We start from the raw sequence: 59181 nt of genomic DNA on the forward strand, positions 1-59181 counted from the left end.
CCAAGATGATGCAAATTAGTCTGAAAGCTCCTGTTATACAGAACAGGAGCTTAAGTGTTGTCTGTTCTCGGGGCTGGGAGTGTCAAATAACAAGTGCCGGAAAGATCGACCCGACATTTATAACCTATAACCGGGGTTTAACTGAACAAATTTGACTCTATTGTTTTGGTATAGATTTTAAGATTATCATTACAACATGGCTACAATTTTAAAAGGCAATATCACGCAAACGTTGACGAGTTTCTGCAGACACTGACGTGGCCTGTGTTTTGTGGAATAGTTGGAATACTGACGGGCCTGAGTCAGGCTGGTACTGATCAATAATTCAGTGTTTACACCGTACCCTGTCAGTGCCTGTCGCCACCTTCTCATAAAACACACAACATTTATTAAAGGCATCCAGTGCAGTTTTTAGGGCTTAGAAACCTGATTTTTCAAAGCCAACATTCTAGTCATTTATCTACATACTGAGTTGAAACCACACTATCCCAATGTATATTGACCCTAATGGAGCAAAAAAATTCCCAAAATTCTGACGGAAAATGGTCACTGGAAGGGACCTAGACAGATTTTACGGTACCACCCAGAAAAGAAAGGACTCATCTTGGGGCTTGTTTCTGCAGTTTTAAATGCCCTACGTATGAAAAGCTGATTGAAATGTGCTAATGTGAAGTAGTATGTGTCAATATCATAAAGATTGTCTTATTTAGAATATTTCCAGTTTTGCTGCCCTGAAATACCATTGGATGCCTTTAATGGAAGAAAACGCAAGTCATACGATTTCTCCACAAAGGAAGACACTTCAAGACAGCGTCAGCCGTCACTCAATTTTACCAAAAACGTATACATTTATGTTCACTGCTTTCCGTAATAATTTCTGTATACATACAATGCTTAGATACTTTGTCGTGCTGAACAACTTTGTGGCATACCTGATTAAATTATGTATACATATAGCTTGCAGGTACCAAGAAGTCGCGTGGCAATGGGTTGCAAGTAACGCAGATGATGATTGGAGTAGAGCCTTTGAAAGTGATCGAATTCATCTGAAACAGGCACAGTGATTGGTTAATAATGACTATCGCACACAGAAATTTGCGTTATCATACCACACCCGCTCATTTTGGAGAGAACATCGGTTCGAGTTGGGAAGTCACCAAGTTCTGGAGCAGAAGGATCTAAGTAAGTTAGTTTTCGACACTTTTTATACAATCTCTTACAAGTCCACTACATTACAGTTAATTGCAGTATTGTAGTGAAACAAAGTATCACTCAGTCAGAAAATGTTGCATTCTTCAAGTTTATTTCTTAAAAACGTTTTAGTGGACCTCTGCTAAAATGCAGCTCACTACGTTTTTTAATTCCAACATTACAAGATGAGACAGGGTGACGTCACACTCAAGTATTTTTTATTTATTTTATGCCGCAAACAAGGCACAGGACAAATACAGGACAGGACAATACTCATTTTCACATGAGTTAAGTGAGGAAAGTCGTGTAAAGTGCCTTTCCCATGGGCACGAGATCCGTGGTATGGCAGGGCTTGAACCCGGGACCTCTTGGTTCCGAGTCGAGCAATATGCCGTTACGCCACACGAACGCACCACTTTTGCAGAACTATTTCATATGCATTCGATAAGGACCAAATAACTGAACACGAGTCGAAAGATATTGAACCGTAGCACTTAAAATCATGTAGTTATGGACAAAAACACATAGAATTGCCTAACTTGGATACTTGCGGCCTACTAACAGTAACAGAGCTAGGAGCCACAGACCTGTGGGGTCGTGTGAGTGTGGCGTAACGGTAGCGTGTTCGGCTCGGAACCAAAAGGTCCCGGGTTCGAATCCTGTCATGGGCCTGAGGAATTTCCGGGTTATTTGGTTTTTATATTAGGGCACAGGAGCCATAAATGTACATTTTGTCAAAAATAGTAAAAGAGCCATATACACAATTTGTAAGTAGAGTATGTCTCTGGCATACAGACTGCGATGAGTATATCACCAGTCTCTCTCCCCTTGGAATGCTGACGGGCCTGCGACAGGCTGGTACTGATCAATATTTCAGTGTTTACACCGTACCCTGTCAGTGCCTGTCGCCACCTTCTCATAAAACACACAACATTTTTTAATGGGAGAAAATGCAAACCAGTGGTCGAAATACTTTTTTTCAGTGCTCTGCAATATTGCAGAAGAGTCAAAATTTTGTTCTGCAATTTAGAAATACTTTCTGCAAATACACAAGTCTCCATATTACAATCTTGCAGGTTTATAAGCATGAACTATTGATTGATATGCAAATTAGTGAAGACAAATTTTTGGAAGTCCAAAAGGAAACAAAAGATAAACAAGTCAAGACAAGGTTGATGTAAATTAGTGAAGAAGCTCCTGTTGTTTCAGAACAGGAGCTTAAGTGTTGTCTGTCCTTGGGGCCAAAAGCACCAAATCCCAAGTGCAAATTTTTCCTGCTGCAAAATTGCAGATTGTATAAATTTTTCTTCTGCAATCTTGAAAATCTATCTGCAGATTGCAGACTGCAGACAGGTATTTCGAACACTGCAAACTTTTGCGGTCGTTGAATTTCTCCACTAAGGAAGACAGTCACTTATATTAGCTCAATTTACCCAACAACAAGCTACATTGTATGTTCTCTGCTTTCTGTAATAATTTCTGTATGCATACAATGTACACTACCGAGATACTTTGCCGTACTAAACAACTTGCTGACATACCTGACTAAATTATGTATACATGCAGCTTTGCTGGTACCTAGAAGTCGCGTGGCAATGGGCTGCAAGTAACGCAGATGATGATTGGAGCAGAGCCTATTAAACTGAGCGATTAATCTGAAACAGGCACAGTGATTGGTTAATAATGACTATAGCACACAGAAATTTGCGTTATCATACCACACCCGCTCATTTTGGAGAGAATATCCGTTCGAGTTGGGAAGTCACCAAGTTTTGGAGCAGAAGATTCTAAGTAAGTTAGTTTTCGACACTTTTTTTTACAAGTCCACTATATTACAGTTAATTGCAGTATCGTAGTAAAACAAAGTCTCAGTCAGTCAGAAAATGTTGCTTCAAGTTTATGTTTTGAAAACGTTTCCTGTGGACTTTTGCTAAAATGCAGTTCACCACGTTTTTTTTATCCCAACATTTCATGACTAGACAGGGTGACGTCACACTCAAGTTATTTCGAATTCATTTATCTTATTCCACCAAAAATGCAGAGGACAAATACAGGACGGGAAAATGCTCATTGTTACTTGACTTAAGTGAGGAAAATCGTGTAAAGTGCCTTTCCCAAGGGCACAAGATCGGTGGCATGGCACGGCTTGAACCCGGGACCTCTTGGCTCCGAGTCGAGCAATATGACGTTACACCACACGAACGCACCACTTTTGCAGAACTGTTTCATGTGCATTTGATGTGGACCAAGTAACTGAACCTGAGTCGAAAGATATTGAGCCGTAGCACATAGTTATGGACAAAAACAGAGATAATTGCCTAACTTGGACAATTGCCGACTACTGACATTTATTGAGATAAGAGCCACAGAACTACGTCTGCATGACTGCTTCATTACCTTCGCCAAGAATTGGAGAAGGTTATGTTTTCCTGGCCTTGTGTCTGTCTGTGTGTCTGTGTGTCTGTGTGTCAACAGCATAACTCGAGAAAGCTTAGATGGATTATCTTGATATTTGGTAGGTGGGTAGGTCTTGATGAGAGCTCGAACTGATTAGATTTTGGGCCCCCTGGCGGCTTGTTATGGTACTGCAAAAAAACTTCCGGTTTTGATATCTCATGATCCAGACATGCTAGGGTGACGAAATTTGCATGGTAGGTAGCTCTCGTGCTGGGGAAGAAGTGACGTGCGTTTGGGCCCCCTAGCTGCTTGCTCTGGAACTGCAAGGGCGTTAGTTGAAAAATGTTTAAAGGCTGATAACTCAAGAACCGGTGGATGGATCGTCGTGATTTTTGGCATGTAGGTAGCTGAGGTGATGCTTGACATAATGATATTACAATTATGCAAATATTAATGTAATTTGCATAATTAATGAGGAAAGTCTATTAATCAGCTGCATTCCATGATAGGACTATTCAAGCATGTGTCATACGTAATTGAGAACGGCAGAAATACAGGCAGATATCAATTATGCAAATGAGGACTTAATTTCCATAATTAATGAGAAAATGTTATAATTACATAGTGGTAACTGCCTGGAATTTCATACTTGGGATATTTGAAAGTTATGTAAAGGTGAACATAATTAAACATAACTTATTCAAATAAGGACCTCATTTGCATAATTTATGACGAAATACTATAATGGCATTCTTTGATAAGATAAGACTGTCTTCTGGTGTAGAATATGATCTACAGATATAATTGATGCAATATAGGATCCTATTTGCACAATCAGTAATTAATCAATAATTTCTTAGCCATAAAGGCTAACCTCATTTGGCGAAGGTATGAGATCGTGGAACTCTAGTTCTCTCATATTCTAACGGAGAATAGCTAGAGCATGTTATTGTACGACACTCTCTATCGAAACATCTACGTGTATCGGACCGAGTTCAAACAGTTAATACCAGACTGTCTTTATTGAATCGTTTTAAAAATTTATCACATTTTTTCCAACAGTAGAGAGCATGTGCAACATGGTGCAAACGGCAAGCATATCTAGAAAAGAATTTCTCCCGTTTTGCTATGTTTTGACAGCATATCTCTTTTGACAACAATAAAATACTTGTAGTAAAACAATTAAGATACAAGCTTCTAATTGCAACACTGCATTTAAAACAAACATAGAAACATCCTGAAGCTTTATGAAATAAAGACGAAGCTTTCCTTATAGCACTGGAATAATTTGGAACTTACCCCAAATTTTAGGCTGACTCCTTAAACCTTTTTCACGGAACGGACTCGTCTACTTTTGGAACGTGAAGTCACAGACACGTGAACGTAGTAACGTTGAATCTCCGGGACACCCCGTATCTTTAGATGGGGTCAAAATCCTCGATTCTGAACCAGACGTCTTTGCAATGGGGGGGAGGGGGGATAAATGATTTACATTAGAGCTCACAGACCTACCCTGGACAGAGACGGGGGTGACACAAGCTATCTAGCACGTACGACCCGCTACGGTCATTCCAGTGTTGGAAGGGAAGCTTATTCTTAATTTCATAATGACTCATATTGTACCAACACAGATGAAGTTCTGTTCTTCTGTAGTTGGTGACTTGAAGCTTTGTTCTTCTGTAGTTGGTGACTTGATTCACCATGGACAGTAGGCGTGACTTCTGCCGGTGGACCGTGAGTCTGATAGTGGTTCTTACCGTCTTTGTGGCGACAGTCCACTCATCCGTACCAGGTACTATTAAGTAAGCTTAGAAATGTAGTACTAAGGTAGGCGTAATGTCTGTTTTTGATGGAGTCTATTTTTTATTATTTTGTTTACTTGGATATATACAATGAAAGACATAATCAAATAATTAACAAAAGAAATCTAGTAATTTAAAACATACGACATGGAATTAAACAGTAGTGCCGTTATTACGACAAGAAACTGATAATATAGATAAAATAAATAAAACAACTGATTATAACAAATACGCCAAAAAAGAATGATACAATGCTCGAAACAAGGAAAACAAATTAGGTTGAATTGGTAGTGGGGTTTTTTTAGTATATATTAAGGATTTTTTTAAAATCAGCAATGACTGAAAGTTTTGCACTGGGTTGCCAGAAATAACAACTTTTGACTGCCTTAAAAGTTTCATATAATATGCATGTAGTACATTTTGCAATTGTTTCTAACTGAAATCTTCGTTTTTGCAAGATGAGGGTTGTGCGGCGGATGAACTCCAGTGTCTAGACGGTTCGTGTTATCATGAGAGCTATGTGTGTGACGATATGCGTGATTGTCCTTATGCAGAGGACGAGGCTAGCTGTTGGGGTAATTATTTCAATCTGTATTCTATTATTGAAACTGGCCACCGATTCCAATTCATCATCATCATAATAATAATGATGATAATAATGGTCTATTTCTTTCATACTGTACGGTACAGAGTAGCAGGGTCCCGTAGGAACCTGGATTGATATGCCGCATTAAAAACGGTTGGCACAAATATTAAAAGCAATTATTAAAAACAGTATCATTATGCTTATACATGTCATATACATGTTTCTACAGGTCAAAAACTAGTGAAAAGCAGGCTGCTAAATATTTCCTTCCCTTAGATCACATAAAATATAGCAAAAGCATACTGTAAGCATGCATTTCATATAAACACCATTGACTCGTATAGATTATACATTTAAAAACTCCCATACAAAATGCTTTCCGGTACTTTTTGTGTATTACCAGCTTAGTTCTGCCTGTGCTGACCTGATTTTTCATTGCTAATAGATATATAATACAAATCTAAGACAATTTCTTTTTCATTTGTATAATGCCTAAGGTCCATATTGGGTGAGTACATCTCCTGACTGGGCTTACGATGCAACGCCGACCGACTCGCCCGAAACGTCTGGTCCAGACAAGGTTCTAGACTACGACCACAGCACCTTCTGGAGCCCGAGTGGTCCAGGCCCTTGGTACATCATTTTCCACTTACCGGCCACCCTTAAATTGTTTAGGATCGGCATCAAAAACTACGGAGACAAAATCCACGACGTCTCGGCCTTCAAGTTTCAGAGATCGGACCATGATAACCCGTACAACTGGGTGGACTGGATTACCTTCAGCCAGCCCATCGAAACCGTGCCCAACTCGTTCTGGGTCGGTGGTATCGGAACCCCCGGTCGTTACTGGCGCCTGTTCATCACGGCGACCGGCCCGGACAACTCACCACCCTGGCTACGCGAGGTGGAATTTTACGGCATGGATCCAGGTGGGTTGGTTTTTAAGCGAGCCTTTAATCGAGTGGCCCAAGGGCTACAGAAATGGAGATGGGCGTCACCCCTATGCTCTGCAATAGAGTGAAACAGGACCTTATTTTATCGAGTACTTTAAGACACCAACAGAAATATTGGGTCAGTAAAACTAGATTCCTCTGGTCGTTTTGTTAAATATAGCAATTTTAATCAACAGAATGTACAATGCTGCCTAAAACGAGTTCATCAATACGATAGTCTTAGCAGTAGTAGTAGTGGTAGTGAGCCTTTATTTAAACTTGATAAACGTGTTCGATCAAACATACGACGGCTTTTCAACAAGGTATAGGACGAGGGCGGGGTCACGGATTTACAAATTTCATTTAAATTCACATTTACAAATTTACTATTTCATATAGGTCCGTGGTGGGTGTATAATTCTCAAGATTGGGCAATCGATGCAACACCGACAGACGAGCCTGACACGAATGGTCCAGACAAGGTTCTCGACTACGTCACAGATACCTTCTGGAAACCGAGTAGTCCAGGCCCGTGGTACATAGTCTTCGACCTCCTGGCGCCCCATACTCTTAGTAGTATTTTCATCTTCAACTACGGGGACGTCACTCATGACATCACGGCATTCGAGTTTCAAACATCGGCCAGTAACGATCCTTACAACTGGACTGATGTCGTGGCTTTCGACGAATCTCCCTCCAACTTGCCCGATGATTTCGTTGTTGGTGGTTTCACAGCCACTAGTCGTTACTGGCGACTGTTCATCACGGCAACTGGCCCGGACAACTCACCACCCTGGCCTCGCGACGTTGAGTTTTATGGAATGGAGATAGGTGCGTTGGCTTTTGAGCAACCCTGTCATTGAACTTTAGCTACACACCCCGGAAGCACTAGGCAGAATCTGTATACGTGTTTAAAGTTGAAACTTTTGATCCAACACAAAGATATCTCTCATCTAGAGCTTTCGACCAGTCACTCTGGTCTTCATCAGCAGACTGGCCCAGTGAAGCTTGTCATGTGGCTTTAAAGAAGCTTGTCACGTGTCAAGCTTCACTGGGTCAGTCTACTGAGGAAGACCAGAGTGACTGGTTGAAAGCTCTAGGTGAGAGATGTCTTTGTGTTGGATCAAAAGTTTTGACTTTAAACATGTAACTACCATGTTGCCTGTCATTGAGTCCTTAGTTACATACTTCAGACGCTGTATACAAGAAACAAGACCAGTGTAAGTTTATAATTACAAGTACAAGGCGATTTTAGGGCCGTAAAACTGGATTTTCAAAGTTAATCTTCTTGTCATGTTTTAAATGTACATGTAAGTTCAATCAACCATTTTCAAGGGCATATTGATATCCGTGAGTTAAACATGTGATGTCGCTGACGGTAAAATGGTTTCTTATTTGGTATCGTAGGCTGGTTCTATCTATTTATTGGTTGTACCAAAAGGTAAAAGGAATCGTCACGTAGTTTGTGTTGGGACTATTATTTCTGGGCTATTCAAGTATGAGATGATGACAAAAATGTACTAAGAAATGACAGTAAATATCAACATCAGACAGATGTGCTCATCTTGTTTTGCATTCCTGTAATTACATTGGCTGCCATTGATCCAATTTCTCAGTGTGTCCGGAGACTGACCGCCCGTGTTCGGACGGTTCGTGCATCCCTGCAACACGATGGTGTGACGGCACACCCGGGGACTGTCCGAATGACGAGGATGAAACTGACTGTCAGGACGTCTTGGAAGGTAAGAAAGTTCTTAGTTTAAAGTTAGAACTTTTGGTCCAACAAAATTCTCTCACCTACAGCTTTCGACCAGTCACTCTGGTCTTCCTCAGTAGACTGACCCAGTGAAGCTTGTTAGGTGGCCTCTTTGAAGTGTGACGTCAACACTGGGTCAAAGGTATCTGGTAGACGATGTCGGCCCACGTCGCGGTTCAATAAAGGGTGATGGGCCCTGATGTATATGGCTTCCTCCACCCGACTGGTCGAAATCTCTAGGTGAGAGAATTTTTTGTGTTGGACCAAACGTTTTAACTTTAATGTAACTACCAACACAGATGAACTTTCGTGATAGTATAAGAAAGTTCTTAGTTTACCAGATAGCTTTGACCCGGTGCTAACGTCACTCTTCAGGGAAGTCACATGATAAGTTTCACTGGGTCAGTCTACTGAGGAAGACCAGAGTCGAATGCCCTGGCCCTTTTGTGTTGGAACAAATGTTTTATCTTTAAGCATGTAACTACCAACAGAGGTGGACTTTCACGATAGTACATTTCTTACTTATAAAGTTACACAAAAAGTTGGTAATTGAGCAACTGGATTTTAAAAAAAAAACTGTCCACTACTTTTTCGTCAGTGGCTAACGAGATCTGTAGTTGAAGAGGTATTTATCTTAAAACTAAGAAATGTACCGGATAGCAAAGTATGCTGATTGTTCGAAAAAAAAACGTACACTTTACTTTGGCTTTGTTACAGATGACACAACAGAGATGGCTAATGTGACAACAGTGACCGAGGCTCTGACCACTGTAGGAGACCATAACGGCACAATGCATGCTGGCAAAATGACTACTGAAGAACAGCCTGGCCTAGCCACGCCTCCTGGCGGTACAACAAGCACTGCAGCCCCGACAACTATTGATGGTATGAAAACAAACTTCCTTTTGTGTTAGTTTTTTTTTTCTCAGTTCGGTCTACACGATAGATATAAATAGCAAGTTTTGTGGTATACGAGGGGGTATGATGAGGAATAAATTATTTATAGAATTGTGTGGTGATATACAATATGTTTTTGACGGTCCTCCTTTCATAATTTTAACAGACTAGAGGGCAGCTGTTGCCACCACTGGCAGTGGCGTACTGACCTCAACCATTCTGGCTCACGTTCCCTTAGCTTTTTTACGGCATGTTCACTTAGGTCGGGTCTGGCCAAAAGGCAGAATTCTGCTGAATTGGGTTAATCCCCAAAGGGTCCTCGATTGCTGCTGCTTATACATATTTCGTACATTATTCTTACAAAAAAATTAAAATTATTTATTTTTAGCTTACTGAAATAATTATTTATTATTGGCCCATGTACATGTAAGGTTGCTGAAATATTGGAATTAGTCCGGAATTAAACTGGAAGTCCAAAATCAAACTAGGGACTGTGTGTTGTTTCTAATGATATACTATTATTAATTTTCACAAGACGGGGGTTGTGCCGCGGATGAACTCCAGTGTTATGACGGTTCTTGTTTCCTTGACATCTTACAATGTGACCTAATGAATGATTGTAAGTATGCAGAGGACGAGGCTAACTGCTGGGGTGAGTAACTACATGTATGACTCTATTTATAACAAGAATTCGGAGATCTCAAACCTCCATGAAATATATGAGTTTTTGTAAATGTTTTTACAAAGTACACTACACTACAGTAGAAAACAAAATAACACAGGTTTTTGTTCTAAAATAGGTCAGGCTGTCAACTCAGTACATGTAGTATATTCCAGAGGGAAAACCTCACCAATCAAACCGGGTAGGCGCGCTGCCTGACCACACGTGTTTTGTGTTAGAGGAAGTCTTTGACAGCTAGTGTTTTGTTGCATAACCGGCACATCTGTTATCCCTCAAAATACAAAAGTTCTGCTGCAGAACCAAGGTCAGCCACCAGGAGGCCCATTTTTGACCTTGGTCTTTGGCTTCCAAAGACCTACCAGCATACCAAATATCATCACAATCCATAAAGACGGTCTGAAGTTATGCTGACTACAAATGTGCGGAAACACACACACACACACACACACAGAGACAATACCTACATTTTTCATTGAGGTAATGATTGAAACTGGTCACCAAGTTCAATTAATTCATTATGCTTTGTTGATACACGTCAAAAAGCAAAAAAAAAAAGCAAGCTGCTACACATTTCCTTCCCTTATATCACATGGATTTGGCAAAAGTACACTTTTTTTACTGATGCATACAATAAGCATGCATTTCATAAGTGATTCTTTATTGACACAACAAAAAAAGTACAGAGACTTTTGTATGGTCTTCTACAACTTAACTAAAGATCTAACAAAGCTACATACATGTGTGGATAACGTCATCTTACGTACAGAGTATATGTATGATGTAACAATAAAGGTTAACTATTCTCTAACATGTGGTCTCTAAGATCGAAACATTCTTTAATGTATTTTCCTATTTGAACACTGTATTGGTTATCTCCCCTGAGAATGAAGTTGAATTTATCTATAGCATCTAACGTATTGAAATCAATTGAACAAGCGGAAAGAAAGGTGAACAGCAATAGGCGCTTATCATTGTATAGTGTACAATCCATTATAAAATGGTGCTCATTTTCAATCATGTTTGGACAAAATGGACAGAACAGTTGGTCATTTGGTATTTTCTTGTATCGACCCATTTCTATGTTTAATTTATGACAACTAATTCTTAATTTTGTGATCGCTTTTCGGATATCTAGATTGTGTATACTTGATAGGTATTGTTTTTGTCCATAATTTTCCTTTAATGCGGTATAAACAGAAAGTTTTGCGTTGTTACTAATAGAATTATACCATTTTTGTATATATATATCTTGAAGGCGGGATCGTAATTGATTGGTTATCGTATCCACTTGGTATGACCCGGGGTTCGTATATACATCATTGACTCATATAGATTATACGTGTTAACACCTCACATACGAAATGCTATCCTGCTATCACTTTTTGTGGGTCAGTCGTTACCAGCTTATACTGGATTTACATTTCTAATTCGGGGCCCGGCCGGGCGGTTTGCGGGAACGTAAGGAATGATGTAAAAGACAACAAAACGCAAAAAAATTCAAAATCAGCAATGGGGAGTATTTGCGTAAAGTATTGTTGATTTCTCGTTAATCGAAACAGCCCGGGCGGGATCCGGTTTTGAAATTTCTTTTGATTTGTTTCATTGCCAATAAATATATAATACAAATCTAGGGCAACTATTTCTCTTCATTTGTATAATGTTAAAGGTCCAATTTGGGTGGATAAATTTCTTGACTGGGCTTACGATGCAACGCCGACCGACTCGCCCGAAACGTCTGGTCCAGGCAAGGTTCTAGACTACGACCACAACACCTTCTGGAGCCCGAGTGGTCCAGGCCCGTGGTACATCATTTTCCATTTACAGGCCACCCTTAAATTGTTCAGGATCGGCATCACCAACTACGGAGACAAAGTCCACGACGTCTCGGCCTTCAAGTTTCAGAGATCGGACCATGATAACCCGTACAACTGGGTGGACTGGATTACCTTCAGCCAGCCCATCGAAACCGTGCTCAACTCGTTCACGGTCCCTGGTATCGGAACCCCGGTCGTTACTGGCGCCTGTTCATCACGGCGACCGGCCCGGATAACTCACCACCCTGGATACGCGATGTGGGATTTTACGGCATGGATCCAGGTTGGTTAATTTTTAAAGGCATTTCATGCAATTTCTCGGCGGCAAAAAAAACAACAAAAATTCTGGTTGAGGCAATCTGTCTGATAATGACATTTACTACCATTTCTGAGCACATTGTCGTCATCATTTCATACTTGAAGCGTTTGAAAAATCCCACAAACACGCTACGTGACGATAGCAGTCTCTTTACTTTTTGGGTACCACCCATAAATAGCTAGAGCCGACCTACCATACAAAACTGTTTTCCGTCAGTGACATCGTATCTGTGCCTCTGAGATATCAGTATGCTATGGGACAGCACTGCTTCAGCTTACTACATTAAAAGAATGACAAGAAGATTTGGCTTTGAAAGCCCAGTTTTGCTGCCCTGAACTTGCATTGGATGCCATGAAGCGTGCCTTTAAAGGCACCCACTGAAATTTCAAAGCAATAAACCTAGATTTTCTGGCAGTCTTTTTATATGTAGCAAGTTGAAACAACAGAAAGCACAATGCTGTTTAAGACGAGCTATATTTCGAATAGGTCCGTGGTGGGTGTATAATTCTCAAGACTGGGAAATCGATGCAACAACGACCGTCTGGCCGGACACGAATGGTCCAGACAAGGTTCTTGACTACGTCAAAGATACCTTCTGGAAACCGAGTGGCACAGGCCCGTGGTACATCATCTTCGACCTCCTGACGCCCCATACTCTTAGTAATATTGCCATCAGGAACTACGGGGACGTCACTCATGACATCACGGCATTCACGTTTCAAACATCGGCCCGTAACGATCCTTACAGCTGGACTGATGTCGTGGCTTTCGACGAATCTTCCTCCTACTTGCCCGATGATTTCATTGTTGGTGGTTTCACAGCCATTAGTCGTTACTGGCGACTGTTCATCACGGCAACTGGCCCGGACAACTCACCACCCTGGCTACGCGAGGTGGAGCTTTACGGAATGGAGATAGGTGCGTTGGCTTTTGAACAACCCTGTCATTGAACCTTAGCTACACACTCCGGAAGCACTAGACAGAATTTGTATACGTGTTTAAAGTTGAAGCTTTTGATCCAACACAAAGAAATCTCTCGTCTAGAGCCTTCGTCCAGTCACTCTGGTCTTCCTCAGCAGACTGACCCAGTGAAGCTTGTCACGTGGCTTTAAAGAAGCTTGTCACGTGGCTTTAAAGAAGCCACGTGACAAGCTTCACTGGGTCAGTCTACTGAGGAAGACCAGAGTGACTGGTTGAAAGCTCTGGGTGAGAGATGTCTTTGTGTTGGATCAAAAGTTTTAACTTTAAACATGTAACTAGCAACGCAGATGAACTTCCATGATAGAATCTGTATACGTTTACAAATACAAATACAAATACAAAGCGATTTCAGGCCAGAAATACTGGATTTTCAAAGACGATTTTGTGGTCATTTTTTAACCTTATTCAGACCGGGATTTTTGGACGGAGGGGGGCTTTTGACTGTAACTCAACAACTCAACAGTTATCGTAGGGCCATTAATGTTTGATGGTGTAGTAGTCAAATTAAAATCATAAAAACAACTTTGGTGTAATTATGCTTTCTTCGTATGGTAGCCTCGCTCCAGCTATTTATTGGTAGAAAACTAAAAGTGTTCCTCACGTAGGTTGTTTTTTCTTCAGGCTATTTTAAATGCTTCAATTGAGCAAATGTACGAAAAGATGTTAAAAAATGGCAGTGAATATCAACATCAGACAGATTTTCTCATACAGTATATTTTTTCTTATTCCGCCCAGTAATTGCATTGGACCCCTTTGTTCCCATTTCTCAGTGTGTCCAGCAGAGACTGACCGCCCGTGTTTGGACGGTTTGTGCATCCCTGCAACACGATGGTGTGACGACATCCCTGGCGACTGTCTGAATGACGAGGACGAGACTGACTGTGAGGACGTCTTGGAAGGTAAGAAAGTTCTTAGTCTACCAGATAAAACTTTGACCCAGCGCTAACGTCACACTTCGAGGACGAAACTGACTGTGAGAACGTATTGGAAGGTAAGGCCACCCAAGAAACAAGAAATTTCGTTTAAAGTTAAAGTTTCGTTTAAAATTAGACTTTTGGTCTAACACAAAACATTCTCTCACCTAGAGTTTTCGACCAGTCACTCTGGTCTTCCTCAGTAGACTGAGTAGACTTCAAGGAAGCCACGTGACAAGCTTCACTGGGTCAGTCAGAGTGACTGGTCGAAAGCTCTCGGTGAGAGAATTGATATGATGATGATGATGATCATCATCATCATCATCATTATCATTATCATTATTATCTTCATTATTATTATCATTATTAACATTTTAAGTATAAATAATTTGTCAAAGAACATTATCATTATTATCATTATTATCATTATTATCATTATTATCATTATTATCATTATTATCATTATTATCATTATTATCATTATTATCATTATTATCATTATTATCATTATTATCATTATTATCATTATTATCATTATTATCATTATTATCATTATTATCATTATGGTTGCTATTATTATTATTGTTATTATTGTTTTTTTATTATTATTATTATCATTCCTGCCAGTTGGGGATTGTCCTGACGGTATGCACAAGTGTTCCAGCGGCAAGTGCATTCCCCCGAGCTTCTGGTGCGACGGATCGTTTAACGACTGTGAGGATGGCGAGGACGAAGCGAACTGTGGGGAAGACGGCGAGGGTAAGCCTTAGGAAACTAAATTTACACGCTGGTCGTTGAAAATCAAGGATTCAGGAAATGGTTTATGCAAAAACACAATTCCACGGTCGTGGAAATGACCACTTTTAGTGGTGAAATGAACGCGAGGGAAAACTGGTCAATTCCACGGCCGGACGGTAATCATTTTGTCTACTTTTTTTGTCGTGGAATTGACCACTTTTAGTGATGAAATCCTCGGCCTTGATGGTACTTAGTCATAAATTGAACAATCCCCGGTCTAAGAATATATCTTATTTTCTTAACAATCAGCATATTGGGTAACGTATGCTAATATTTGCCTCCGGGGGAGGAGATATCCTTCCGCGGAAGGGCTTTGTGAGAGATTTAGATTTTCACGTTCGCAGCCGTTTCTCGCGTTTGGGTGGACGGATTCTTTTGGGACTCGGTATATGTTTTGCTATTGGGCTGTAGATGATGCACGTTCTTTTGTTTCTATTGTATATGTGTTTTTGAGCGTGAAAGTGGTCGCGACCGTTGACCTTTGGTGTGTTTGAAGTATTCTCGGTCGGGTCCACTTGTATGACCTTTCTCACAGAGGGGTGTCCTAGCAGATAAAATTTAACACCATCAACTATTCATAACAAACAACATATAAGATTATACAATAAAAAGCCCGGAGGTATAAAATCTCAGATTTTACTTGTTGGATTTGTTACAGATGACATAATAACCACAACAGAGATGGCTGATGTGACAACAGTGACCGAGGCTCTGACCACCACAGAAGACCATAACGACACAATACATGCTGACGATATGACTACCGAAGGACAGCCTGACTTAGCCACGCCTCCTGGCGGCCTGACCACCGAAGGACAACCTGATCTAGCCACGCCTCCTGGCGGCCTTACCACCGAAGAACAGCCGGACTTAGCCACGCCTCCTGGCGGTGTGACCACCGAAGAACAGCCGGACTTAGCCACGCCTCCTGGCGGTCTGACCACCGAAGAACAGTCGGACTTAGCCACGCCTCCTGGCGGCCTGACCACCGAAGGACAACCTGACCTAGCCACGCCTCCTAGCGGCATTACAACCGAAGAGCAGCTGGACCTGACAATGCCCCCTGGCGGTACAACGAGTACTGCAGCCCTCACAACTACTGATGGTAAGAACTCAGAATTCCTTTCGAGTATGTAGTTATCGTAAATATGGAAAATAGAACGTTTTGTGATGTATGTATGAGGGGTATCAAGAGGAATAAATCCTTCATTTGGTGATGTAGAAGAACGTTTTTAACGCACGGTCTTCCTTTATTATTTTGACAGACTCTGGGGCAACTGCTGGTACCATTGGCGGTGGCGTACTGACCTCAACCATTCTGACTCACGTCATCTTGGCTTATTACAACATGTTCGCTTAAGTTGGGCCAGGCTAAAGGACCGGCACTGCGTGCTTTTGTATTGCAGCACGATTGTAGGATGGTATCGTAATGATGTAACCTGCATGCACAATGAGACAAAGCTTCAATTGCATGTATTTACTTTTGACGTACCAACAACACACTTATCTAAACGTCGAATAGGATCATGGGTAACAGATGTGTTTTTTTAAAGTAAAATGACGTCATCACGACAGCGTCACTGAAACATCAATTAAAACGTCAACCAGATACGTAAATGGTATTATCCGTATCCTTACTAGATGTCGAAGAGATAGTGTTGTTTTGCAATTATTTTTTCAAAATCTTTCCATTTGCCGGAAACATTATTAAGTTAAGATTATTATTTCAATACTTTGTGTGTTTTTTAATGTAAGGCCACAGCAAGTATATTTTATGGATGGCATTCTCGGCAGACTCAAAATTTAATGCGACATCGCGACAAAAAGGCGGACAAAAAACAAGATTCTTTAATTTTTAAATTTTGAGGTCAGAAACCTTGTTAAACATGAATTGAGGTGACAAAACATATCCCAACAAAACAGGTCTTTTATACTTCTTTTCAACAGTATTACCTGTCTTTGTAGATTAACTAGGCACTATAGCAAAACGGCTAGCCATATCATCATGGGCAGTTATTGGGTTGGATTGGATGCGATGGAACATGCCAGTGTCAACATTTACGATCAAACACGAGCCATTGTATCTCAAGTTTGCTGGGTTCCTGATCTTCTCAAAATCGATAGGCATTGATAATCAATCAATAACCATCAGAGGCACAATTTTTTTTCGAAGATTAGGCTAAAATTGATGCGCGCTGATGCCTTCCATAAAATTACTTGCTGTGGCCTAACAGGAGTTAAACTTATGGACACATAATTAGAATTTTACATCGACATTTGCGGAACTGTTCTTTGTGGTGACCGAATTCTCCTCCAGTAAGGTAGATGACGGCGGGGTGTAGGCTCTGCTTGACAATACCAGGATCGGGTAATCGGGATACAATCACAGCAACAAACATTTCTGTTGTATACATAGTCTACATGATGACTTACCGACAGAAATGTTGCAAATGAAGCCCCAAACATGCTAACCAACTGACTGTATGATCTGCTACTGTAGTAGCTGTGCGAGATCGTTGGAGGAGATAATAGGTAGCCACCAGGGAACATTTAAGTGTTTTTCATGATATCTAACGCAGCATATAAATCAATGGTTCGTACTTATAAACCTGCTTTTCTGACAATTCTTTAGTGTCACTGACGAAAGACAGTGGATGCTACCTAAAACGTCTGAACGTTTCCAAGATCATATCTAGGTACTTAACTAACTGTTTTGGCGTATGTTATTACCTGGATGTCTGACCTTTACCGACGTAATGCAGCTTGTCTATGACTAATTTCTCTAAATCCGTAACATACATTTCAATCTAAGGTAGTACATGTCTTTTAGGTCACAATAATACAACTCGAATCTTTATTTATTGTATGCTGTATTTATATATTGGAATAATACAAGGAATTACAGATTGAATGGCACAGATGGAATGGACTATATGCAGTTGTTTGCATCAAAGCACGTTATCACTGATGATCAATGCAACAAAAATGAAGTAACGTATTGAATATGATAAAACCAACAATTTTCAATTCTATATTTTGAAATTCAAGTCAAACACTCTCTTTTTGTACATTGTGTTGTGGGTTTAGACTTTTGCATTCCATTCAATATAAACTACTGGTATGTAAGAAATTATAGTGCTTTGAATTCTAACTAGAATTCCAGCAATATCTCATCACAAATGTCAAGATCTTCGGAATTTTGCTGAAAAACTGGTAGAAATGATGAATGTTTCTTTAGTTCTAAAATTGTAATTTTTGTTGCCTTGAGGATGGTGAAAATAAATCCCGTGCAGATCTAACAATAAAAGGACTTGCAAAATCATGAAAGAGTCTTGTGTTCATTCTTTCTTCCAAGACAGATAAACTTGTTAAAGGCACACAATTCTAATTTTTCGAGACAACTGCGATCATGAATACACAACTATCAAGAAACCGTATAGAAAAGAAAGCGTCATCGTTATGTAAAACTGCATCGTCACGAGGCTTGCATTTATCTATGAAGCTACATATCCATAATTTAGTTAGGTATTTCGCGAAGAAATGAGTTAGGCACTGGAACGTCCATAACTGTCTGATTAAATAGTTTCATAGTCACGTTTTTTACTTTACACTATGAATGTTGCTAGGCAGAAGTGCTATATTTAGTAACTGTGTAGGTAGCTTCGATACACCAGCCAAATTTGGAAGTAGAACAACTTCTAAGCATACTTTGTCCCACTGTTGACTCTTATTAAGGTCAGCCGCTCATGGTTCGAGTGACGAAAATATCTCAATACCCTCTTATAAGGAAATATGATTTGTCATACAACAGAATCTCTTCAAAGTATCTAAATCATAATACATTCTTCCCTCTGTAAAGCTGCTTGAACATCTGGGTGCCCATGGTTACAAAGTGAGACCACGATTTTCCACGATTCGATTTTCTCCTGCCGTTTGACAAGATTCCTACCAGTCCTAACTCGGGTCGTAAAAACGCAGAGATCGACGCCGCAAATAATCGAAAGTGACATACAATTACTCTAACTGCCTCCGGTCAGAATACACAGAACTAAGTGACTGGATACAGATTCAAGTTTAACTGCTAATTTCCACTTAGCGTTCTTGAGATGTCCTTCATCGTGACCATATAACTACAATTTATCTATTTAACTACCCTGATGTCTGATAATGACATTAAGTTGCTATTGTGGTCTCCAGTCTGTCTTTTGTTTCTTGATACACATTAAACTTTCATACACCAAGTTGTGTATTGATGATCACAGTTGTCTCGAAAAATTAGAATTACGTGCCTTTAATAGTAGGCTTCATCATGTTTATCTATCCTAAGCTTGTAGAATGAATGAATACAAGTCTCTTTCATGATTTTGTAAGTCCTTTAATTGTTAGTTAATCTGCACGGGGTTTATTTTCACCATCCTCAAGGCAACAAAAATTAAAATTTTAGAACTAAAGAAACATTCATCATTTTTACCTGCTTGTAGTTTTTCACCAAACAAAATTCCGAAGTTCTGCATCTTGACATTTCTGATGAGATATTGCTGAAATTCTAGTTAGAATTCAAAGCACTATAATTTCTTAAATACTAGTAGTTTATATTGAATGGGATGCAAACTTCTAAACCCACAATGTACAAAAAGAGAGTGTTTTACCGGATTTCAAAATGTAGAATTGAAATTTGTAGGTTTTATTATATTCAATACTTAATTTTTGTTGCATTGATCATAAGTGATAACGTGCTTTGATACAAACAACTGTACGTAGTCCATTCCATCTGGGCCATTCGATATGTAATTCCTTCTATATAAATACAGCATACAATAAAAAAGATTCAAGTTGTATTATTGTGACCTAAAAGACATGTATTGCCTTAGATCGAAATGTATGTTAAGAATTTAGAGAAGTTAGTCATAGACACTAAAGAATTGTGAGAAAAGCAGGTTTATAAGTACGAACCATTGATTTATATGCTGAGTTAGATATCATGAACAAGCACTTAAATGTTCGCTGGTGGCTACCTATTATCTCCTCCAACGATCTCACACAGCTACTACAGTAGCAGAACATACAGTCAGTTGGTTAGCATGTTTGGGGCTTCATTTGCAACATTTCTGTCGGTAAGTCATCATGTAGACTATGTATACAACAGAAATGTTTGTTGCTGTGATTATATCCCGTTTACCCAATCCTGGTATTGTCAAGCAGAGCCTACACCCCGCCGTCATCTACCTTACTGGAGGAGAATTCGGTCACCACAAAGAACAGTTCCGCAGATGTAAAATTCTGATTATGTGTCCATAAGTATAACTCTCTGTAAGGCCACAGCAAGTAATTTTATGGATGGCATCAGCGCGCATCAATTTTAGCCTAATCTTCGAAAAAAATGTTTTGCCTCTGATGGTTATTGATTGATTATCGGTTTTGAGAAGATCAGGAACCCAGCAAACTTGAGATACAATGGCTCGTGTTTGATCGTATATGTTGACACTGGCATGTTCTATCGCATCCAATCCAACCCAATTAACTGTCCATGATGATATGGCTAGCCGTTTTGCTATAGTGCCTAGTTAATCTACAAAGACAGGTAATACTGTTGAAAAGAAGTATAAAAGACCTGTTCTGTTGCGATATGTTTTGTCACCTCAATTCATGTTTAACAAGGTTTCTGACCTCAAAATTTAAAAATTAAAGAATCTTGTTTTTTGTCCGCCTTTTTGTCGCGATGTCGCATTAAATTTTGAGTCTGCCGAGAATGCCATCCATAAAATTTACTTGCTGTGGCCTTATATTAAAAAAAAGCACAAAGTATCGAAATAATAAACTTAACTTCATAATGTTTCCGGCAAATGGAAAGATTTTGAAAAAATAATTGCAAAACAACACTATCTCTTCGACGTCTAGTAAAGATACGGATAATACCATTTACGTATCTGGTTAACGTTTTAATTGATATTTCAGCGACGCTATCGTGATGACGTTATTGTACTTTTCTTGAAAAATCACAGCTGTTACCCATGATCCTATTCGACGTTTAGATAAGTGTGTTGTTCGTACATCAAAAGTAAATACATGCAATTGAAGCTTTGTCTCATTGTGCATGCAGGTTACATCATTGCGATACCATCCTACAGTCGTGCCTCAGTACAAATCTGAAGCGCTCGGTACATGCCCAACCTAAGCGAACATGTTGTAATAAGCCAAGATAACGTGAGCCAGAATGGTTGAGGTCAGTACGCCATCGGCAATGGTAGCAGCAGTTGCTCCAGAGTCTGTCAAAATAATAAAGGAAAACCGTCCGTCAAAAATAAAATTTTCTTCTACATCATCAAATGAAAGCTTGTTCCTCATGATACGCATCATAAAACGTTCTATTTTTCATATCTTCCGATAACTACATACTCGAAAGGAGTCCTGTATTCTTACCAACAGTAGTTGTCAGGGATGCAGCGCTTGTTGTACCGCCAGGGGGCATCGTCAGATCAAGCTGCTCTTTGGTGGTCGGGTCGCCAGGAGGCGTGGCTAGGCCAGGCTGCTCTTCTGTGGTCACACGGCCAGAAGGCGTGGCTAGGTCAGGCTGCTCTTCAGTGGTCAGACCACCAGAAGGCGTGTCTAGGTCAGGCTGCTCTTCTGTGGTTAGGTCGCCAGGAGGCGTGGCTAGGTCAGGCTGCTCTTCGGTGGTCACACCGCCAGGAGGCGTGTCTAGGTCAGGCTGCTCTTCGGTGGTCACACCGCCAGGAGGCGTAGTGTCCTCACGGTCACCCGTGGTGGTCAGAGCCTCATTGACTGTTGTTAAGTTAAAGAAGTTCATGTGAAGCCATGCCATCATTTTGTGCAGTTTCAAAAGGACACAATATATTCCATAACAGGCCAATCATCTGCAACAAAGCAAACATGCTGACCCTGAACAAAAGTCTTACTTGTGTAGGAGAACTGGAATCCCTGTTTATAGTGTTTCACCTTATAAAGTTTTGTTCACCACTGCATTTCAGATCGCGAAGTCTATTTTACAAAATCAGGAAAATGTTGCTCACCTGCGCAGTCTGCCTCGTCCTCTTCATTTGGACAGTCATCCCATCCATCACACCAATAGTCATCAGGGATGCACGAACCGTCCGAACACTGACGTTGATCTTCCGAGCAGCTTACAGCTTCGGAAAACAAAGATTTTGTAAATAAACTGCTCTTGACTGATATCTGAACATGGATATTGGAATATTTTGTTGATTACAACGTTTGAAATAACTACCACATTTTGTAACACGAAGTAATTAATCAGTAAGACATCAAAGTTGTTCACCCCCGCAGTCTGACTCGTCCTCTCCTTGCGGACAGTCTAAATGCTCGCCATCACACCAGAAGCTTACAGGGATGCACGAACCGTCCAAGCAAGGCCTTCCCTCAATACATCCTTCATCTTCGAAAAATAAAAATTCGGCAATTAAAGACGATACGTGGTAAAACAATATCTATTGAAAAAGAACAGCATACTAAAGTGAATATATAGTAGTCTTGTTAATGACTCAGAGGTTCAGAGACTCACCCACATCGGCGTTTGATATACTCAGAACTGTAAATTTCTTCTTAATGCGATGTCATATTCAAGATACAAAATCAGTCAAAATGTTGCTCACCTCCGCAGTCTGACTCATCATCTCCATCCGGACAGTCACCCTCTCCATCACACCACAAGCCACCAGGGATGCAAGAACCGTCCGAACACTGAAGTTGACCCTCTGAGCAGCTTACAGCTTCGGAAAACGAAGATTTCGTAAATAAACTGCTCTTTACTAAGATCTAACCATGGGTATTGGGATATTCTATTAATTAGAAAGTTTGAAATAACTACCACATTTTGTAACGCGAAGTAATTAATCAGAAAGCCAGCAAAGTTGCTCACCCCCGCAGTCTGACTCGTCCTCTCCTTGCGGACAATCACCCTCGCCATCACATCGATAGCCATCAGGGATGCACGAACCATCTGAACACTGAAATTCACCCTCCGAGCAGCTTACAGCTTTGGAAAACAAAGATTGCTGTGAGCTGAGAAACGTTGATAAACTGCTCTTGACTGAACTCTAACCATGGGTATTTGAGATATTTTATTAATTAGAAAGTTTGAAATATCTACCACATTTGTAACGTGAAGTAAGTAATCAGAAAGCCAGCAAAGTTGCTCACCCCCGCAGTCTGACTCGTCCTCTCCTTCCGGACAGTCTGTCCACTGTCCATCACACCACCAGTCTTCAAGGATGCACGAACCGTCCGAACACTGTCGTTCACCCTCCGGGCAGTTTATAACTTCTAAAATCAAAGATTGGCTTGAGAAACGTTAGCGATCTCATAATTAATTACTTTAATGGGGATATACCAATTAATATTAGGATATTTCTATTGCAATGTTTTCAATCACTATCAAATTTCAGAATGCAAAGTTTATCTTACAAAAATAGCAAGAAGATATTATTATCTATAATAATAATATAGATCACCCCCACTTGGATTTACAAATCAAAGTAAATACCACAAATTTGTTCTTAATGCAATTTCAGCTTTACATTGCAATGACACTAGAGTCCATTACGAAACAAAAATTATTATCGTTTCGGAGATATATACTGAGACAACTACATTACCATTCGGTTGTTCACAGGTGATATTTTCACCAGGACCTGAAAGGATGCAAATACCGGGGATTAAAATCCTAGGTTGATGTTTAAAGAAATACATCTGGTGAATCAAAACCAAAATTTGGCTCAACAGTAGTCATATGTATATAATGAACTAAAAAAACATCGGTCACAGTACAAAGCCGATAAGTCGGAATCTGACAAGAATAATTTGGAGACCCGTGTCTAGGGAGAGCCACACCCCACGCGCGTTAAAGAGCCCACCACACCTTTCGAAAATGAGTAAGGGAATGTCACGGTGTGTGATGATCCAAATACTACTGTTTGGCGATTCCCCTTCGGTCTCCAGGAAGAGTAGTGTGAAAAGTGAGATCCTAAGCAAACATACAAACGAACCTATTTGGCAGATGAAGTTGGTGGGGATATCGCAGTAGGTGTCGTCCCATTTGAGACCTGCACCTCCCCAGAACTGCCCACAGTCAATCCCGTCATGGTTGGTTGGCTCCCAGGGTGCCCAGGCGGTAAAGTCACAACCGTCGACAGGAGTCTCATCAGACCACGCCCACGTGCCAGACTCCACCTAAATAGTGAGAAAAGAGTTGAACCGGATTACAAATTTTGACCCAATGTCAATTTCTGTACATTTGTACTCACATTCTGCTTGGAGTCATAAAAGTCGAGGGGGAAAACGCAAATGATGGAGGTATGACACCCTTGAAGTTTATGGGTGGAGAGGAATAGTGAAGGCTGAGACTAAATACCTATTAAACCCCCAGACATGAGGATTAAATTAGGCACAGGTGCAGGTTTGGATCGTGCATCATAGAACACTTGGTTGAATGTGCCGAGCATGTGCTCAAAGTAGAGCTTTCGGTAGCCACAAGACAATATCAAATTGGCCAGGTAGCAGGCCCTAGCAGTATTCATTAGCCAGACAGTACGTACGGGGGCAAATTGACACTGTCTGACTAATGGATACTGCCTGTCCAATTTGTTGCTGTCTCGGGGCCACCGAAAGACCTGCTCTGAGATAACTCTACCCGTACCTAGAGGTTTGCCAGGATCGAAAGTAAGACTTACTATCTTATGGAGCCCGAGCCAGTAATTCTCGCCTGCTCCGGCCTCCTGGATCAGGGAGACGAGGAAGTCATGCAGCTCCTCGGTCTTGTCATCGGCGAGGTGCCCTCCATCCACCGCACAGGCCTGCTGTGCATCAGTGTACTCCATGGCCTGGGTAACCACCTTGTAGTAGGTCCCATTTCGCTCTGTGTACTCGAGAACTGTGGGTAAAAAAAATTCATGCTGAACCCTCCAACATTGTTGCTTATGGTGCAGAAATATATTGAGGGTCAAAGTCAAAGTGGTTATCCAGATCCCGGGCCTTAACCTAGGTGCCATCATCTGAAGTTATCGCCGGCTACCTAATGGCTAGGGATCCGATGGAAATTACGGACTATGGCACCCAGGCTTCCTGTGCACGATGCAGAAACTCACCGGGGTCACCACAGTCCGCTTCGTCTTCAAAATCTGGGCAGTCCCCGTAACGGTTGTCACACCACAAAGATGCCCGGATGCACCACCCATTTGAGCACTGGCGTTCATTCTCCTCACACTGAAATCCTTCTAGATCTGAATGTATGAAGATTGGAGGAACTTTTGACAATGCATCCGTGGCAGAATAACGTATCAGGGGAATATTTTAGGGATATGTATACGTATGAAGGTACCAATAGTTTTCACACAGGGGACCTCATGTTCTAGTATTCTTCCTTGATTGCCACTTCAAGTAAAGAAAACCAAACACGTACACGGATGCATCGATGCTCATTATGCGTTTTATGGTATGACCAGTTCCTGTATACACTTGTTCATTGGATCTTCATATTTCCATATAAACATTGTTTTCATCTACCATTTCTCATTGGGAAGAGTTGTTATAAACTGTTTAGGACTCAATGAAAGGCTCATTCAAAAAAAAGTACCTGCTTCCATGATACCATAAAAGCCCATGTCGCTTAGCCAGGGTGGTGAGTTGTCCGGGCCAGTTGCCGTGATGAACAGACGCCAGTAACGACTAGTGGCTGTGAAACCACCAATTACGAACTGCTGAGGCAAGGCTTCGGAGGATTCGTTGAAATCCAGGACGTCAGTCCAGCTGTAAGGATCATTACTGACCGACGTTTGAAACTTGAATGCCGTAATATCATGGGTGATATCTCCGTAGTTAGAGATACCGATCATAGAAATAGTATAGGGCGCTAGAAAGTCGAAGATGATGTACCATGGAACTGGACTGCTCGGGGCCCAGACGGTATTGAGGTCATTGTCCAGAACCTTGTCTGGGCCATTCGCTTCAGGCCAGTTTGTCGGTGTTGCGTCGATTGCCCAATCAGGAGAACGTTCCAGCCAGCCACCTTTGTGAAATTTGCGCAAGAAGCAAATGGAATGTAAATGTTATTTCTTTGCATCATAACCTTTCACAATTATAGCGAAGTTAACTATTTAAAGTAAGTAATTAAAGTATAGTAAAGTAATTTAAAAGTATCGTTGAGGATTGTAATCTGTCCGGATGCTTTACTGGAATGTATTTGCCAATCTACGTCTTCTACAACTTTTCATGAATAGTGCTAGGAAAGTTATTATCACTTATTACACTTATTACAGCCTATTATACGATGTGTACAATCACTACTCACTTCTTCAGCCAATTATACGATGTGTGCAACCTCCACACACTTCTTCAGCCTTACAAGGCCAAATCTTACCCGGACAATTTGGCAGGTCACAATGTGCCACTTGTATAAAGGGCAGTTGAATAAATGAGTAACTTACAAATGGTTGATGAAATTTATAGTGCCTGCGCCTTAGCCACTGTACCGATGCCCGTATCTGAAAACGGTTTAGTTTGATTTATCCCAAAAACCACGTAAAAAGAATCCTCTGGACAAGGCTCACCCTCATCGGGAGGACTCCAGCATATTTCCTCGTCCAAACCGTCCGGACAGTCGTTCACTCCATCACAAACTCCTGTGCTCTTCTCGACACACGACCCATCTAGGCACCTCAGCTGGCTCCCAGAACAAGGCTCACCGGCTGAAACGTCGACAACGTATGTTGCAATAAATAAGTATTGGAAAACGATACTAATGTCATAGAATGCTGAAATTGAGAAGCAAGGAAATGTGAAGAAATAAATTATAATTCGCCGTTAAAAATCTTAAAAAAAATATGCATTAAACGATCGCTATTCGGACATCCTTTTTTAAAGTAAATTGCAGGAGAGCATTTGGTGGCACACTTGCTTTAAGTAGATAAATTGATATTTTCGTTTTTGCTCATATTCAACAACAACAAAATATATTCAGCATAAAGACTGTACACTATCAGTAAAACATTCTTGCGCTTTAATAATATGGCCGATAACAAAGCTTTTCCCACTTTTTATAGCTTATAAAAACTTCAAGAAATCCGAGTACACTAGCAGAGAGGTCCTGGAATCTTGCCCCAATTGGTTTTGGTAATCGTGGCACCTAACCTAACACCTAACCTTAAGTACGATCTAAAACCACCTAGTAGAAGAGCAGGCCTAGGTTAAAGAAAGTTGAATAATATTTTTATCTTCATTTTGTTGTGAATAACGACATAAAGCATGTACAACGTACAGTCCTGTTATGATACCTAACGGCAAAATGTTTTGTTTTATTATCATTTTTATGGAATAGAATATTTAACACGTACAAATCAGCGAGCAGTAAATTTCATCGCTTGCATCAGAGCAATCCGGAACGGAGTCACAGACACCTTCCACGGGAAAACAGCTTCCATCCGGACATACGGCATCACCCGGAGAACAGCCTATAGTTGTGTGATTAATACAAAAGCAGGCAATAAGCTTGTCCCAAAAACCACAATGCATCAATCAACAGTACAATCTTCTCTCTCTCTATTTTTTACTATAATAAAATACAAAATGACATGCAAATAGAATATATATTTTGATGGCTGATGCACAGCACAGCAAATCAATGTTGATCTGTACTTTTGTCTTAAGGGGCCGACCGAGGTGTTTTTAACACTTCATCTTGTGTATTGCTTTAATTCTTTTGTCAATTCAATAAAGGTGATGTTTTGTCAATTCAATAAAGATGATGTCAAATAAAAAACACAGGACCTTCCTATTACTGACAATGGTAAAGAATAATTTGTGTAAGACAAGTAGAAATACAACCAGGGTTAGTCATCGTGTGGGTGGGTTCTATTGGCGGATGGGTCGGGTCGGTTGGCGGCTGGGTCGGGTCTGTTGGTAAAAAAGGAAAGGTGATTTCAATTTAATTTATACTTTGCCCGGCTGTGTTATTGCATAATTATTGCTATTATTGTAGTTAAGACATCACCCAGACATTGTCACATACTTCGCCATTACGCAATGACGGCGCAATGTTTTATGTGTATTAATTAACAGCATCTATGGAGAACTCCGTATTTGAAAAATCAACGGTTAAGAAAACGAAATAATGCTGATGAACGCTTGTTAGTATTATTATTGTGCACCTTTATGCCAAATATTTTAGATTCAAAACGGAACGCGCGCGTACGATGGCTCAAAAAAACTATTTCTCTAAAACAAAATGGGCGTGGCCCATCAATTAGTGATGATGTCACAATAATTTGCAAAAATTATCATTTTACAACAAGGTAGTAATCTTCAAAATATTAGGGTCTAACTGTAAACAAACCTCTCATTTTCTAAACATCCAAAAAGGCCTCAGACACTGTAAAATGCAGCTTTAAATTTAGACTAACAGGGCTAGGGCCACATCTTACCGGGGCAAGCTGTCACGTCACAATACTCCCATCTCTGGTCCGGATCCATGGTGTAGCACCAAACTGTGGGATCATCATCCGGATTCCGGCAGTAGTTCTGCTCCAATCCAGACGACGGATGATTAGCGGGTATATAGTAGTGTTCATGTGGTGTCTGACTGTCCCAGTGTTGACAGGTCCTTCCTGTCTCAGTCAGAGAGGTCGTTCCTCGGTAAGATGCTCCATCTCCTATTAGACAGTCTAAGGCCAGATAAAAAAAAAGATAGTTAGTACTATATTCAAGACAAAATACAATCAAAGTATACAATGCACTTGCAAATTAGGAAAACCTTTCTTCGGAAAAGGAAAAATTATGCATAGACTCACGAAAGATTGACCCTACCCGAGTCTGTTGGCAGCTGGGTCATATCTGTTAGTGGCTCGATCGGATCTGTTGGAGGCTGGGTCGGGTCTGTTGGCGGCAGAAAGATTTTGAGGTTCAAAATCAGTTCAAATATACATCGTTATCGTTTCGAGTTGGTTATCCAGACCCCGGGCCTTAGGCTCTTGGTGCCATACTCGGCCAGACCCCTAATGTCAGTGGCTAGGGAGCCCAGTATGGCGCCCAGGCTACCAGGACCTGAGAACGATGCATAAAGTCATAATCACCGCTGTCACCACAGTCCGCTTCGTCTTCGGAATCTGGTCAATGGCAGTCGCTGTAACGGCTGTCACACCACGAAGATGCCGGGATGCACAACCCATTTGAGCACTGGCGTTCATTCTCCTCACACTGAAATCCTTCTAGATATGTATGTATGTATGTATGTATGTATATGTATGAAGATTGGACGACCTTTTGACAATGTGCAGGGGTCAGAATAACGTGCCAGAGCAATATGTAGGGATATCTATACGTATGAAAGTACAAACTGTTTTTACATAGGGGACCTGATGTTCAAGTAGCAGTATTCTTCCTTGATTGCTACTTCAAGCTAAAGTAATAAAAACAAACACATATGTGCTTGGATACATTGATGCTCATTATGCTTTATGTTTTATCACCAGTTCCTGTATACACTTGTTCATTGGACATTTATATTGAGATCTATTTTCATCTACCATTTCTCATTGGAAAGAGTTGTCGACATGTCATGAACTGTTTAGAACTCAATGAAAGGCTCATTCAAAAACAGGAAACTAACCTGCTTCCATGATTCCATAAAAGCCCATGTCGCTTAGCCAGGGTGGTGAGTTGCCCGGGCCAGTTGCCGTGATGAACAGACGCCAGTAACGACTAGTAGCTGTGAAACCACCAATTGCGAACACCTGAGGCAAGGCTTCGGAGGATTCGTTGAAATCCAGGACGTCAGTCCAGCTGTAAGGATCATTACTGACCGATGTTTGAAACTTGAAAGCCGTGATGTCATGAGTGATGTCTCCGAAGTTAGAGATACCGATCATAGAAAGAGTATAGGGCGCTAGAAAGTCGAAGATGATGTACCATGGGACTGGACTGCTCGGGCTCCAGACGGTATTGAGGTCATTGTCAAGAACCTTGTCTGGGCCAGATGTGTCAGGCCAGTTTGTCGGTGTTGCGTCGATTGCCCAAGCAGGAATATTTTCCAGCCAACCAACACCTTTGTGAATTTATTTTGCAAGAAGCAAATTAAATGTAAAAAAAAAAAAATTCCAAGTAAAGTGAAGCAAAGTGAAGTAAAAGTAATCTAAACTGTTAGTAGGTAAACGTTTCTGGTTCAATCTGTACATGTCTGGATGCTTTCCTGGGCTGCATTTGCAAATCCCCGCCTTTTAAAACCTTTCATAAATAGTACTAGGATTGTATTTCGAATGGAAAATTACTATTAATTTACCAATTACAGAGCCTGAATTACACGATGACTACGCAACTTTTTATGTGTAATAAAGGTATCTATACAAATACTCTGTTCTTCACGCTAACACTGCCAGATCTTACCGGGACAAACTGGTACGTCACAATACTCCCATCTCTGTTCGGGATCCGTGGTGTAGCACCAAACTTTGAGATCATTATCCGGATTCCGGCAGTAGTTCTGCTCCAATCCAGATGACGGATAATTAGCGGGTGTTCTGTCGTGTACATGTGGTGTTTGACTGCCCCAGTGTTGACATGTCCTGCCTGTCTCAGTCAGAGATACCGTTCCTCGGTAAGATGCTGCATCTCCTATCAGACAGTCTAAGGCAGATGGAATAGATGGATAATTAATGTTATATTCAAGGCCAAATACAAAATGTGAATTTCACTTGCAAATTAGATAAACCGTTTTAATAAGGAAAAATTACCATAAGTAAATCGTAGTTGGCGACATGCATAACTTACAAATGACTGACAATCTTTTGTAGGACATGGACCTTCAGCTAAACCTGTACCTGTAACTGCGGATAGCTGCGTTGGATCTGTTGGCAGCTGGCTCGGGTCTGTTGGTGCTTGGGTCGGGTCTGTTGTTGGCTGAGTCGGATATGTTGGCGGCTGGGTCGGATCTGTTGGAGTCCGGGTCGGGTCTGTTGGTGGCTGGGTCGGATCTGTTGGTGGCTGGGTCGGATCTGTTGGGGGTTGGGTCGGATCTGTTGGTGGCTGGGTCGGGTCTGCCGGTGGCTGAGTCGGATCTGTTGGCGGCCGGGTCGGATCTGTTGGCGACTGGGTCGGGTCAGTTGGAGGCTGGGTCGGATCTGTTGGAGGCTGGGTCGGGTCTGTTGTTTGTTTGGTTGGTTCTGTTGGCGGCTGGGTCGGACCTGTTGGTTGTTGGGTTGGACCTGATGGCGGCTGGGTCGGGTCAGGTGGAGGCTGGGTTGGACCTGTTGGAGGCTGGGTCGGATCTGTTGGAGGCTGGGTCGGATCTGTTGGAGGCTGGGTCGGATCTGTTGGAGGCTGGGTCGGATCTGTTGAGGGCTGGGTTGGACCTGTTGGTGGCTGGGTTGGGTCTGTTGGAGGCTGGGTCGAATCTGTTGAGGGCTGTGTTGGACCTGTTGGTGGCTGGGTCGGATCTGTAGGGGGCTGGGTCTGGTCTGTTGGTGGCTGGGTCGGGTCTGTTGGTGGCTGGGTCGGGTCTGTTGGTGGCTGGGTCGGGTCTGTTGGGGGCTCGGTCGGGTCTGTTGGAGGCTGGGTCGTGTCTGTTGGTTGCTGGGTGGGACCTGTTGGATGTTGGGTTGGACCTGTTGACTGCTGGGTGGGATCTGTTGGCGGCGGGGTTGGGTCTGCTGTTAAAGTAAAGTAAAGATGATTTGAATCTGTTTGAGTGCTTTGTTGGCTGCATTTGCCAATCAATTCTTTCAAAACTTTTTTTCAATATATTTGCCAGTATTGTAGTTTCAAACTCAGTCAAATACGTCATGTGGGCAACGTGTTATGTACAGTGTAAAAGCATCGATATAATACTCCCTCTTATAAAATTTAGGGTAACATGGCCAGAACTTACTGGCACAAGCTGGGACATCGCAATACTCCCATCTTTCGCCAGGATCCGTGGTGTAGCACCAAACTGTAGGATCATTATCCGGATTCCGGCAGTAGTTCTGCTCCAATCCAGATGACGGATAATCAGCGGGTGTATATTCGTGTTCATGCGGTGCTTGACTGTCCCAGTGTTGACAGGTCCTGCCTGTCTCAGTCAGAGATACCGTTCCTCGGTAAGATGCTCCATCTCCTATCAGACAGTCTAAGGACAGATGATAAAGGACATATATATACGGGCAAATTTACTTTGCAGTATATTAGTAAAATTAGGAAAACTTGTAAATGAAAATAATACTGAAAAAGGAAATTTACCCTTAGAAGGACAGTTGGCTAGATGGCATGACTTGGGAATCAGTGATAAATCATGAATACATGTGTAGGCAATGTGATTGTATCTACATGTTAACTACTGTACTTATACCATTTCCTGAGGCTGTCGATAGCTGAGTCGGTTCCGGGGAGCTGGTTACGTCCAAAGGCGTCTGAGTCGCGTCCGCTGGCGTCACAGTTGGGTTCGCCGGTGACTCGGTGGTGTCTGCCAGCAACAAAAGGCACATTTTTGTTAAAATGAAAAAAAAAAAAGATTAAACAACTAAAAGGATTCATTGTTTTTTAATGTTCGTTGTCTTCATTATGGAATTTTATACTTGCTTGGCAATCTATGATCGGCAATGTCTATGATAGTTAATCTATTCCACTATTTCCTACATTTCTACAAAATACACATTTTTGTACCTGATACTGATGGGTCGACTGTCACCACAAAGACGGTAAGAACCACTGTCAGACTGACGGTCCACCGGCGGAAGCCACGCCTACTGTCCATGGTGGATCAAGTCACCAACTACAGAAGAACAACACTACTTAAATTATCAAATAAAGACTAAGCTTTAACTTCCAACACTAACTAAAAAATATTGGGACTTAACCCAAATTTTTGGTTGACTCCATCAACCTTGTTCACACGGAATGGACTCGTCTACTCTTGGAACGTGACGTCAGGAGACACGTGACCGTAGTAGCGAGTCATACGTGCCAGATAACTTGTGTCACCCCCGTCTCTGTTCACACAAGTTATCTGGCACGTATGACTCGCTACTGCGGTCACGTGTCTCTGACGTCACGTTCCAAGAGTATACGGGTCCATTCCGTGTGAACAAGGTTGATGGGGTCAACCGAGAATCGATGTTGTCCTTGGTAAGAAGCTTTTAGCGTGGTACTTCCTCGAAAAAGGAAGTGTATGGAGGAATAAAGGGTGATTTGCTTCAGTGTAAGTTGCAAAACGTGTCCTCGCTGAGAATTTTACGAAGCGGAGGGTGTTGACTCGTTACCAGACGTCGTACGGCTATGTGATTGCCTTGTGGTAAACACTGAATATGTTTAATTGATTACTCAAGAATTTCCATTAAAAATAGCAATAACTGCCCAGATGGTGATATGCGTGAGAATCACGCAGAATTTCGCATACGTGAGATGTGTGAGGAAATTCCAAAACCAACCTGGCAACAATACGCAGAATGTTCTAGTTGTCTGCACTCCAACACGTATATACATAGATTCCCTGATATGGTTAACGATTTTCATATCTAAGTATATGTTTCTCCTCCAAAAACAATATGACCCCATCTTTCCAGTTAAACATGTGAAAACTGTAGCCTAGGTCTGCACAATTTTTCCCAAGCGATAGAATTAAGGGTGAGTCATAGAATCAAGTCTACATCCTTTTAAAATTACGGATTATGCTTTTGACAAATTTAGATGTGCAAAACTGATGTATTCCTGCAAATATTGTATTTAACGGGGCCATCGGAAAGGTTTTCAAAACAAGTTAATAACTTGATAATATTTCAACTCGAGTTTTAACAATTTGCATCCCAAGAAACAGCAATTTGTTGTAATAATATCTAAATTTTTCAGTAGTGTTTGCAAAACATTTATAATAGAAGCTGAAAACTTACTTAGTTCCTGTGACACCACAACTCAGTTCTGCTCCAACCCGGGCGCGTCTTCTCTCAAAAATGTACGGGTGCGGTCTGAAAATGCAATCTTCTTTGTTCGATAGTTTGGTTCACCCAACCACTTTGCTTGTTATTGATATACTCGGTGAGTACGATCCACCCCATCCTTCAGACATCCAATCAGCAATTTCGTTACTTAAAACTGCATCGTCACTAGCCATGTATGCATAATTTAGTCAGGTATTTCACGACGAACTGGGCGAGGTATTGGAATGCCTATAACTTTCTGATTAAATAGTTTCATAGTCACATGTTCTGTGTTTTGCACTATGAATGTTGCTAGGCAGAAATGCTATATTTAACTGTAACTGTAGACTAGCTTCGATCCATCAACCAAATTTGTATCTATTTTCCTTGGAAGTCACAACAACTACAAACAAACTAAGCATATTTTCTCCCATCAGTGTTGAACATTAAAAACATTTTTTTAGTCCAACTCTTGTTAAGGCCAGCCTCTCATGGATCGGGTGTGGAAAATAAATTCATTTCTCTCTTGTAACGAATTATGACTTTTCAAACAATAGAATTTCTTAACAGTACCTAAATCATAATACATTCTTCCCTCTGTAAATCTGCTTGACCATCTGGTTGCCCATGGTTACGCCGTGAGACCGTGAGACGATTTTGTCCTGTCCTTTGACCCATTACCCACAATGCAATACTGTCTGTTAGTACCTATGTGGGGTAACTTATTACTGAATATAGTGCTTCTGCCCAGCAACATACCTAGCTTGGCACAAAATGAGTACAAAACATGTGACTGCGAAAAATTCATCAGAAAGTTATGGACATTCCAATACCTCACGCAGTTATTCGTGAAATACCAAACTAAATTATTCACATGTTGCTTCATACGTAGATGCATACATACGAAGTAACAAAGACGCTGATTGGCGTCTTAACGAGTACATTCATATCAGACACAGTGATTGGTTGAAGGAAGCCATCGGATAAAGAAGATTGCATGTTTTGATCACACCCGTTCATTTTTGAGAGACCACCTGCCCCGGTTGAGGCGTCAAATACTTCACACCACAGGACCTAGGTAAATTTGTTTCTTTCATAAAAATAAGTATAGAAATATTTAGAAATCGCAACAAAGTAAATTGCAATTGGAATGCCAAATTGTTAATACTCGAGGTGGAATATTTAATACCAAGTTGTTAGGTTCTGGTGAAAACCTTTTCGGTGGCCCCATGGATTTAAAAAAGGCGCAGAAATACGTCTGTTTCGCACGTTTAAATCATTTTGTAGAAGCTACCTTGCGAAATTGACAGGGTCGCGCTAAATTGTATCAATGTGACAGAAATGTGCAGACACAGGCTACGATCAGTTTTCAGAAGTTTAACCAAAAACTTTGCGTTCTGTTCTGTAGTTGGTGACTTAAACCAACATGGACAGTAGGCGTGGCTTCCGCCGGTGGACCGTCAGCCTGATGGTGATTCTTACCGTCTTTGTGGCAACAGCTGACACATCCGTTTTGCAAGGTAAAAGGGTCTTTTGTAGTAATTAATAAAATAGTTCAACTAATCGGAAAAATTTGTATTTGATTTTCTTCCCCCGTCCAGACGATGCTTAATAGCTTTGGGATCTTTAATACTGTTACTTTGCCTTGTAAAATATTTATTTTTTTTATTTTGTTTTATTAAGACCCGACCCAGCCGCCAACAGATCCCACCCAGCCTCCAACAGTCCCGACCAAGACACCAACAGACCCGACCCAGCCGCCAACAGGTCCGACCCAGCCTCCAACAGGTCCGACCCAGCCGCCAACAGACCCGACTCAGCCGCCAACAGATCCGACCCAGCCCCTAACAGGTCCAACCCAGCCGCCAACAGATCCGACCCAGCCACCAACAGGTCCGACCCAGCCACCAACAGATCCAACCCAGCCTCCAACAGACCCGACCCAGCCACCAACAGGCCCAACCCAGCCTCCAACAGACCCGACCCAGCCGCCAACAGGTCCGACCCAGCCACCAACAGGCCCAACCCAGCCTCCAACAGGTCCGACCCAGCCACCAACAGGTCCGACCCAGCCGCCAACAGATCCGACCCAGCCTCCAACAGGTCCAACCCAGCCACCAACAGGTCCGACCCAGCCACCAACAGGTCCAACCCAGCCACCAACAGGTCCGACCCAGCCACCAACAGACCCGAACCAGCCACCAACAGGTCTGACCCAGCCACCAACAGACCCGACCCAGCCTCCAACAGGTCCGACCCAGCCTCCAACAGGTCCAACCCAGCCTCCAACAGGTCCGACCAGTACACCAGGATGTGGAGGTACACTGACGACTCTCAATGGAGGTAATGTGACATCACCGAACTATCCCAACGACTACGGCAACGATATGATCTGTGAATGGCTGATCACCGCACCAGAAGGCAGCACTATTCGTCTAGAGTTTAGCAGTTTCAACACAGAGAAATATTTTGACATTCTGCACGTCTACGATGGAGACAGCGACACTGCCCCACGCTTACAAATGTAAGAACCTAAAAAGTTATACAACTGGAAAGAAACATCAAGTTAGTGGTTCTAATTAACTATCATTATGTAATTATCTGGATTCAAAATTAAGCACCAAAAATTTTTTTATTTTTTATTTCCAGCTTTACAGGATGGATGTTGATCGATCCCATCGCCAGTTCATCTAACACAATGTTCGTGAGGTTTGTGTCTGACGACCGTGTCACGGAACAGGGATTCCAGTTCTCCTACACAAGTAAGACTTTTGATCACAGCGTCTCCTTTGTTGCAGATGATTGACATGCTATATCTGTATCTGTATAGCCGGTATAACCGCCTTTCGGCGTAACACACCAGCTTCGCAGGCACGCGGCGCGGCGGCAGCTGGCTATATTACACCGATCGACTTGTTATACCTAACCCTTGAACTTCTAGCTCTAGACATTGTTTAAAGCTATCTATTGACAATGCCCCTACTGTACTTGGTGACAGTGAGTTCCACCCTGCGATAGTTCTAGGAAAGAATGAATTCTTGAACACCTCAATCCTTGGTTGATAACTCTGGTACTTGAATGCATGGCTATTTCTTGTTCTCTTCTGGGCTGGTATTAGGTACTTAGTAGTTGGGACATCCACCAGTTTATTACTCATTTTGTACATCATGCATAGTCTGGACATCTTTCTTCTGTCTTCCAGTGAGGTCCACTGTAGGTTTCGTTGCCTTAGGGGCCGTTTTACACAAATGACTCTTGTAAAAATAGTGTGGAAATCACAATGTTAAAACTCCACATTTTTACTTGTAATCCTCGCAATGAGTTCTCTTTCTCTTAGCTAACACACGCTCATATGCGTGCCTGCCGCTCTCATCAGAAATATGTTTGTAAATAGTTTAGTTGATATTACTCTGACTTTTATAATGTATTATGAATGAAATACTTGGATTTGAACGGCGGCTTTGTAATCAATGACGCGTTTTAGGTAATACAAATGTATTGATTTTATTCGTGTACCTTCTAGCGCTATATCATTGGAAGTAAAGTCTGAATCTGCATGTGAACTGGCTTGCATTGGGCTGGAACGGCACAAAATGATGGGATGTTGTTTCCAATGGCTTAATGTTGGTTTACTGTGGCTGAGGTGTTTACAGAAACAATGTAAGAAAACACTAAACACAAGAGATAGCCTGGGTGCCACCCGTTTTGGAACCCGTTAATTTGCGGTACCCAAAATTGATGGCACCCAGATTACACAAGGGTAAGCGTCGTCGATCGTATGAAAAATTTAAACTGTTCTCCAACTCATAAATTTCATTCACCGGAATTTTCGACTGAATCACTCAGTCTTCATCAGCTATCTGTCCCAAATTCTGTGGACACGTGATTTTCCCACGTCAGCAAAGGGTGTTTGAAGTCGATATCGCCCCCCGTCCCGGTTGAGTGAAGGCTGTAACAGTTTTAATTTTTCATAATGTAATTTACCAACCCAGATGAACTTTCATGCCGTCGTCGATCTTCATACACACGTTTTTCTTTACAAGTTGGTGGATGCCGGGGTACATTCCGGTGTCCGGAAGGTTTCTGTCTGCCTCATCAAGCAAACCGATGTGATCAACACCAAGACTGTCTGAACGGGGAGGATGAGGTGGGCTGTCCAGGTCGGAGGGTAAATGACCGTTTAGGTGTAAGTAAGTATTCCAAAAACAGCTCCATCAGGTTGGTAAAATATAGGACACATGAGTTTTCTTTTACGCAACCAAACTGTTGTACTTGCTGACGTTTCGGTGTCTGTCAGACACCTTCCTCACAGCTTCTGACTGGAGTTCTGCTTCTCGCTGCTATATGTAGCCACGTTTAGGATTGTTTTCTCGACGTAAAAGCGCCATCTACATCGGCTACATATAGCGGCGAGAAGCAGAACTCCAGTCAGAAGCTCTGAGGAAAGTGTCTGACAGACACCGAAACGTCAGCAAGTACAACGGTTTGGTTGTGTAAAAGAACACTCTTGTGTCCTGTAAGTAAGTAAGTATTGCAGAAGCAAACTAACTTCTACGTTAGGCCATGTTGAATTTATTATGACATCAGTACGCGCGAATAAAAAGGGGTTGGCAAGAGAAAAGTTGCCTTTAATATGCCTTTATCTGCGTTGTCCGTTAAAACTTTTGGTCCAACACAAAAATGTTCTCTCACCAAGAGCTTTCGACCAGTCACTCTGGTCTTCCTCAGTAGACTGACCCAGTAAAGCTTGCCACGTGGCTTCTTTTAAGTGTGACGTCAACACTGGGTCAAAGGTATCTTGTAGACGATGTAGGCCCCCGTCCCGGTCCAATGAAGTGACTACATACACTGCGAGTATGGTGTGGCGAATAATAGACTCTTCATTTCCATTTCTTCACATTTTCTTCTTTTCCTTTGGAATTGATTTTGGTACTCAACATTTTCAAGCATCTTTGATCTGCCCCTAGACTGCGTGACGGGATTTCCAAATTACTTATACCGAGGAACAGTCAGTGTGACGTTAACAGGCAGGACCTGTCAACAGTGGGACAGTCAGACACCACATGAACACGAAGTAACACCAGTTAATTTTCCGTTTTCCGGACTGGAGCAGAACTACTGCCGGAATCCGGATAAGGATCAAAATGTTTGGTGCATCACCACGGATCCGGAACAGCCATGGGAGTACTGTGACGTGCCACGTTGTTCCCGTAAGATATTATCTTGTATAATCTCCAAGCAGATCATACGGTGACAAGACAGTATATCCATTGGCCAGAGGAGTGCCCAACTACCGAAGGCCAAATGATATACTACCTTGCCACCGTATGATCTACTTGGAGATTAGTCTTGTAAGCCTGAAGGGGTCAGAGTGGGTGTGGTAGTTTCTTCTTAAAGAGCATATACAATAATTAGGGTTAATGCCCCGCCGTGTCCTCGGTGCATATGGTGATATCATCCCTGGACAGGAACGATAACCACCGAATAAACCACCAAGTGAGCGGAGCGAACGAGGTGGTTTATGAGGTGGTTATTAACGCTATTATCATATAGCCCGACCATCCAACTGACGGTTATTTAACACTATGTAACGTGAAACAATATGGCAAAGACAGAAAAACAGATCATCTAGGCAATTATTTGCGGTGACATTGGAACAGTAGCGCTTTTAGTGGGGGTGTCAAAATTAGGTTTAGTCTTTTTCTGATTAAATTTCGTTTATATCTTTTGAATTGTGTTGTATTTTGAGATAAATTATTCAAAATAAACTACAATAAGTTTTTAGTAGATAAATACTACAAGTATTAACACTACTGTTAGTGCTCTGTCCCCTGTACAATGGTACGGTCCAAAAATTGGTCGTTCATTTTAATAACCGACCACCTTTCAGGTTACGGCCTGATAACCAATGTCAAATGGAGCCTTATGATTGGTCGACGCCTTCTGGTTATATGATAATATTGTTTAATCATCTTGTAGTGGGAAGTTATTTGATAACAACCGGGTTTTCATCTAACGTCTCACCAACAGACTACATTTCTAGTAAGATCACAAAATCCACTTATTATGCAGAATGTGGGTCAATGCATTATTCACTGCCTTCAAAGGGGGAAGTAAAACCTCATAATAGCAAGCGTAGAAGTAGAAGTATTTGCCTGTTCCCTATTATTGTATTGTGCCATCTTTGACTCAGTAAAACAAATTAGCCTTCTGGTATGCTTTTGTAAATAAAGAATTATATATATTCGGGATGCGCATTATTGCTATAAGGATATGAAGTATTACTTACTGCTAAACGTATGTGTAATAGCTACGCTCTTTCATTCCAGGCTGCCCGGAAGGAGATGCAAGACCTTACCGGGGAACAGTGTCTGTGACTTCATCAGGCAGGACGTGCCAACGCTGGGATAGTCAGACACCACATAGGCACGACGAACATACACCTTCTAATTATCCGTCATCCGGATTGGAGCGGAACTACTGCCGGAATCCGGATGGCGATTCTAGAGTTTGGTGCTTCACCACGGATCCAGAGATTCTATATGAGTATTGTGACGTGCCAGCTTGTCCCGGTAAGATCTGGCTTAACTATAATACTACTAAGTACTGCTACGTACTGTCATGAAACTTCGTCTGTGTTGGTAGTTACATGTAGAAAGTTAAAACTTGCGATCGAACACAAGAGATAAGTCTGACCTCGAGCTTTCAATCTGTCCCTCACTGGGTCAGTTTGTTGAAGACGATCGTACAGGTACAGGTGTTAAGGTCTAGGTGAGAATTGTCTCTTGTGTTGGATCAAAAGTTTTAACTTGAAACATATATATAATGGAAGTGATCAGATCAGACCGTGCACTGATCTTAGCAAACTTAATGTAGTCAATGAGCCCTTAGTAAAAAACCAAGAACCATAATACCCAAGCGTTTTGGTGTGGAGAAACGAAGAGTCCCATCGGTAGCCTCTTCCTTTACCACCCAAGCAGGAAGGCATTCTGAACAACTCCCACTGATGGCCAACTAGGAAATAGATGAATTACATGCAACATTTCAGACAGCCACTAACAAAGCCACAAAAAAGTTGCAGGCTACAACAAGTAAAATCTGCGATTTTATACCTCCGGGCTTTTTATTGTATATTTTCATATAGGGTTTTAAACAAAGAATTTATCGAAACCGGACACCCCTCTGTGTGAGGGGTCATATACGTGGACCAGACCGAGAATAGCTTAATTAAACACGCCAAAGGTCAACGGTCGCGACCACTTTCACGCTTAAAGGGGTGTTTTGGGGCCACCAAAATACACCATTTTCACGCACGAAAACACATATACAATAAAAACAAAAGAATGTGCATTATCTGCAGCCCAATAGCAAAACATATACCGAGTCTCAAAAGAATCCGTCCACCCAAACGCGAGAAACGGCTGCGAACATGAAAATCTAAATCTCTCACAGAACCCTCCCGCGAAAGGATGTATCCTCCCCCGGAGGTAATAAGCATGGTGAAATGGAATGATATGACCTATTCCTTACTTCAGAAAAGTACGCGTAATCGTTACTGCATCTTTCATCTGCCCTTAGGCTGTCAGGTAGGGGATGGACAATCCTACCGAGGATCAGTGTCTGTGACTTTAACAGGCAGGACCTGTCAGGACTGGAACAGTCAGACACCACATGAACACGGATTTACACCCGCTAATTATCCGTCATCCGGTTTGGATCAGAACTACTGCCGGAATCCGGATGGTGCCTTTGCTGTTTGGTGCTACACCACGGATCCGGACCAGAGATGGGAGTATTGTGACGTGCCACGTTGTGCAGGTAAGATCTTGTCTTGTTAAGATAACCACTAACAAAGAAGCTGGAGTCTACAAGAAGCATGGTGAAATTGAAGGGTATTATTAGTACCTATCAATTAGGCCATGTTGATTTGATTATATGGATGACATCCTCCGGGAGCCCCAAAACTGATGCGAGTGTGCGAAAAAAAAACGTTTTGCAAAAAAAAAGTTCTTTTCATTATGAAATCTACGTGGTCATGAGGGTTGAGCAAATGGCACAGAATATGGTTTGGCGAATAATCTACTCTTCAAGTTCATTTCTTTACAATTTCGTCTTTTTTCGTTTGATTTTGGCATTCTACGACATTGGTATAGTTTTTATTAATATTTTTTGGAACTTATGGTATATTTTTGCTCATTTTGCAACTGTTTTGTACGATTTACAGTATGGTTGAAAACATTTTTTTTGGAAACGGCCGAAAATTCATGCGCGCGCGGATGTCATCCATATAATCAAATCAACATGGCCTTACTTAAGAAAAGTACATGCATATTTGCGTATTAACTACATACATATACCCTTAGGTTGCCAGATAGGAGATGGAACATCCTACCGAGGATCAGTGTCCGTGACTGTGACAGACAGGACCTGTCAGGACTGAAACAGTCAGACACCACATGGACACGGATTTACACCCGCTAATTATCCGTCATCCGGATTGGAGCAGAACTACTGCCGGAATCCGGATGGCAAATCCGGTGTGTGGTGCTACACCACGGATCCCGGACAGACATGGGAGTACTGTGTCGTGCCAACATGTCCCGGTAATATAAGACCTGGAATTTTTATCAAACGATGCACTGCGCGAAAACCTGGATTTACCGATGGTAGTAAATGCCAGTTAAGTAGGGCAATGTTTACTTTGACTTGACAGTGGTAGTAAATAAAAACCAATTCCAGTGTTAAAAATGGTTGTGAATGAAATGATCGGACTTGACTTTTATTTGCTGCCATTGTAATGTTAAGATTACAAAGAAAACTTTACTGGCATTTACTACTATTGGAAAATCTAACTTTTCGCGCAGCGCTGAAAGTATTTCATTCCCACCGGAGACCTACATTTGTTACCTAAGGATGCCACGAATAGCTACATTCTCTTCCATCTGGTCTTAGGTTGCCAGACTGGGTCGTCCTACCGAGGAAAAGTGTCCGTGACTCGAGAAGGCAGGACCTGTCAACACTGGGACAGTCAGACACCAAATGCACACACCTGGACACCCGCTAATTATCCGTATGCCGGATTGGATCAGAACTACTGCCGGAATCCGGACGGCAGAGCTACACCTTGGTGCTGGACCACGGATCCGGAACAGGGCTGGTCACTTTGCGACGTGCCAGCCTGTTCCGGTAAAGTCTTGCCTTTTACCCGGGGGTGGTAGATGATTCTGAATAAATAGGTATTACGTTGATGAAGGTTAGACATCCAGGTAATACGATACGCCAAAAAGCAGTTACTCAAGCAACTGGATATGATTTTGGAAACGTCAGACGTTTCAGCTAGTATCCACCAGCTTTTGTCAGTGACTGAGAGACCAGAGGGGAAATGCAGGTTTATAACCGACAAACTATTGATTGATATGCAAATAAAGTGAAGACAATTTTGGGGGGAAGTTGAAAATGGAACAAAAGTCAGACATATCAAGACAAGATAATGCGAATTAGTCAAAAAGCTCCTGTTATGCAGAACAGGAGCTTAAGTGTTGTCTCGCTTTATTTGCATATCAATCAATAGATTGTGCTTATAAACCTGCATTTCCCCTCTGGTCTCTCAGTCACTGACAAAAGCTAGTGGATACTAGCTGAAACGTCTGACCGTTTCCAAAATCATATCCAGTTGCTTGAGTAACTGCTTTTTGTATAATAGGTATTACCTCATTGTAAAGTGGTCTGTATCCCAATTTGAGCTACTCATGAATAAAGAATGGTTCAAATAAACAAAATTCCGTCGTTACAGACAGGTGGATATTAATGTTACAATATTTTATTATCTTTTGTGGAAATGTTCTTGTTTCTCCAAACTGTAGACTGCTCGAAGAGTGAACTTCAGTGTCTGGACGGTTCGTGCATCCCCAAAGACCATTGGTGCAATGGGGAGTATGACTGTCCGCAAGGAGAGGACGAGGTGGCAACAGACTGCGGAGGTGAGCAACTATCATGTCTGTCTTACTGGTTTTGTAGAATAGGCTTCGCGTTCTGAAAGTGTTTAGTTATTTGAAATATCATATATGATCCATAAAAGATCTTATTGCCCATTTGAAATTTAATGGGGATCACCGTCAAAGCATGATGATAATGTCTTTTGAAATTTGTTTAAAGTTAAAAGTTTTGTTCCAACACAAATAGTACTCACCTGCAACTTTGGACCAGTCACTACGGTATTCTTCAACAGACTGACCCAGTGAGACTAGTCACGTGGCTTGTATGAGCAAAGTGTGACAGCAAAGTGATACCTTTGACCCAGTGTTGACGTCACACTTCAGATGATAAGCCACGTGACAAGTCTCACTGGGTCAGTCTATTGAAGAAGACCATAGTGACATGTCGAAAGCTCTGGATTAAAAAAATATCTTGTGTTGGAAGAATTTTTTTTTGTTGACGTCACACTTCAGATGATAAGCCACGTGACAAGTCTCACTGGGTCAGTCTATTGAAGAAGACCATAGTGACAGGTCGAAAGCTCTGGATCAAAGAAATATACCTTGTGTTGGAAGAAAAAGTTTTTTGTTGACGTCACACTTCAGATGATAAGCCACGTGACAAGTCTCACTGGGTCAGTCTATTGAAGAAGACCAGAGTGACAGGTCGAAAGCTCTGGATTAGAAAAATATCTAGTGTTGGAAGAAACATTTTTAACTTTAACCCTCAAACCAGCGTATTTTTTTAAACCAATCTTACTGTATGAGGTCAAAACTGACCCCATATTTTTTGCACAAATACAGCTTTTTTGTGACTCTATTTTGTGATTTTTATGTATGTATAGTTTTCATTGATCTATGAGGGACAGTTTTACATAATTAGGTGTGAATGATTTCTGCTCATTATCATAAGTTATGCACATGAAACAAGATGCCTTCAGGCAGCCATGCCGATGACCTTTGACACCAAGTCCATAGGCAACTAGGTCTAGGGTCACTTTTTTAGTTTTCTATGTTAACATGTTGAGGTCATTCAATTGGCAGCAGAAAACTCCAGCAAATATATTACCTGGACGAAAAATTAAAACAACAAAACACTCACATCTGTTTTAACACCGGTTTAAAATGCTGGGGTCAGTTTTGACCCCACTGGACCACCCAAAAAGTTTCTAGGATAACTCGATCAACAATATTTCAATCTCAGTAGAAATGTGTGAAAAGTTATAAGACATATATAAAAACAAACCCATAGATGGAATTTTATTTTTGACCCAAAACGGTGGTTTGAGGGTTAAACAAGTATTTTGAATTGTTAACGTTTCTCATGCAAATCATCGTTTAACTACTACTCTTTTTAAATCACTTTATTTCTTTTGTCAAAATGTACTACAAAACAGAATATATTATAGCTGAGAGAAGAAATAAGCTTGTTTCCCATTATCAGAAATGGGAGTTACTACCTATATGTGATTATTGATTATATTCTTGTTTGTTCTAAGCTCTTTTAGTTTCATTTTTTTGTTAAATATGCATTATGATGATTATCATATGTTTCTCTTTGTATCATTATTTCATCTGTATTAAGTTTTTCTAAGAGTTGTTTAAAATTCATATGTTATTTTTGATTTTCCTCCTGTGTAAGTATAACTTTAGTTGGCTGGCATTATTTTGTTTATTTCTTTTGTTTGTTTATTATGGTGTACTTTTGGATCCGTGGTATATGTGTTATCTTTTGTGTTATTGTTGGTCTTCTTTTGTAAATGAACAATAAAAATTTAAAAAAAAATAAATAAAAAATCATCGTTTACCTAAGCTAACAACTGCTCGGAGAGTGAACGCCGTTGTTTCATCGGGTTATGCATCCCTGAGGACCAGTGGTGCAATGGAGTCAATGACTGTGTCTTTGGAGACGACGACGAGACAAATTGTAATTGCATCTATAATTGCTTACTCTCTGTGTAACCCTTCAACATTTCACTCTAGTTGCTTACTGGCTTTGTAATATAGACTCCGTAGTCCATATATTCGGGAAATGTAGGATTGATTTAAATGTTACAATGCAATGAAATGTTATTCACATTGCTTGTTAGTTATGCTTATTCTAGCCTGGGTGCCATCCCCAGTAGTATATTCGCCAGCTCTATAACTGGGTCTGGACTTGATCACATATGTAGCGTCTGGAGTCTGAATATTCGTTCAGATTTTGAACGAGCGCGCTGATTGGTCCTACTCGTCTAAGCCCTTTTTTGGGTGTGTACATATTAGGTAAGGGCCGTTCGGACGTCCGAACGGCGACGTTAGCGTCCGTTCGAACGTCCGAACGGCTTCGTTAGGATAGATCGTTATTCTTATCTTATTATCATCAACATGTCCGACGCCGAACGCTAAAGCGCGCTTGATACAACCGTAGCTATATATAGTCAGTGTACTTTCCGCGATCGATCATCAACATGGCTGGCGCACACGCCGCTGCTCAGTTCTCGGAGCTTGATGTTGACCTCGCAAAAATAGAACGCACCGAGAAAAGGAACACTCGCGCGAAGATCTGTGTTTACAGAACAACAAACATCACTTGAATAATACAGGCGCGCCATTGGCCGTCACCTCTGAGGGTCAGCCAATCAAATGAAGACCCGCTGCTCGGACTAGTTCATTACGTGACGTCATCACCAGACGTTTCATATGTCATCAAGTCCAGACCCAGTTATAGAGCTGGCGAATATACTACTGGGGATGGCACCCAGGCTATACTTATTCACGATTTGTCTCCAATTCAGATTAGGCATAAAGGTTACATCGAACGAAAATGTATTTTAAAAATTGGCTTGCGTGTGTACAGCTTCATGAAATCACTTCTTGAAAATAATTTCACAAAGGTCCAAGGCCACTAGGATGGGTGGAAAATTTTCCTGCTTGGGCAATTGATGCAACACCGACAGACGAGCCTGATACGTCTGGCCCAGACAAGGTTCTTGATAATGACATCTATACCTTCTGGAGCCCGAGCAGTCCAGGCCCGTGGTACATCATCTTCGACTTTCTAGTGCCCTATACTCTTGCTAAGATCGATATCTATAACTACGGAGACATCACCCGTGATATTACGGCATTCAAATTTCAAACATCGGTTAGCCCTCATCCTTACAACTGGACTGACGTCGTGGGTTTCAACGAATCTTCCGTGTCCTTGGCCAACTTTTCGCAAGTTTCCGAGATTGGTGGTTTCACAGCTACTAGTCGTTACTGGCGCCTGTTCATCACGGCAACTGGCCCGGACAACTCACCACCCTGGCCTCGCGACGTGGGATTTTATGGAATCATAGAAGCAGGTTGGTTTGGTTTTGAATGAATCTTTCAGTGTTTCAAACACTCGGGTACCGGTAGACGGGAGGTTCGGCCATCTATTTATGTTTGCCAAAGGAAAACATATTGTTTTTGCTCAATTTCTTCTTCTCCAAACAAATAAGGTCAATGACCTGAACCAGACGCCTGTCACCATGGTAACTAGTGTTGGGTTTACACCATGTTGCAATTTTATAACAAGAGGGATTTAGACTCCTGTCACCATATACAGTATATATATATGAATGTGTTAAAGTAAGAATTAACAGAGCAGACCATATGCGAAGGTAAACATTATGCATTTGCTTGGCAAATGTTGCCTTTCTAGTTTCAATTAGATTCGTATAAAAAGGGGTGTGGCCTAAACGGTTGGTTCTTGTTTGGGGATAAGGCCTGACACGAGTATATCGACATTCAAGTCCTCCAATCTTCATACATTCAGATCTAGAAGGATTTCAGTGTGAGGAGAATGAACGCCAGTGTTCCAATGGGTGGTGCATCCCGGCATCTTCGTGGTGTGACAGCCGTTACGGCGACTGCCCAGATTCCGAAGACGAAGAGGGCTGTTTTATTCCATGTGAGTTTCTGCATCATCGCTCCCAGTATAGCTACTGATTAGAACAACAGAATAGGAAAGATAGTGGGACCGTGTGGCGTAACATCAGAGTGCTCGACTCGGAACCAAGAGGTCCCGGGTTCGAGTCCGGACTTGCCACCGATCTTGGGCCCTTAGGAAGGGCACTTTACACGACTTTTCCCACTTAACTCGAGTGAATATGAGTATTGTCTGTCCTTTATTTGTTCCTATGTGTAGGACCAGCAACAGATGTCAGATGTTGCAATTTCAATAAAATCAAAATTTAAAAAAATAAGGATGGTACAATCAGACATTTTGGGCTGGACTTGAGAATCTAAATTGATATTGATAAATCTTTTAAGCCTTCTCTTTTTTTATTAATAATAAAACACTATTCACAAGCTCCTGTGTTGCTGCTTATATACGATTGGCAAATTGATTTAACATGTATCTGTACAAACACAATGCAAATCACGAAAAGTTGGATTTATCAATAGTAGTAAGTGCCTGTCGGTTATATTTACGTCGATGAAGGTAAACAGTACCGGACTTTACAAAGACAAGTCCGATAATTTTTTACTTATCAACGGTAGTAAATGAAGTTACCTGACTTGGCTTTTATTTACTACTATTGTATCATTTTATCTCAAATTGTTCCTTTCATAGCAACGCTCGAAATGAGTTAACTATTCAAACTTCTACAATTTATCCCAATTTTCCAAAATTTACAAAGAGAAAATTATTCTTCTTTTATAACTTCCCAAAACCCACAAATTTTAGAAAAGGTGGGACATTAAGTCTTCCATGGTCTAAAAAAAGAGAAGTTAAACCCCTTAGACATAGTTTTAGACATACCTTTTATCATGTAGATTTTAGTTATGTTATACTACGTTTCATTGTTCTTTTATGTTTGTAATCTGCAATTAGCCCCCCGGGCATGAGTTTGCAATAAACTTCTAATTATTTACTACTATTTCAAAATCCGTTACTATTAATATTACCCAACTTAACTGGCATTTACTGCCAACTTTTCTGACACAATCGGCCCAGCTCATTTTCAATAAAATTTTCGTTGAAGAGATTCATTTGTCACGTATAGACACAGTTACTAGTGAATTCTTTCATCAGTGACAACTTGGAAGGATAAGGATACTAACCTCCAAATTTTCGATGGCTATCAGTCCATCTTTGGGCCACTCCGTGAACAAGATGGACTGATAGCCATCGAAATTTTGGAGGTTAGTATCCTTATCCTTCCAAGTTGTCACTGATGAAAGAATTCACTAATCAAATTTTTATTTTCCGAAACAGGGATCTGTACGGAGAGCGAGCGCCAGTGTTTGGACGGCGTGTGCATCCCTGAAGACAGTTGGTGTGACGGAATGTTTTTCGACTGCGGAAACCACGAGGATGAAACGGACTGTGAGGGAGAGATTGAAGGTGGGGATGGAGGGTGTCATTTGTTCATTTAATTTTTCTTTAATTTTTCATTACTTTATTGATTAAGCCTTCTTTGTATAATAGCTCAATTGGTAGAGTGCTCGCTTTGTAACCGGGAGGTCGTGAGTTCAAACCCCGGCCGGGTCATACCAAAGACTTTAAAAATGGTACACACTTCTTTCTCTGCTTAGCACTCAGCACATATGAGAAAAAGTGTGGGGAGGTCAAACACACAGCACTACCAGCGGACCAGCCCCCTGCTGTAGTGCATTGTACAACTGTGTGTCGCCCAAGGGCTACAGAAATGGATATGGGCACCACCCTACGCTCTACATAAGAAGCATGGGAGACCTTTCCTTTCCTTTCCTTCTTTGTACACTTTTACAAAAAAAATAACATGTGGTTGCAATCGATGCAATATTTACAATCAAACGTTGATCTTTATAATCTGCCACGGTGGAGACCGTCGTTCGTCTCAGAATTAGAACCAAGAGGTCCCGGGTTCGAACCCTGTCATGCCACCAGTCTTGTGCCCTTGGGAAAGGCTCACTTCCCTCATATAAAAATTAGTATCGTATCGTCCCATGTGTTGGTGGCGGCATAAAAATAAGTTGAAAAAAATTGTACCGTGGCCGACAAGAACAAAATTTTACACCGCAACTTTTGGTGTTTTACACCGCACCTTTTGGTGTTTTACACTGCAACTTTTGGTGTTTTACACTGCAACTTTGGGTGTTTCACACTGCAACTTTTGCTGTGTTTTACACTGCAACTTTTGCTGTGTTTTACACTGCAACTTTTGGTGTTTTACACTGCAACTTTTGCTGTGTTTTACACTGCAACTTTTGCTGTGTTTTACACTGCAACTTTTGCTGTGTGGAAAACTTACACCCCTCCCCTTTTATAATGGACGGTCCCCCTGTCAGGTCAAAGGTGACAACGATGGCATGCAAACTACGTCAACTGAGTTATCCTTTTCGTGCGTAAGTTTTTTAGAGGAAAAGCTTGGCTACGTTGTGACGTTAGTTTTTTTCTAAAGGTTTTTCTAGCTTTGGCCTATAGACCGGGATAAATTTTAAAATGTTTCGACCAGGTCCAGTGATTACAAATTATGTTGCTTTTTGCTGCCATGTGTCACAACAAATTTATCAAGGACGTCAGATATCCAGCTCCAGACATCAACAGCAATGACATAAATTTTCTGCAGGTTAGTTCATTATTATTGGGTATGGACATCGTTTTTCTTCATTTTAATGTCCCTAGACGTTAGCTTGTGACTTGCCGCCGTCATCTTTGTCACCTTTGACCTGACAGGGGGACGGTCCATTATAAAAGGGGAGGGGTGTAAGTTTTCCACACAGCAAAAGTTGCAGTGTAAAACACCAAAAGTTGCAGTGTAAAACACAGCAAAAGTTGCAGTGTAAAACACAGCAAAAGTTGCAGTGTAAAACACAGCAAAAGTTGCAGTGTAAAACACAGCAAAAGTTGCAGTGTAAAACACAGCAAAAGTTGCAGTGTAAAACACCCAAAGTTGCAGTGTAAAACACCAAAAGTTGCAGTGTAAAACACCAAAAGTTGCGGTGTAAAACACCAAAAGTTGCGGTGTAAAATTTTGTACTTGTCGGCCACGGTAAAATTGAGTGTGCCTTCACCTGAGTGTGATTACATGCTGGGATTTAAAAAAAAATCTACCAATTTTCATTTTCTGAAGATGTGGTTTGTCCTGGGAATGAACGCCAGTGTTTGGACAGTTCGTGCATCCCTGACTACTACTGGTGCGACGGATATTTTCTGGACTGTGAGAACGGTGAGGACGAAGCGGACTGTGGTGGCGAAAGTAAGCTTTGGTGTTGTAAGTTGTTAGTATCACGAGGTAGTTCTCTTTTTTAACAAGAATTCGGAGATCTCATACCTCCATGAAATATGTGAATTTTTGTAAATGTTTTTACACAGTACACTACAGTACAGAACAAAATAACACAGGTTTTTGTTTTTAAACACACAGTAGCACCTTTGGCCTGAAGTAGGTCAGGCTGTAATAGATATGGTCAACTGTACATGTAGCCTATTTCAGAGAGAGAACCACATTAATCAACCCGGGCAGGCGTTAGAGGAACTCTTTGACAGCTGGTGTTTTGTTGCATAACCCGCATATCTGTTTTCCCTGCCTTGCAAAAAGATACAAAACCCGGAAGTTCTGTTGCAGTACCAAGGTCAGCCACCAGGAGGCCCATATTTGACCTTGACCTTTGGCTTCCAAAGACCTACCAACATACCAAATACCATCACAATCCATAAAGGCGTTCTGAAATTATGCTGACTACAAATGTGCGGAAACGCACACACACACACACGGACGCATCAAAAACAATACCTCCATTTTTCATCAAAACATAGAAACCACGGTCCAAAAGACCACGGGATAAAGTACTAACGCCACCGCAATGATGCAAACTGGAATGAGCTAATAGATAAGATACGTACTAGTCTAGTTGCAAAACATAAGTTATGAACAGGGCCAAGTCACCTCTTGAAGCCAATCTGCGGTGAAAACCGTTCCTCCTTTCTGTCACTCTGCTGCATTTTGATTTCTACGAACCCAAGCTCAGAAACACATCCAAAACAATACCTAAAGATACTACCCACTTGAGGCTGAGTGGATACCTTGCGAGTTGAAATGTATTCTGACTTTGCTACAGATACAACAGCATGGCCTGCTGACGTTACAACAGTCAATGGGGCTGTGCCAACCACGAAAGACCGTGAAGACACTGAACCTTTCAGCAGTGTGACCACTGAAGGACAGCCTGACCTAGCCACGCCTCCTGGCGGCTCTACCACCAAAGAGCAGCCTGACCTAGCAACGCCTCCTGGCGGTGTGACCACCGAAGGACAGCCTGACCTAGCCACGCCTCCTGGCGGTATGACCACCGAAGGACAGCCTGACCTAGCCACGCCTCCTGGCGGCTTTACCACCAAAGAGCAGCCTGGCCTAGCCACGCCTCCTGGTGGTCTGACCACTGAAGAGCAGCTTGATCTGACGATGCCCCCTGGCGGTACAACAAGCACTGCAGCCCCGACAACAAATGATGGTACGAAACTGCCCTTTTTCAAAGCACGGTCTACACGGAAGATACGAATACAGTATTGTAGCAAGTTTTGTGATATATGAGGAGTAATGATAAGGAGTACATTCTATATGTAGTGATGTACAATCAAGAAGAATGCTTTTGACGGTTTTCCTTTCATTATTTTGACAGACTCTGGAGCAACTGCTGCTACCATTGGCGGTGGCGTACTGACCTCAACCATTCTGGCTCACGTTATCTTGGCTTACTAGTATTACGACGTTCACTTAGGTTGGGTCAGGCTAAAGGACCGACAAAATACCTGCTGTTTTGTACTGCAGCACGGCTGTAGGATGGTATCGTAATGATGTAACCTGCATGCACGAGGAATCAAATGTATTCAATTTTTATATAGAAACTGTACTCTTCGTTAAGACGTCAGTTAGGATCATTGCTTTCAGTAGTTTAACTTTTCTTTTAAGAAAACTGGTTCTAAAATGGATAGGCCAGCAAGTAACTCGCCATTAAATATCGTTTTCTTTTATGTAATATAATTAATAACACTGTACTTATAGGACTTTCGTTCTAAACTTTTTGAAGTACGATACTTCATTCCTTTATTCTTGTACTTCTTAGTTCTTGGTCGTATTTGCGTTCAGTTTCCGTGGAAGAAACTGCTATAGAAAGGTTCTATTCTTATTTAATTTATTTAGGAATGTTTATTGTGGAAAATAAATATTGAAAGAAAGTTTTGAAAAAGCTTTATATTCAAGGCGCGTATATCCCTAATATTGTTAGTGTCATATTTCATAAAAAAAATAACAAGACGTGGATTCTCTTTATTACAAATATTAAGCACGATATTATCATACATCCTAGGTCTGTGAACAGTATGTCAGTTTTGAACAAAACTGGTATAATAAAGACTTTTTGCTTGACTCACTGTGTTCTGTGCTCAATTTACATTACCAACTTCGTACGTATTTCTGTGGTTTTGAAAACAAAGACAGGCAGGCAGACAGATGTAAAAAAAAACCATAGGACACAAATCTCTTTAAAGCAATCATTATGTTTAAAAATGTTACCCTGTACACCGTCATGACAAATTATTTATTAATTATTTATTAATCAAAACATTTAAACATAACAAGAACAGTGTGACGCTGCACACAAGTTTATAACAAAAAAGTACAATTAACATTTTAATACACAAAGTTGACATATATCTTTGCGCCGTAGTCCGACCACCCCAAGACTTTAAAAAATGCTAATGCACGATGGTCAAATTTGGGCCCAAATATTCCAACCTTTATATCGAACAGAATCATGTTCGATATGATGTCATTCGAATGGAATCATGTTCGATATGACGTCAATCGAACCGAACGTTCGTTCGATCCGGGGTTACCCGCGGTCATTTACAGTAAACCCGCGGCTTCAAGCTCGTTTTTACACGGGTACTGCCTAACAGTAAAAAATCCACCTTTTCACAAATATAAACCGATTTCGGGTCAGTATATCTATGCCCTGTTTTGTAGTGGATATGTAACATATAACGAAGCTACTGCCGTCATCGTGTGTGACCTTGACGATCGTAATTGTTGTTTACGGGGATATAAGTTACCCCCTGCACTTACTCACACGGTCTGACATGGGTGCAAACATGGTATTTAAACCGCAACAAAAACAACTTAAATTTACCTAAAAAGTGTTTTAAATTGTAGGTAAGACAAAAATCTCGACCTGTGTCGGACGGATTTTATAAAGATGGCGGCGTTCTGGAATTATCGGTCTTGGAAGTTGAGAAAATGCGATTTTGGGCGAATTTTTCGACCTTAGCAACACTTTAACTTTGAAATAAAGAAAACTGTCCGACTCAAATCTTAATTTTGTTATACTGTTCACTAAAATGCAAAAATGTGGAATTTTCAGAGAGATTTGGGGTCGGTTTAAATCAGTTGTTTGGTTATTGACGTCGATTGTTCTAGAATAAGCATTCGACGCGTTGAGAGTAATTTCACGCACATTTAAGCATTGTAATAAAAACACCAACATTTGGGCTATATGCAGTGCGGATTTTATCACATTTGGACAAGAGAGTCCCCGTGAAACTGTTTATAATTGATGATAAGAATGTTTACCGCAGAGACCGGCTCCGCGGAAGCCGCGCGTGGAACCCCGGTAACCTGATACCCCTCCGTAGAATTGGAAACTTTACCCTAGAAATTGACCGCCGTGCATACGAAATGCTATCCTGCTATCACTTTTTGTGGGTCAGCCGTTACCAGCTTATACTGGATTTACATTTCTAATTCGGGGCCCGGCCGGGCGGTTTGCGGGAACGTAAGGAATCATGTAAAAGACAACAAAACGCAAAAAAATTCAAAATCAGCAATGGGGAGTATTTGCGTAAAGTATTGTTGATTTCACGTTAATCGAAACAGCCCGGGCGGGATCCGGTTTGGAAATTTCTTTTGATTTGTTTCATTGCCAATAAATATATAATACAAATCTAGGACAACTATTTCTTTTCATTTGCATAATGTTAAAGGTCCAATTTGGGGGGATAAATTTCCTGACTGGGCTTACGATGCAACGCCGACCGACTCGCCCGAAACGTCTGGTCCAGACAAGGTTCTAGACTACGACCACAACACCTTTTGGAGCCCGAGCGGTCCAGGCCCGTGGTACATCATTTTCCACTTACAGGCCACCCTTAAATTGTTCAGGATCGGCATCACCAACTACGGAGACAAAGTCCACGACGTCTCGGCCTTCAAGTTTCAGAGATCGGACCATGATAACCCGTACAACTGGGTGGACTGGATTACCTTCAGCCAGCCCATCGAAACCGTGCTCAACTCGTTCACGGTCCCTGGTATCGGAACCCCCGGTCGTTACTGGCGCCTGTTCATCACGGCGACCGGCCCGGACAACTCACCACCCTGGATACGCGATGTGGGATTTTACGGCATGGATCCAGGTTGGTTAATTTTTAAAGGCATTTCATGCAATTTCTCGGCGGCAAAAAGAAACCAAAAATTCTGGATGAGGCAATCTGTCTGATAATGACATTTACTACCATTTCTGAGCACATTGTCGTAATCATTTCATACTTGAAGAGTTTGAAAAATCCCCCAAACACGCTACGTGACGATAGCAGTCTCTTTACTTTTTGGGTACCACCCATAAATAGCTAGAGCCGACCTACCATACAAAACTGTTTTCCGTCAGTGACATCGTATCTGTGCCTCTGAGATATCAGTATGCTATGGGACAGGACTGCTTCAGGTTACTACATTAACTCTCAACAGTACACACCTTCCCGGACTGATTAATCTGTACACCTGGGGTCCGCGTGGACCCCAAGACAGTTTTTTTGCTAATTTTTAGAAATTATCAACATACTACCAGCTCAATTGCTTTGCAAATTGATGTGTGAACCTCTGAGTCCACATTACGTACGAAAATCATACATTTTGACCTTTTCCTATTTTTTGGTGAGGAAAAGACAAAAGGAAGAAATACCCGATTTTTGAACCCTATTCAGACCGAGTGGTGTTTTGAGGCCCGCGACAACTTTAATCTTAAATAGCGCCTGAACGGCTTGAGCTAGAACCATCAAATTTTGTGAACACTTCTAAAGTGTATCTGAAAAAAAATTCATATTAGTTAAATAAGTTAATAAGTTTTTGTGTTGCCATGGCAACGGGTTTCTGACAGGCAATTTTTGGGGAAAAATCAGTAATTTTGGTTTTAACAAACATTTTCTGGGTTTTATATTAAATAACACTTCCTTTCTGACAATAATAGCATCTTACATAATTTAAGATAAGTTAAATCAGTTACTATTCATAATATATGCTAATTTGATGACGTCATTGGTCAAAATCCAAGATGGCGGACCATATTATTAGCTCTGACGTCATATGACGTCATAATTACACCAAAGTTTTTAGAATATAATTCTATTACTACACCATTCTCTGAAAATTTGGTGGCCATGCGATAAGTGCATAAAAACATATAAAAACGGAATTCAAGTAAGGCCACACCAAGTAAATTTTATGGATGACGTCCGCGCGCGCATTGATTTTGGCCTGTTCCTAGAAAAAAAACACAAGAAATTCCGCTTCCTGTAACTATGACCAAAGAGTCACGACAGTGCCGCAAATCACCAGATTGATGTGAAACCCGTAACGCGAAGAAAGTGTTTATTGACAGGACCATGCTGTCAATAACAGAAACAGAAAATTTTCACTGTCCACTGTTCCACCTGATTTATTGCTGTTTTGAAGATGAATAAAATACAAATGTACTTCTTGCTTGTTACACTGTGTCACCTCATTCAATTTGTGTCCTAACATTTGTCGTCTCTTAGTATATTTCTAATCTAGGCATCTTGTTTTTTAGGGCCCTTCTTGTTTTTTTTTCGCCCTCTCGCATTAGATTTAGGGTCTCCAAAGGACGTCATCCATAAAATTTACTTGGTGTGGCCTAATGTATAAGAACGCCAGTGTATCCATTACGATCGAAAGCCGGCTGGGGTCCCCAAAACAAAATCAGATATAAAAATTTTTAGAAAATGGGGAAACTGGGTTTTCTGCACTGTATTGAGAGACAACTTTGTGGGTGACATTTACCTGAAATTTCAGAAAAAAATCTCAAGAAACAAAAGAAATATTACAGAACATATAGTGCTGGGGTCCGCGCGGGCCCCAGGTGTACTGTTTAGGGTTAAAAGAATGACAAGAAGATTGACTTTGAAAGCCCAGTTTTGCTGCCCTGAACTTGCATTGGATGCCATGAAGCGTGCCTTTAAAGGCACCCACTGAAATTTCAAAGCAATAAACCTAGATTTTCTGGCAGTCTTTTTATATGTAGCAAGTTGAATCAACAGAAAGCACAATGCTGTCTACTACGATATTTATGCAGTCCTGTCCCCACAATGCTGAACATACTGAATAACCTTGCCATACAGTAGATTTCATTTTATGTTGTTGCACATGATGTAATTGTACTTTTTTATTATTGTCAGTTGTACTTAAGTAATTTGCCAACAGAAGTTGTATGATGTAATTTTAGCATAAATGTGCATTATTCTAGCGCATAAGTGGTGTTTAATGCCTCTCAAGGCACTTTTTATGTATATACATTATGTATTAGTGATGTAGTTCTTAAAAACTTGTAAAAGCTTCTCAATTCAGCCTTTGGCTGCAAAAAGCCTCTAACCTACTGTACTATGTATGTATGAAGTACGTGTTTTCTGCAAATAAACCAGTCTATATACGAGCTATATTTCGAATAGGTCCGTGGTGGGTGTATAATTCTCAAGACTGGGCAATCGATGCAACACCGACCGTCTGGCCTGACACGAATGGTCCAGACAAGGTTCTTGACTACGTCAAAGATACCTTCTGGAAACCGAGTGGCACAGGCCCGTGGTACATCATCTTCGACCTCCTGACGCCCCATACTCTTAGTAATATTGCCATCAGGAACTACGGGGACGTCACTCATGACATCACAGCATTCACGTTTCAAACATCGGCCCGTAACGATCCTTACAGCTGGACTGACGTCGTGGCTTTCGACGAATCTTCCTCCTACTTGCCCGATGATTTCATTGTTGGTGGTTTCACAGCCACTAGTCGTTACTGGCGACTGTTCATCACGGCAACTGGCCCGGACAACTCACCACCCTGGCTACGCGAGGTGGAGCTTTACGGAATGGAGATAGGTGCGTTGGCTTTTGAGCAACCCTGTCATTGAACCTTAGCTACACACTCCGGAAGCACTAGGCAGAATCTGTATACGTGTTTAAAGTTGAAACTTTTGATCCAACACAAAGAAATCTCTAGTCTAGAGCCTTCGTCCAGTCACTCTGGTCTTCCTCAGCAGACTGACCCAGTGAAGCTTGTCACGTGGCTTTAAAGAAGCTTGTCACGTGGATTTAAAGAAGCCACGTGACAAGCTTCACTGGGTCAGTCTACTGAGGAAGACCAGAGTGACTGGTTGAAAGCTCTAGGTGAGAGATGTCTTTGTGTTGGATCAAAAGTTTTAACTTTAAACATGTAACTAGCAACGCAGATGAACTTCCATGATAGAATCTGTATACGTTTACAAATACAAATACAAATACAAAGCGATTTCAGGCCAGAAATACTGGATTTTCAAAGACGATTTCGTGGTCATTTTTTAACCTTATTCAGACCGGGATTTTTGGACGAAGGGGGGCTTTTGACTGTAACTCAACAACTCAACAGTTATCGTAGGGCCATTAATTTTTCATGGTGTAGTAGTAAAATTAAATCATAAAAACAACTTTGGTGTAATTATACTTTCTTCGTATGGTAGCCTCGCTCCAGCTATTTATTGGTAGAAAACTAAAAGTGTTCCTCACGTAGGTTGTTTTTTCTTCAGGCTATTTCAAATGCTTCAATTGAGCAAACTGTATGAAAAGATGCTAAAAAATGGCAGTGAATATCAACATCAGACAGATTTTCTCATATAGAATATTTCTTCTTATTCCGCCCAGTAATTGCATTGGACCCCTTTGTTCCCATTTCTCAGTGTGTCCAGCAGAGACTGACCGCCCGTGTTTGGACGGTTTGTGCATCCCTGCAACACGATGGTGTGACGACATCCCCGGCGACTGTCTGAATGACGAGGACGAGACTGACTGTGAGGACGTCTTGGAAGGTAAGAAAGTTCTTAGTCTACCAGATAAAACTTTGACCCAGCGCTAACGTATTGGAAGGTAAGGCCACCCAAGAAACAAGAAATTTCGTTTAAAGTTAAAA

At 41.4% G+C, this 59181-nt stretch overlaps 1 protein-coding gene and 1 pseudogene across 1 annotated transcript; one reads left to right on the plus strand and one right to left on the minus strand.

Annotated features, from left to right (window-relative positions):
* Positions 1–30896: 30896 nt before the first annotated feature.
* LOC109479389 (glutenin, low molecular weight subunit-like) lies at positions 30897–32818 on the minus strand. Its single transcript, XM_019781351.1, has 4 exons — positions 32728–32818; positions 32414–32527; positions 31955–32112; positions 30897–31736 (listed from the first exon to the last, which is right to left on the minus strand). The coding sequence occupies exons 1-4, from the start codon at positions 32816–32818 to the stop codon at positions 30897–30899; spliced, it is 1203 nt and encodes a 400-aa protein (XP_019636910.1).
* A 2585-nt stretch (positions 32819–35403) lies between these two features.
* Positions 35404–36783, plus strand: LOC109479397 (annotated as a pseudogene).
* Positions 36784–59181: the final 22398 nt, after the last annotated feature.

The sequence above is a fragment of the Branchiostoma belcheri genome, unplaced genomic scaffold (genome assembly GCF_001625305.1).
Source record: "Branchiostoma belcheri isolate BF01 breed outbred unplaced genomic scaffold, Haploidv18h27 scaffold107, whole genome shotgun sequence".
Lineage (NCBI taxonomy): Eukaryota > Metazoa > Chordata > Leptocardii > Amphioxiformes > Branchiostomatidae > Branchiostoma > Branchiostoma belcheri.

Excerpts from the sequence above, each read along its gene's own strand:
- LOC109479389 (XM_019781351.1), bottom strand. The coding sequence starts at position 32,818 with ATGGACAGTAGGCGTGGCTTCCGCCGGTGGACCGTCAGTCTGACAGTG. Across the intron at positions 32,113-32,413 it reads ATCGACAGCCTCAGGAAATG|TCAAGCACCGCATGAACACG; the intron begins GTATAAGTACAG and ends ACACTGGGACAG. Across the intron at positions 31,737-31,954 it reads CGATGTCCCAGCTTGTGCCA|CAGACCCAACCCCGCCGCCA; the intron begins GTAAGTTCTGGC and ends TTACTTTAACAG.